The sequence below is a fragment of the Scleropages formosus genome, chromosome 1, assembly GCF_900964775.1.
Source record: "Scleropages formosus chromosome 1, fSclFor1.1, whole genome shotgun sequence".
In the NCBI taxonomy this organism is placed as follows: domain Eukaryota; kingdom Metazoa; phylum Chordata; class Actinopteri; order Osteoglossiformes; family Osteoglossidae; genus Scleropages; species Scleropages formosus.
Window position 1 is genome coordinate 1797009 of NC_041806.1, and position 69928 is coordinate 1866936.

The 69928-nt window shown below is 40.9% G+C and overlaps 6 protein-coding genes across 9 annotated transcripts; 3 read left to right on the forward strand and 3 right to left on the reverse strand.

Moving 5' to 3' along the window:
• Positions 1 to 4020: 4020 nt before the first annotated feature.
• On the reverse strand, positions 4021 to 17702 carry LOC108930211 (zinc finger protein 883-like). Of its 2 annotated transcripts, XM_029252226.1 has the most exons (6): positions 17656 to 17702; positions 15835 to 17223; positions 10650 to 11298; positions 10313 to 10565; positions 5695 to 6063; positions 4021 to 5610 (listed from the first exon to the last, which is right to left on the reverse strand). In XM_029252226.1, exons 2-6 carry the CDS (start codon positions 17125 to 17127, stop codon positions 4689 to 4691), a joined length of 3486 nt encoding a protein of 1161 aa, XP_029108059.1. In that variant the 5' UTR covers positions 17128 to 17223; positions 17656 to 17702; the 3' UTR covers positions 4021 to 4688. The 2 variants fall into 2 exon arrangements, with proteins under 2 accessions (XP_029108059.1, XP_018600861.1); XM_018745345.1 differs by lacking the exons at positions 4021 to 5610; positions 5695 to 6063; positions 15835 to 17223; positions 17656 to 17702 and adding an exon at positions 13182 to 13235 and having other exon boundaries at positions 10191 to 12295.
• A 1833-nt stretch (positions 17703 to 19535) lies between these two features.
• On the reverse strand, positions 19536 to 28278 carry LOC108930206 (NLR family CARD domain-containing protein 3-like). 2 transcript variants are annotated; one of them, XM_018745330.1, is made up of 12 exons: positions 28204 to 28278; positions 26991 to 27106; positions 25873 to 25947; positions 25708 to 25782; positions 25470 to 25616; positions 25252 to 25301; positions 24653 to 24698; positions 21742 to 23506; positions 20794 to 21141; positions 20532 to 20699; positions 20282 to 20322; positions 19536 to 19852 (listed from the first exon to the last, which is right to left on the reverse strand). In XM_018745330.1, the coding sequence occupies exons 2-12, from the start codon at positions 27091 to 27093 to the stop codon at positions 19653 to 19655; spliced, it is 3018 nt and encodes a 1005-aa protein (XP_018600846.1). In that variant the 5' UTR covers positions 27094 to 27106; positions 28204 to 28278; the 3' UTR covers positions 19536 to 19652. The 2 variants fall into 2 exon arrangements, with proteins under 2 accessions (XP_018600846.1, XP_018600845.1); XM_018745329.1 differs by having other exon boundaries at positions 25252 to 25304.
• Positions 28279 to 30923: 2645 nt separating this feature from the next.
• LOC108930217 (macrophage-expressed gene 1 protein-like) lies at positions 30924 to 34231 on the reverse strand. The gene is made up of 2 exons (XM_018745367.1): positions 33560 to 34231; positions 30924 to 32616 (listed from the first exon to the last, which is right to left on the reverse strand). The coding sequence occupies exons 1-2, from the start codon at positions 34004 to 34006 to the stop codon at positions 31183 to 31185; spliced, it is 1881 nt and encodes a 626-aa protein (XP_018600883.1). The 5' UTR covers positions 34007 to 34231; the 3' UTR covers positions 30924 to 31182.
• A 7495-nt stretch (positions 34232 to 41726) lies between these two features.
• On the forward strand, positions 41727 to 47676 carry LOC108930214 (NLR family CARD domain-containing protein 3-like). Its single transcript, XM_018745355.2, has 6 exons — positions 41727 to 41930; positions 42388 to 42456; positions 44197 to 44319; positions 44936 to 44976; positions 45380 to 47139; positions 47599 to 47676. Coding segments are annotated over exons 2-6 (1977 nt in total). The 5' UTR covers positions 41727 to 41930; positions 42388 to 42404; the 3' UTR covers positions 47600 to 47676.
• LOC108930222 (ribonuclease inhibitor-like) lies at positions 47244 to 49521 on the forward strand. The gene is made up of 4 exons (XM_018745379.2): positions 47244 to 48040; positions 48261 to 48425; positions 48588 to 48628; positions 48847 to 49521. The coding sequence occupies exons 1-4, from the start codon at positions 47652 to 47654 to the stop codon at positions 49383 to 49385; spliced, it is 1134 nt and encodes a 377-aa protein (XP_018600895.1). The 5' UTR covers positions 47244 to 47651; the 3' UTR covers positions 49386 to 49521.
• A 12197-nt stretch (positions 49522 to 61718) lies between these two features.
• On the forward strand, positions 61719 to 69420 carry LOC108930205 (NACHT, LRR and PYD domains-containing protein 3-like). 2 transcript variants are annotated; one of them, XM_018745328.2, is made up of 11 exons: positions 61719 to 61881; positions 62303 to 62387; positions 63495 to 63617; positions 63935 to 63965; positions 64266 to 64314; positions 64417 to 64465; positions 64585 to 66340; positions 66805 to 67152; positions 67247 to 67420; positions 67606 to 67646; positions 68609 to 69420. In XM_018745328.2, exons 2-11 carry the CDS (start codon positions 62339 to 62341, stop codon positions 69145 to 69147), a joined length of 3159 nt encoding a protein of 1052 aa, XP_018600844.2. In that variant the 5' UTR covers positions 61719 to 61881; positions 62303 to 62338; the 3' UTR covers positions 69148 to 69420. The 2 variants fall into 2 exon arrangements, with proteins under 2 accessions (XP_018600844.2, XP_018600843.2); XM_018745327.2 differs by having other exon boundaries at positions 62308 to 62387.
• Positions 69421 to 69928: the final 508 nt, after the last annotated feature.

A 69928-nucleotide genomic window follows, 5' to 3' on the forward strand; every position in this document is an offset into this window, starting at 1 on the left:
GTTGGTGTCGTTTTAAGTCACTTGGATTAGAGAAACTTTTTTCACATACACTACATTTATATGGTTTCTCACCAGAATGAACACGCTGGTGGAGTTTCAGGTCGCTTGGATTAGAAAAGCTTTTTCCACATTGACTACATATATATGGTTTCTCACCAGAATGAATACGTTGGTGTCGTTTTAAGTCACTTGGATTAGAGAAACTTTTTCCACATTCACTACATCTATATGGCTTCTCACCAGAATGAACACGCTGGTGTCGTTTCAAGCCACTTGGGTTAGAAAAACATTTTCTACACTCACTACATTCATATGGTTTCTCTCCTGAATGAACACGCTGGTGGAGTTTTAAGGTACCTGCTTGGGAAAAACTTTTCCCACATTCACTACATTTATATGGTTTCTCACCCGAATGAACACGCTGATGCTTTTTTAAAGTACTTGGATGAGAACAACTCTTTCCACACTGATTACATTTATATGGCTTATCAACAGAATGAATAAGCTGGTGCTGTTTTAAATGACCAATACGGGAAAAAGTTTTTCCACACTCACTACATACAAAGGGTTTCTCCCCAGAATGAACAAGTTGGTGCTCTTTTAAGTAACCTCTACAAGAGAATCCTTTTCCACATTGACTACATTTATACGGTTTCTCACCAGAATGAACACGAAGGTGCTGTTTCAAGACGCATGCATGAGAAAAACTCTTTCCACATTCACTACATTTATATGGTTTCTCATCAGAATGAATGAGCATGTGCAGTCTCAGATAATCTCCAACGGAAAACGTTTTTTCACATTCACTACATTTATATGGTTTTTCACCAGAATGAATTAGCTGGTGTTGCTTTAAGTGAGCTCCACGTGAAAAACTTTTGCCACATTCACTACATTTATATGGTTTCTCACCAGAATGAACTCTCAGGTGCTGTTTTAAGACACACAGATGAGAAAAACTCTTTCCACAACTAACACATTTATATGGTTTCTCACAGGAAAGAACAAGCTGCTGCTGATTTAAGAGACAAGGTTGAGAAAAACTTGTTTCAGGCTCCATAACAGAGTATCTGCCACCTGAGTGAACCTCCAAATGCTTTTTCAGGTATGATTGACTTTTAAAAACCTTTCTGCATTGAAGACATTGCCATTTCTGGGCTGTGTGGGTAACACTGCCGTGGCTTGGTGGTTTACTGGCCATCTGAATTATACCATCTGTGACATGTACCATAGATTCTCCAGAACTCTTTGTATCATCTACAACAATTAAACTGTTCTCCGGCTTCACAGAATTCTTCTGTAAAATGTCACCTACAACTTCATTTACTGCTACCTCTGTACTGAATGATTCTTCAGTCTGAGAATGCTGCTCTACCTTAACTTCCCCCTCTAATTTACGTTGTTTAGGTAAAAGATAAGGATCTGAATTTAATTCATCCACCTTTAAATCTGCACACTCTTCTTTAATGCCATAATAAAGGGCTGCTCTAATTTCTTTCTCTGTACAAGAAGGTTCCTGCTGCTCTCCCTTCACTTCACCTGTCTCTGATTTATACTGTTCCAATAAAAGATGAGTAGAATAATTGAACTGCTCTGAGGGAAGGCAGAGCACCTCAGAGGTGCTGCACAGCTGTAGAGCATCACTGTCTTCCTTTATTTTGACCATTACAATCTCTTCTTTAATTTGGTCAGTATCCAGATGCAGCGCTGAACCCATCTCTTCAGCACTGAAGCCTTGAACCTCGAAACAATGAGTGGGGTGGGAAATATCCCGATCACCAGGATCAGTTTTTACAACCATATCCATGACTGTTGATGTCTTTGAGTATTCGCTCAATGTGCTTCCAAAACATTCAGATTCACATAGCAGGCTGTGGTGTGACAGTGAAGTCTGTTCATGTCCTTGTTCCCCATGATGTTCCCCTCAATCTTCCTTCTTTCCTTGTCTTCTGTTGTGGTGCTCAGTGAGATCTTGTTAGTCTCCTGATAGAGATATCTTCCTCTTCTACCTATGCACTTTCTCCTCTGCTCCAGAATAATAAACACTGGAAGACATCTGACAAAAGTGAAGAGAAATGACTATTAATACCTTGTTTACTATATAAACAACCTACTTTAACAGAAGCTGTGACAGTCTGCCATAAATACTAAAGGGAATCAATAGCAAAATCACTTTATGGTTTTACATTAACTGAGAAATTGTGTATCTGTTGTGTATCAGCTTGAACAGTGAGAAACCTTATAGAAACCTGTGCAATCTCACATGGTGGCCACAGTTCTAAACTCTAAACTTTCCAAGGAAATTATTTTCAAATATTTAAATAGGAGTTATACTGTACATGTTTTATAATGCTATGAAAGCATTTCCTGATTTCTTCTAAATGTGTGATACTGCAAGACACTGAAATCAAAAAGCCATGAAAACACTGTCAAAAATAATCTGTAATTCCCCCACAGCACCATCTCTCTGTGATGACATCAATTTCTATTACTTTCTAAATTAATGTTCAAGTGACACTTTAAATGCAGTGTGTTGCCTTGAGAAAGTACAGTATTTCTGTGATAATCACATCCATTTCAGTGTAAGAGGGCGGAAACACAAAGACACACACTGCAGTCACTGGGGAAGATCCTCCGTTCAGATGTTTTATTCCGCCACACACTCGCGGATTCGTATCGTGCTCTTCAATACTTACCCTGAAATACTGCAGTAAAATTACCATGCTGTGAAACCGGTTATTTCGTCACTCAGTGTATTAGAGTAGTGGAACAAAGGAGCGAAACCACTTTCCTGTCAGTCTGCTCAGGTCCTCGAACAAACGAAAGGACACAAACACGGAACACATTTTTTTACATCACAAAACAGAAAGAATTAAATAATGTCACGTACTGGGAGAGAAAATACACACATCGGACCTAAAAGAAAAGGTGCGATTCCGCTTCGGCGCAGCGCGAGCCACCGAGCGTCAGAAGAGCTGCTCGCGGTGCGTCGCAGCGCCACCTGGCGGCCCACAGGCCCCGGTCCTCCGCCGCGCGGCCGCTGCTGAAACTTCGCGAAGGAAACGCGTCGCCTCCAATGGCGGCTCTTCCGGCATATTTCCAGACAGACGTTGCTGTTGCTCTTTTACTTTGTTTATTGATTTAATGCGAGTGCTGGGTGTTTTATCAGGGCACTTTTTTTGGATACTTGTTACTATGAAGTGTTCCTACGATTTTCTTTACTGTGAGCTGTACATTGCCTTGGGAGAAGCGTCAGCCAAAGTGTATATTTCTGCCTCTTATTGGTGATCAGCCTTCTACATAAAATGTATAACTGTGTGAAAATAGATATGTTAACAGTTAACATTTGACCTTATTTGTGGCAATGGTGTCTAGTTTTGGAGAGTCTCAACTCATGGAGTCCAGCAACTTCTTGGTTTCAGTTGTGATATTTACCCTTCCTACGCTGAGCTAGTATCTGGCATAAAAACACTAGAAATAAAATCTTGGTGTCATCCTGTGGAAACAGGGAACTTCTTATTTCTGGGCAGCATTTAATTAAGCAATGTCCTTGATATCCGAGACCCTTGTTTCAACCTCAGCTAACCTTTTTTCAAAGTCTTGTATGCATGCAGTTAAGATGTCTTCTTTCTATAATACAGATTTTGGTCAAAGGTTTGTTTCTCAGTATTGACATTCTGTAGCGCAGTCTTGGCATCATTCAGCTTTACGTGCTAATCATTCAATTTTTTTGTCCATGATAGGAATTCTTCATTTAAAATAGAGCCGGTACAGCTCATGGGACCTGCTGCCATCCCTCCCTTACCCTTAGCTCCTTCTTCACTTGATTGACTTTTCCAAGAGCAGGTTTAATAATCTTTGATGCCCTTCAAGTGAGATATAAAGTAGATATATGTCCCTTTACCCAAATCCTAAAATGTCATCCTAATTTCACTTTCAGTGAGTTCAGTTTAATAGGCCTGTTTGATCAAGATGTTTTTTGACAGTTCAACATCTCACATGAAAAACCCACACTGCATAGATCACAAATTAACACTTTATTTCAGTCTTTTGCAGCTGTTTTCAAGTACATAACCTTACAAGTCTATGTTCGCTTGAACCAACCCTGTCAAAAATAACCCTTCTTATACTGGGCAGGAGTAATAATATTTTATACACAAGATTTGGTTACCGATACTCTGTCCTATGAAACTACAACTAGCCGAAACACCAGGGATGTAAAAAATATGTTCAAATGTTACAATTATTCCATCAAGACAATGACTCATTAAAGGCTGATAGTGTAGTTCTGTTAAGTCTGTGGAAAAATATCTGGGAAAACAATCTGTAATGAGATTAGTCTTTACATTTTGTATGCAAAAATAAGCATGTCTCTGGGTTCAAATTACCATGTCTGAACATTGGCTACTGTGGTCATTTTGAAGTGAGAAAACAAGTGTTGACAGAAAGAAAAAAAAAAAAAACTCAACAATGATCAAAGCGCAATATCGGGGATCCAAGAAGTAATCTATTAGACTACTGTGTGAATTCAGACTGCAGAACAACCTTTCTCACAAGCACTACAAAGTCCTTTGAATTCAACTTTTTAGTTTCCTTTGTGAATCTGTTATTAAATTATGCTTTATTTCTTCAGTTTGAGTTTGTTGATGACTTGCTGCTTTTTATGCTTTAGAATTACATGAAATCCTTTAGTGTGTTCTTTCATGGTTTTTCAGATACTTCCTAAGAGCAAAACTCTTTCCACAGTGACTACAGTTATAGGGTTTCTCACCAGAATGAACACGCTGGTGCTGTTTCAAGGTACTTGCCTGGAAAAAACTTTTTCCACATTCGCTACATTTATACGGTTTCTCACCAGAATGAATGAGCTTGTGCTGTTTTAAATGACCTCCACGTGAAAAACATTCTCCACATTCATGACATATGTAAGGTTTCTCACCAGAATGAACTCGCTGATGTTGTTTTAAGTGACCTCCTCTGGAAAAACTTTTTCCACACTGGAAACAGCTAAATGGTTTCTCACCAGAATGAACAAGCTGGTGCTTTTTTAAGTGACTTCCACAAGAAAAACTTTTTTCACACTGGCTACATTTATATGGTTTCTCAACAGAATGAACAAACTGGTGCTGTCTTAAATTGCCTCCTCTGGAAAAGCTCCTTCCACATTCATTGCATTTATATGGTTTCTCACCAGAATGAACAAGCTGGTGCTGTTTCAAGTGACCTCCATACGAAAAACTTTTTCCACACACACCACATTTATATGGTTTCTCACCAGAATGAACACGCTGGTGGAGATTTAAAGTACCTGTTTGAGAAAAACTCTTTCCACACTGACTACATTTATATGGTTTCTCACCAGAATGAACACGCTGATGCTTTTTTAAGGTACTCGGATGAGAAAAACTCTTTCCACACTGACTACATTTATAAGGTTTCTTACCAGAATGAATAAGCTGATGGTCTTTTAAGTGACCTCCACGAGAAAAACTTTTTCCACATTGACTACATGTATACGGTTTCTCACCAGAATGAACAAGCTGGTGCTGTTTCAATTGCCCACCTCTAGAAAAACATTTTCCACACTCGCTACATTTATATGGTTTCTCAATAGCCTGCTCAAGCTGGTGGAGACTAATGGCACCTTCTTCAGAAAAACTTTGTTCAGACTGACTGAACAGATATGAATTCTCACCAGAATGCAGAAGCTGGTGCTGTTTCAGCTGACCTCCTCTGGAAAAACTTTTTCCACACAGACTGCACTTATATGGTTTCTCACCAGAATGCACAAGCTTGTGAAGATTTAAGGTGCCTGCTTGAGAAAAACATTTTCCACATTCAATACATTTATATGGTTTCTCACCAGAATGAACAAGCTGGTGCCGTTTTAAATGACTTCCTCTAGAAAAACATTTTCCACACTTGGTACATTTATATGGTTTCTCACCAGAATGAATAAGCTGGTGGTCTTTTAAGTGACCTGCTTGAGAAAAACATTTTCCACATTCACTACATTTATGTGGTTTTTCACCAGAATGAACAAGCTGGTGAAGTTTCAAGGTACTTTCATGTGAAAAACTTTTTCCACAGTGACTACACTTACATGGTTTATCCCAGGAATGAACACGCTGGTGGTCTTTTAAGATATCTCTTCTGGAAAAACTCTTTCCACATTCCACATTAATAAAATTGTGCTGTTTTAACTTACTAGACTGAAAAATAAATTTCCCTGTACTGGATGAGCCTTCTAATGGGGAATGCAGCTCCACAAATTCTTCTGTCTCCAATTTACACTGATCAGACAAAGGAGAAGTGCTTGTTTCTTGGACTTGCAAATCTGTACACTCTTCCTTTATGTTATAATAAGCAGCTTGATTAATTTGTATCTGTGTACAAGACGTTCCCTCTAATGGAGAATGACAAAATTCCTCAATTTCACCTGTGTCTGACTGGTGCCTGGATAACAGGCAAGAGTTTATATGCTCGGAGGGATGGCAGAGTACCTCAGAGGTACTGCACAGCTGTAGATCTGCATTGTCCTCCTTTATTTTGACCATTACCATCTCGGTTTTAATGTGGTCAGCATCCAGGTGCAGCTCTCTGTCCAGCTCTTCAGCATTGAAGTCCTGTAACTCAGCACAATATGCAGGGTGGGAAATCTCATGATCATCCGGTTCAGTTTTTATACAAATATCCATGAGTGCTGAGCCCTCTGAGTAAGGGCTCATTGTGCTCCCAAAACAGTCAGATTCAGATGAATCGCTGTGGAGTGACAGGGAAACATGTTTTGGTCTTGCTTCTGCCATAATGATCCTGCAGTGCTCTCTCCCTGTGCTTGGATACTCTGCTCAGGAAGATCTTGGTTTTCTCCTCTCAGTGTTCACTTCCTCTTCTGCTCATGCGCAAACTCGTCTGCTCCAGGATAATATAAACTGTAAAAATGGTCAAGGGAGAGGAACTGCAATTAATATCTTTCATATACTTTGTCAAATGTGACCCCAAACACGTGTGACACAGAAACTCAAATCATTAAAAGAAAAATGCTGAAATTTATTACTGTAGACAATTATGTCTGAAATGCAGAAAGTAATACATTCCTGGAAAACCATTTGTACATTTAATTCTCAAGAACTAAAGCTTTAATCAGCTTCATATTAAAGAAAAATGCTTTTAAATCCTCAGAAGAAAAACTGACATCCTTTAACACTAAAACATCACGTAATCTGATTAAACAGTCGACATTAGTTATCATAGCATAACAGTAAGTACTCTAATACTGTACAGCTATTTTCTACCTGCACCCATTTCAGCTCATTCATAGCCCTTCAAGTACATTTAAATGTTTGCAAATACACATGCATGTATATGCATTGATTGATTCAACCTTAGGGAAAAAACATAAGCATAAAGATACATGAAATGAATCAATATAAACAAATGACTGAACAGGATGATAACTTTCTTTGTCGCGCTCTCACTCACACAAATGCAATGGAAAAACGCTGGTTCCAATCAATCCCCACTCCCACGCAAGCCCTGTCCTGAATTACTCAGGTAAAAATTACCCAGCTCAGCCTGTAATTATGAAGTTATTATTTCACGTATTATCAGCAGCGCATAATTTATTTTATTTTCTCGGATTTCGTTTTAGTCTAAACACTTCAATCAACGTTTGGTGCAATAAGTTAGAGTTAAAGTGAAATCATTCATTTTCAAATCAGCATTCGGTAATAATAATAAGACTTGACAGAGTGGAATTTAAATAAATAAATAAATAAAAACACACCAAAAAAAAAAAAAAAAAAAAAAAAAAAAAAAAAAAAAAAAAACTGTCGAACCGTTCAGTTCTTCGTACAAAGGAAAGAACATGAATACGAATACAAAGATAAACACGCAACACAGCAGAAAAATAGAGAGCGAGATGTTTGGACGCACCGAGAGCGAAAACGAACCCGTCACACCTTCAGAAAACACGGCGCAGTTCTGCTCAAGCGCAGCGCAGCGCAGCGCAGCGCAACGACGGAAAGCGCGAAAATGGTGCCCGCAGCTGCTCACAGCGCCACCTGGCGACTCACTGCCGTCGGTCCTCCGCCCGCATGCACGTTATTTTATTGCCGCTCTTTTACTCTGTTCTTGAATTTACTGTGAATACCAGCAGTTTTATCACAGCACATCTGGTGACTGATGTGATATTGAAGTGTTGTTCTGTATATCGCTTGTTTGGAGAAAATCGTCTGCCAAATAGCAGTATCGAGTTATGTTCACTTTAATTTACAAGCACAGACTTGTGTGATTTTGGGGGGGGGGGTCCTTATTTTTGTTCCTTGACTACATTTAAAAGGAGTGATGTTACTTGAAGTGGAATGTGCTCTCTACCTTGGCGTGGGGGTTGGGTGGAAAATCATGCATTGTTGTGCTCCGCCAAATTGTATCATGTGTAACCCAGATGAGCAACGTGTTAATGCCATGAAGGCTGAACGTTTCTCTGAGCAGTAAGACAAATCAAAGTTTAGTGTTGATAAATCAGTTTGTTCAGAGTCAAGCAGGTGACATCTATGGCACTGGAACCAACGAGGCTCTGCGATTGTTACGCAGAAAGCAATGACGAATACACAGGGAACACATATATGCACGCACAACTTAAGAGAAATGGTCTGCTAGAAACTTCTCCTTGTGACACCTTGACTCTGGAAGAGAGGTGAGGAGGACTGACTTAACGATCACCACTTTCCTTCAGCAGGCTCGACAATATGGCAGTTCCCTGAAGACCTGTGCTTGTTTGATTTTCTCACAGTGATGCAACGAATTCTGGTCATATCTGAGACAGTTGTGCTCTTTTCAATATTCCAGTATACAATGGTAAAGGCAGGAATTTTACTGTCATAATGGCATCACAATCATTGTAGTACTATTTAAAAAAAAAAAAAAAAAAAAGATTTGCCTCCATTCCAACTTGTTTCTACATAATTTCCTTGGTGTGGGGGGCAATGAAATGTGTAATCATAGGTATTTTGAAAAAGTCATTGCGCTCTAACTATAATGAACCTAATTAACAGGGTAATTAGGGTCTGCTGTTAGAATAGAATTAGGCCTGGTTTAGGCCAGCACCATCTAATATAATTTTCAAGTATTTAAACCCTTACCAACAAAACTCAAGATGGCGGAGCAGAGATTTGAGGAAGCATGTCATATAACTTCCATTTAAAAAAAAAAAAAAAAAATTCTGAAGGCCTCTGAATAAAATTAACTAAAGCCAACAATCTGGACAGGACTATAAAGCCAGTTCCATGGCTCCGAAACTCAATTGAACTAGAGTGAGAGCCATAATCAAATGGAGAATGTTTAGACGTACCAAGAAATTGCTAGCTTGTCAAAATTCATCGTATGAACAAGGAAGAACATCAAAAATGAACTCAAAAAGAGCCCCAGAACAAATCCAAGGACATGCAGACCTCTGTTGCCTCAGGTCAAGTCAATGTTCATGACAATGTACAAAAATCAGAAATGTGAGAAAGTGGCAAAGCACTGCTCAATAGGAAGGACATGAAAGCTTGTCTGTAGTTCACCAAAAGGTCTCTCAAGACTTTAGGAAAAATGTTCTGTAGACTGATGAATCAAAAGTAAACCTTTTGGATGACATGGGCACCATTATGTCTGGTGAAAAGTAAGAACAGAATTTCAGCATAAAAACCTATCAACAGTTATGCATAGTGATGGCAGCATGATGTCCAGGCATGTCTCAGTGCAACAAGATCTGGGTGCCTTGCAATCATTAATGGAACCATGAATTCTTTGTGTCAGAAAAGCCTGAAGTAGAATGTCAGGCCATCAGTCTGCGAGTTGAAGCACAGCAAAAATAGGAACGATACAAATAAGTCAACATAACAATGGCTAAAAAAACCAAAAAGCTCTGGAATAGTGCTAAGCTAAATCAATCAAGATATTGTGGCAACCCCTGGAGAAGAGCTGTGCTTGCTCAAAACCTGCAAATACTGCTGAGCTAATATAGTTCTGCAGGGAGGTGTTGACCAGCTACAATTAGATAACCAGAATTATTGAAAAATTTTGCACTTTTTATGCAGGGAAGTGATATATGTATGCCTAACTTTGCATCCTTTTTTTTTTTTTTTTTTTTTTTATTTAAAAAAAAAAAAAAAAAGGGTCATATGAAAGAATCTGGGTATGCCAAAATTATACTTCCACATTTAATTGCAGATGCATTTAACCAACCTGGGTTTATTAGTTTGTTTCTCTTAATGATTTTCAAATACATTCAATCCTTCAGTGTGCTCGCTTGTGATTTTTCAAATACCTTGCCAGAGCAAAACTTTTCCCACATTGACTACATTTATGTGGTTTCTCACCAGAATGAACAACCTGATGTTGTTTCAAGGTACTTCGATGAGAAAAACTTTTCCCACATTGAATACATATATATGGTTTCTCACCAGAATGAACACGCTGGTGCTCTTTCAAGGTGCTTCCTTGGGAAAAACTTTTTCCACATTGGCTACATACATATGGTCTGTCACCAGAATGAACAACTTGATGCTGTTTTAAATGATCTCCTCTGGAAAAACATTTCCCACATTGGCTACATTTATACGGTTTTTCTCCAGAATGAACAACCTGATGCTTTTTTAAGTGACCTTCTCTGGAAAAACTTTTCCCACACTGACCACATTTATATGGTTTCTCACCAGAATGAATACGCTGGTGAAGTTTTAAGTCACTTGGATGTGAAAAAGTCTTCCCACATTCATTACAATAATATGGTTTCTCACCAGAATGAACAAGCTGGTGTTGTGTTAAAGCACCTCGATGAGGAAAGGTTTTTCCACACTGACCACATCTATATGTTTTCTCACCAGAATGAACAAGCTGGTGCTGTTTTAAGGTACTTCTATAGGAAAAACTTTTTTCACACTGGCTACATTTGAAAGGTTTCTCACCAGAGTGAAGATGCTGGTGCTGTTTAAAGTAATCTGCTCTGGAAAAGCTCTTACCACACTGACATTTAAATGGCTTTGCCTCAGAATGAACAAACTGGTGCTGTTTTAAGGTACTTCCATGGGAAAACATCTTTCCACATTCGATACATTTATATGGTTTTTCACCAGAATGAATAAGTTGGTGATCCTTAAGGTGACTTGCCTGAGAAAAACTCTTTCCACATTTTTCACATTTATGTGGTTTCTCACCAGAATGAACAAGATTATGGATTTTTAAGCGACTTGGATGGGAAAAAGCTTTTCCACAATCAGTACATTTATGTGGTTTCTCACCAGAATGAACAAGCTGGTGCTGTTTTAACTCATCAAAGCAGGAAAAAATACTTCCACAGTCACTACAATTATATTGTTTAAGAGAATTAAGATGCAATTGTTGTTTTAAGTTACTTGGAAGAGAAATACCAATTGTCTCTGTATTGCAAGAGCCTTCTATCTGAGAATGCAGCTTCACATTTAATTCACCTTCCTCTGATTCCGATTTTTTGGAGGAAGTACAAGAAAAAATGCTTAATCTATTCACCTGTAAATTTGTATTCTCCTCCTTTATACCATAATGAACCTCTTGACTAATTTCATTCTCTATATAAGAAGGTTCCTGGAAGTGAGAAGGCTGCTCCACCTTCACTTCACCCATCCCTAATTTATATAGTTTGTATAAAGAACAAGAAATATGGCTTAAATCATGCACTTCAAATTCTGCATATTCTTCCTTTATGCCATAATGAGCAGCTCTATTAACTTCCTTCCCCGTAAAAGAAGGTTTCTGTAACTGAGAATGCTGCTCTACTTTAATGTCACATGTCTCTGGCATATATTCTTTGGATAAAAGACAAGTAGATGGATGCTCTGTTGGATGGCAGAGCATCTCAGTTGTACTGCAGAGCTGCAGATCTACATTTTTCTCTTTTACATTGACCAATTCAGCCTTTATATTATTCTTGTTAGTATCCAGACATAGCCCTGAGCCCATGTCTTCAGCACTGAAGCCCTGTTTCTCAGTACAATATTCAGGGTGGGAAATGTCCTCATCGACAGGCTCAGTTTTTATGTATATGTCCATGACTGCTGACCCATCACAGTAAGAGGTCACTGTGTTCCCAAAACAATCTGATTCAGATGGGAGTCTGTGGAGTGACAGTGAAGGGTGTTCAGGATCAGGTTCTGCCATGGTTCTGTAACTTCCTTGTCTTTTGTTATGATGTTCAGGGTGATCCTGTTTGTCTCTTATTACTGTTTTCTTCCTCTTCTGCCCATGTGCATCCCTGCTGCAGGACTAATATACACTGAAGTACAAATGGAGAAAAAGATGAAGAATTACAACCAATATCTACCATACCGTTAGCCATGTGTGACCCCACATCTAATATTTCAGGGGAGTTTCCCTTAATCTAACATGAAAGATTTGGGTTGAATGACAAACTAAAAGGTAGATGAACAGCTGCTTCCTTGTTGACTAAAGCAAATTATCCATTTAATATTTTAATCGAAAGGAGGGGACTAGTATCCAATCCAGGGTTACATCTACCAGATCACCATCTTACAGCAACAGAAGCTGTGACAGTCTGGCATAGTTACTAAGAAGAATCAGAAGCAAAAGCAAATTCATATGATTTTAATGACTTGTGTATTTGGTGTTCATGAGCCTGAACAACGACAAACATGTAATCTCAGTGGTGAAATAGGTATGTTTACATAAAACACCTAATTACACATAATGACAATTATGAAATAATTTTGGAGGAGAGTAAATATATTTTTGCTTCACCTACAACAATTTTTCGCTTGTTTAGGAAACAATTTTTTTTATAAAATCGTTCATTTCAAAATACTGACTGAAACTGTAGGGGGGTAATATAGCTTTATGTTTTATGCAAATGTTCCCAGATAGTGGAGAAAAAAAAAAAAAAAAAAAAAAAAAAAAAAAAAAAGACCTGAGGACGAGTTTGGGCTCCAGGTGTCCAGAGTCAGTCACACAGTGTTGCAGTGCGAAAAAACACGGCTGCGAACCGCTACGGCACTCGACAATCATATTAACATAACTTACTATTGCGGCTTTATATATGTAGAAGTAGGGAAAAAAATTATAATTATATATATATATATATATATATATATATATATACATATAAACTCTGGGTTTTTATACCTGAGATAATGAACATATCTTACCTGCAACACAACGCGATTCAGCTCTTCATAGCGCAACAACCGGAAGTTAAAAAAAAGTATTTATTTTTCTTTTAAAAAACCCTGCGCTTCACACTTCTTAATAGCGCCACCTGGCGGGTCGCACTCATTGGTCCTCCAGTGCCAAAGTACAGGGCATGAATGAAATAGCTCATGTAACGCAGTTATTCGTTCTCTGAAATCAGCCAAAGTAAGAGTGAGTCGAATGACCGTGTTTTGTATGTTACCGGGCAAAAGTATGATTTAAATAAATGAAAACTAGTAAAGAATGAAAAAAAAGTTTGCTGCATAATAAAAATAATTTTAGAATTAAATGAAAGTACCAAAAACAAGTGGTATTTTTTACGCTGTGTAACCCAGTCGCGAGTACTTTACTTTGGGGTTTGCTGTTCAATTCTTTGTTACTTTTTTTTCGGTGGGTGGTAGGTCACCATTTGGGTACTGAACGTTTTGTGCCCTGTAGTGACCCAACTCCTCGTGCCGTAGTTTTGGCGGGCCGGAGGCAGCGCGAGCAGACCTGTTTTTGGCGGGCCGGAGGTAGCGCGAGCAGGCTGGTCTTAGTTTAGTAGCAGGAGTTAGACAACGTGTTTATACTGAAGATAAAATGAACGCAGAAAGTACAGGGAAATTATGGAGGAAAACTTGCCGGGAAAAGAACACAAAAATGGCAATGTGCTGGAGTGGCTAAGTGAAACGGTAGACCTCAGCCACCTGAGGACAGGAAAACTGCAGTGCAAATGGTTCTTCCAGCTTGTCAGATCGTGAGTAGTTTTGCAAAATGAAACAAGCAAAAATTTGTGTCAAGATGTGCAAAGTTGATACAGATTTAGACTCAAAGCTGTAAATGCTGTCTCTACTAAATATCGACTTTAAAGGGGTCAGTACTTTTGCACTCATTTACTTTGTGTTCCATAATTGTAATTAATTCAAATTGATAGAAATGTCTTCATTTTGATATTACAGTTTTTATGTTCATGTGTTTCAGTGAAAAACAACAAATGAAAATGCCCAAGGGGTCATGAATACCTTTTATAAGGTGCAGTTATCCCAAGATACAAACGCTCAGCTTACGAAAATGTGCTTATGAAGAATATTTAATACTACTTTTCTATTTACAAAAAAGTACAATTACGAAAAACACGAGGGTGTTGTAGCAGCGCCATATCGAAAAAATAGCCTATTTTATCCTTCAAAGGCACCTTTATGCTCATGGATGAAGTGCCACAACATCCCAGGTGGCCATCGTGGCAGTTAGTCTGGACACATGTTTGGTCAGCATCTCTCTGCTTACATTTCAGTTTGTGTATCCATGCTACATCATGTGGCGAAAAAGTTTAAAGTGGAAAGAATATGGAAACTGGTACAAACACACAAGCATGTGTGTACGCACACATGCACAATTTTGAACGACCAATTTACCCAAAACTTGTCTTTGGGAGGAAAGAGACTGGAGAGTCTCCTCCCAAAAATCATTCAATCTGAAAAGAATTGGTTTGTTCAAACCATGTTTGGTGCCAATAATATACAGTGCATAATATTTTAAATATTTAAATTTTACTTTTGAAAATTGGAGCTTGCTATGGTTATTTTTCTTGATGCAGTAAAAGCATCTAACATTGTACAATGGAGTTTACTTTTTTGAAAAAGTTCAAGAACTATTTTATTAGCCTAATTAAAGTTTTATACTCTTTGGCAAAATTTAGTACACATATGGCATACTGTCAAACATATTTTCTGCAGGATGAGGCTGCAAGCCTTTTTTGTTTTTATTTACACTGAATGATTGAATCTTTGGTATCCTCTTACAGTAAACTTTCAGGTCTATAAATTCAGTCTGTCCTAATCTTTGGTTATGCAACTGAATTCCCCTCAATTTAAGTGTGTCATCCGTTTCAACTGGCAACACTGGTAAAACTCCAGTTTTTGGTATTTTTAAGAATAACCCCTTCTATCCAGGTAAACAGTGTAACATTTTATAATTTGTGAACGCCATGTAATATTCAGTTACCAATATTCTCCTGGATGAAGATTCAACTTGAAACATTAGGGATGGAAAATATTTTCTTTGGACCATTTTTCACTAAATAAATCTCAGAACTATCAGTTATTGTCAAAGGAAACATCACATTAATGCCTGACAACAGTGTAGTTCTGTTAATCCCAGGAAAACAATTCCCTGAGTCAAAAAAACAGACCGACAAAATCCCCTGTAATGGTCTCAAAAACAGATTAGTCCGTAGATTCCATATGCAGGACATCAGCATGAGTCTCATGGTCCCAGATGATCATGACTGATCAGTTTCTGTTGTGGTCAATTAAGAGTTGGTTTAAACACATGAAGAACACCGAGTCAGAGTGGACAGTGACCCAAGCCCAATATCTGGATTCCAAAGGGTGGTCAAGGACAAAAATATGTAAGTATAAACAAGAAGCAATAATTCAACTTTAAATTCAAACCTGCATCATTTTGTCTCCTTCATAAACCATATTTAATTATATTATAAATTAACATTTTTCTTCTGTGGATACTTTAGAAATGTACATTAGCTCCCACAGTGTATTCTCTCACTGATTTTCAAATACTTGTTCAGAGCAAAACTCTTTCCACTTTCACTACATTAAAATGGTTCCTAACAAACTGGTGCCTTTTTAACTCATATCCTCTGATAAACCCTTCACCACAGTGACCACATTTATATGGTTTCTCACCAGAATGAAGAAGCTGATGCTGTTTTAATGTACTTCCATAGGAAAAACTCTTTCCACACACACTACAGTTATAGGGTTTCTCACCAGAATGAACACGCTGGTGGAGTTTTAAGGTGTCTCCTCTGGAAAAACTTTGGCCACATTCACTACATTCATAGGGTTTCTCACCAGAATGAACACGCTGGTGAAATTTTAAAGTACCCGCTTGAGAAAAACTTTTTCCACATTCGTTACATTTATATGGTTTCTCGCCAGAATGAACACGCTGGTGCTGTTTTAAGATACTCTGATAGGAAAAACTTTTACCACATTGGCTACATTCATATGGTTTCTCACCAGAATGAACACGCTGGTGGAGTTTTAACGTACCTGCCTGAGAGAAATTCTTTCCACATTCACTACATTTATATGGTTTCTCACCAGAATGGGTACGTTGGTGGAGTTTTACAGCACCCGCTTGGGAAAAACCCTTTCCGCATTCACTACATTTATATCGTTTTTCATCAACGTGAAAAAGCTCATGCTCTTTTAACTCGTCTAAATTGGAAAAACTGCTTCCACATTCACTACATTTATATTGTCTTAAAGAAATTATAAACTTATGGCAATTTAAGTTACTACATTGAGAAAAAATGCATGTCCCTGTGCTGGAGGACCCTTCTAACTGACAGTGCTGCTCTACCTTAATGTCTTCTGTCTCTGACTTACATTGTCTGGACAAAGGACAAACAACAGACACCGGCAAACCTGAATATTCTTCCTTAATGCCATAATGAGCAGCTTCTTTAACTGCCCTCACTGCACAAGAAGGTTCCAGTAACTGAGAATGCTGTTCTACTTTAATTTCACTTGTCTGTGATTGGTACTGATTGGGTAACAGATAAGTACAAGAGTTCAAGTGCTTTGAAGGAAAGCAGAGTACCTCAGTGGTACTGCTCGACTGTAGATCTGCAGCATCCTCCATTATTTTGACCGTGACAATCTCTGTTTTAATGTGATTAATGTCCAGATGCAGCCCTGAGCCCATCTCTTTAGAAGTGAATCCTTGAACCTCAGTACAATATTGAGGGTGGGAAATGTCCTCATCGACAGGCTCACTTTTTATGCACATGTCCTGAGAGTAAGAGGTCACTGTGTCCCCAAAACAGTCTGATTCACACGGGAGGCTGTGGAGTGACAGCGAAGGGTCTTCAGCTCTTGCTTGTGCCATCATGATCATCTCCAGTCTTCGATTCCTTGCTCTCGGTGCTCTATATTTTCTGTCAGAATTCCTCTTGTGCCCATGTGCCGTCTGCTCCCCTCTGGGACTGAGACACTGGAAGAATCACCAGGAAGATGACAGGAGTTACTGTCTCACATACCAACAACTGGGGTACAGCGCTGCAATTGCCTCCATTTTGCACATTTACACATGAAGTTAGATTTGAAATTTTTTTGCTTTCATTTACCGTGTTCACTTTAGACACGGCTGTGTGTGTGTTTTTTTTAATGAAATTGTTGGTTGTCATTTCAAAATGAGGACAGATAAGAGTCATTCAAACATTCAGCCCCACTCACTGTCACTGTGTTTGAACACCAGCATCATCATGGCGATGGTTTGATGTTTCACTGCATTTAAAAGTCATTTAAATACAGACGGGGTTGGAGTTGGAAGCGCATTACGACATATAAATTAAAGCAATGAATGCGACCTTAAAATAGAGCAATGAGATAAAATCCTGCGACGACTGAAGACGGACGAACCTACCTGCGCCAGGAAGAGCGCGTTCAGCTCCAGCTCAGGACTACCGTGGAAAGTAGCAAAGTGCTCCTCATAGCGAGTGAGAGCGCCGCCTGGCGGCCCACAGCGGCCGGTCCTCCGCCGCGCAAACTGGGTTCTCTCCGACAGCGGAGAAACAGAAACGGTGACAGTCGGGAATCGAGGAGAAAGCACACTCGCATGTGTCCTGGAGGCTTTGAGCGACTGTTTTGTGCTTTATTGAATCAATACTGTTTGAATGAGCTGGAGCGGAATGTGTCCAGTCAACGAGAAAAGACCTAATAGAGACGAATTTGGGTGTCCGGACCGGTGTGTCTGGTGTTGGAGTGAAAAACGGGGCACATAATGATACACACGGAACACGGAGACACTCGTCGGTCACACTAAAACATAACTAGTGCGGTAAAGAACATCAGATGAGGCAAATGAAATAAAATCGGACAATAAAGCTGCACGCCTCTGCACTCTGCTAAATACAGTACAAAAGTGCTCCTCACTCCAGCTAGTCGGAGCGCCACCTGGCGGCCGCGCCGTCACTGCTCCTTCAGCGCACACGGACAGCAGGGAATGTGCGCTACGTTCTCCAGAGTTCTTGGAAACGTCATCTTTTTAGAACTATTATAATCCATAAGGCCTTGATCCGGCGACGAAGCTCTTCCTCTGTCTGTATTCGTGTGTAACGAGTTAGTTTTGTACAGTCCCTACAGGAGGAGGAGCCGCACTCTGCTTTCATTGCGTCTTCACTGCTGTTTCCCGAAGCCTGGACTCTCCGTGCATTTCTTCTTCTGCTGGAACTTGGTAAATTAAATACCGACTTCTATCGAGTGAGTTTTTTTGTTACAGCTGCACCCATTTTCCTATCACTTGTAGAGTACAAGAATCAGAATGAGTCAGTGCTACTATAAACCTCTGCATCCAGGTTCATGGCTGGATTATGCAGGTCAGAATTCCACAGGATGATCGTTGTAACCACTGCGCCACCTGCTGGCCATATGAAGAGCCTTCCTACCACCCTAATTTAATACCACGTGCAATGCTACACTGCCTCGTACTGGTGGCCCATCCAGGGTGTACACAATGCTGAATAAGTGGTCATTGATAATGCATGAATTCATAAACTAATACAAAAATACACATGTTCAGACAAATTACAATTTATTATGCAGATTACCTTTTATTAATAAAATACAACACTGAGCAATAAAAAGAAAAATATAAAAAATATACACAGATTCAAGTTGTCATGATGCTGTTTTACATGCTACATCCATCTCTTCAAATATAATTGCAAAACAATGTCGGAAAACTATATCATCAAAACTTCTGAAGACAATTGATGAAGACAACAGTTCAAACTAAATTTATGCAATTTATGTTTTTCAAGTTTCATTTTGTCATAATACAGTATGTGTTGCTTGACGATATGTAAAAATACCATATTGTCATTAAGAAGGCTGTATACATACACACAGTCTGAAACCACTCTGCCCCAAGTAGGGTCGTGGCGAACTGTAGCCAAACCCGGCAACACAGGGCGCAAGGCTGGAGGGGGAGGGGACACACCCAGGATGGGACGCCAGTCTGTCACAAGGCACCACAATCAGGACTTGAACCCCAGACCCACCAGAGAGCGGGACCCAGTCAAATCTGCTGCACCACCATGCCCCCCTGTGCATACATACATCTTAACCCAAATTTATGTACATTAGACTGACAAAAACTGTAGATGTAAAATCAAGATATAAAGTTAACCACAGAATACAGTGAATTAAACTGGACAGAACTGTAGATCATTTTCATGTTAAATAAAAAGTCAGTGTTTACAAGATACAGTGATAGCAGTAAGTCGATGAGTATCAGATGCTCTAAAAAGTTTTATGGAATTCTTCCCAAAGAAATGCTGTAGAAGGATGGGGTGCCAGCCGTCCAATCCAGACACACTCGTACTTTACAGGACCTGAACTTAGGGAATTAGTGTTAAATCATCAATTAACACCCTCTTTGCACAGCACTTTGTTACGGTGATGGAAACTCTCTTTGTGTTCAGGAGATGAGTCCGTTTTTCTCTTTCTTTGATTCATTATGTTTTTATACTCTTCATTTCTTTTACTCAGTCTTCTGTGCTTCTTATTGATATACAGATTTTTGTTGGCTCTGTCCAGGTCCACTGTGAGCTCCCTGGTGTCTGCAGAGAAACAATTGAATAAAGTGAAGAAAGCAAACACCACCAGGTTTCTTTCTGAACAAAAAACATTAATCAGACCTGTCATTGTACTTAACTGGTAAATTTCAGTTAGATTTAATTAGATTGTTTACATTAAATTTGACTAAAATGGCAAAAGCACTAAAATACTTGCAGTATGAAATAAGACTAAGGTATGACCACTAAAGAATACATGTATCAGATGTATTAAATTTTGGAGAGGTTTTGACCCTTCTTGTTGAAATACAGCATGGTGCATACAGTGTAAAGCAACATTATGCTGATAAGCCTGCACTCTGAACAGTGTTCACAAACTCATGTTCCACAGTATTCAACAGGCCACCGGGTTACTTTTAGTCCACAAATCAAACCAGAAGTCCGTAGTAAAAAAAATAATACACTACAACTTACATTTATTCAGTTCTATTTTATGGTCTCCAACACAGCCAATTCTGCAAAATGAAAGAAAAAAAAACAAAAAAGAGAAGTGCAGCACAGATTATTTTTCAAAGATATGTTTGCAACGGTATTTTATGGGTTGTAGGATATGTGTAAGCAAAGTATCATAGCATGTTCTTAAGTCTGAGAGGCTCAAAAAGTTACCTGTTCAATTACTTCTACAATTATTTCAGTTGCAGTTGCACACACTCACTGCACTTACTTTAGGTACTCCAAATCACTGTTTCTTAGTACATCAATGAAGGTCCTGACTCCTGAGTCCCCTGGGTGGTTGTTGCATATATCCAGCTCGTTCAAGTATAATGGGTTCAACTGCAGAGCTGAAGCCAGAGAAGTACAACCTCCCTCTGTGACTCGACACTTGGACAGTCTGTGAACAGAAAGCAAATTAATATGTCTTCATTCTCTGTGGACCTGCTTACGCAGAACACGGATTATAGGAATGGCATTTCATCAGTAGGTACCTCAGGGTCTTCAGTTTGCACTGATGGTTTGACAGTGCCTGACAGAGGACATTTACTCCTGAGTCCTCCAGGTCATTGTTACTGAGATCCAGACTCTGTAGTTTACAATGTGGACCAATCAATACATCAGAGAGCAGCTTCATCCCTGATGCATTCAGTTTATTGAAGCTGAGGTCCAATGACTCCAGTTTACAGTTTGGACTCTTCAGTCCAACGCAGAGTTTCTCCAGACCCAAATCCCCCAGGTCATTGTGGCTCAGATTCAGCTCTGTCAAGTGTGAGTTGGCCGACTGGAGAGCGAAGGACACAGTTTCACAGCAGTCAGCAGAGAGACCACAGTGGTCCAACCTGCAAAAAAGGGGAAAACAGCAATGACCCAGTAATGTCATTAACTTAGTTGGTGATTTCATTGCAAAGATCTTGAACAGGAATACAACTAAAGCATTAAATTAAGGTAAATGGAGCAGGGGGTGTTGGACTGGTTAGAGTTACTGCCTTGCAATACTAAGACCAGAGTTCAAATCCCACCTCCTGCTGCAGTACTTCTGTGCAAGGGATTGACCCTGAACACACAGAATAAATTACCCAGCTGTATAAGTGGGTAAATCATTGTATGTACTTATTCCGTTAGCTGATTCGTCCTGGAAACCAACTGGATAATGAAATGAATTATTACATTATTTTTTGTCGGAAATATTCCAACTTGTTGGAAGATTGAATAATGCGGGTGAATTCAGTTTCGTATACAAACCTAACACTAGAAGTCACTTAGAAGAAAAGCATCAGATAAATGAATAAATAATAACTGCTAAAATTATTGAAATTTTTTGTGCTAAAGACTGAATTATTATTTTGACAATGGCTGTCAAAAGCACTGGAAACCAAAAAGCTGCTGCTTCAGGTCTTGGAATATGCCATGCTGTATTCATTTTTCATTTTGTCACTTACCGTGCTCTTCTGCTGTGCTTTATCACTGGGATTAGTCTCCTAAAACCCTCTTGTGATGTTTTGTATTTCTTTGGGTCGAATTCATCCAACACTGTATCTGACATTAGCATATAGGCCAATGCTGAGCACAGAGCAATACGAATTTGTTTTTTTGGACCTGTACTTTCACCCTTTTGGATTTCCGCCAGCAGGGAACAGTCATTCAGCTCAACCAAACAATGTATGAGGTTGATGCCTCTGTCTGGAGAAAGACCCTTCTTCTTCAACAAGTTGTTGATGTGCAGCTTTGTTTTCTTAATGCTCTCTGAAGTTCTTCCTGTCCATGGCAGAAGGTCTTTGAGGAGACTTTGATTGATGTCCAGTGACATGCCCAGAAGGAAGCGAAGAAAAAGATCAAACTGTCCGTTCTTGTGCTCAAGGGCTTTGTTAATGGCAGCTTTCTGCAGTCCATGTAAAGTTCTGGGGTTCTTCTTGAAAAATTCTTTCAACAAATTCATCTTTATAGATGTGAATAAATGAAGTGTATAAAGAGCAGCAAGAAATTCTTGAATGGACAGATGGACAAAGCAGCCGAACCTTTCCTGAATCAGTGCAATTTCTTCTTCAATGACTTCTGTGCACAAAACAGAGTACACTGAACTGCCTGCAACATTACCAGAGCCACAGGCCTTTAAGTCCTCCTTATGAAACATGACACTGCCCTTCTCCAGCTGCTTAAAAGCAAATTCAGCTAGTTTCATAAGGATTTCTTTGTCTCGTCTTTGCAGCTTTGTTACGTTCCTCTCGGTGTCACTCTGATGCTTGTTATTCATAAGGTTGATCTGAATGAGCAGGAATTGAGAGTATATTTGTGTTAGAGTGCTGGGAATCTCTTGGTCATCTTTAGTCAACATTTGCCCAAGAACAGCAGCTGAAATCCAAGAGAAGATTGGGATGTGACACATGATGTGGAGGCTTCTTGATGACTGAACATGAGAGATAATTCTGCTCGCCAGGTGCTGATCTGGAAATTTCTTCCTGAAGTACTCCTCTTTCTGAGGGTCATTAAACCCCCGTATCTCTGTCACCTGGTTAATAAATTTTGGAGGAATGTGACAGGCTGCTGCTGGTCGAGAGGTTATCCAAAGGAGAGCAGAAGGAAACAGATTTCCCTCTATAAGATTTGACAGCAACACATCCAAAGGTGCTATTTCAGTGATGGAAGCACACCTCTTGCTCAAGAATTTCAAAGGATACCGATACTCATCTAGGCCATCGAAGATAAACAGAACTTTGTAAGCCTTAACATTTAAGTGCTTAGTTTCTGGGTAGAATGAATAAATAAGTTTCTTTAGACTTAGTTCATTCTGGCACACTGCATTAAGCTCTTGAAAAGCAAACTGAAATATAAAAACTACATCTTGATTTGCTTTGCCTTCTACCCAGTTAAGGACAAACTTCTGCACAGAGACCGTTTTTCCAATTCCTGCAATACCCTTTGTTAGTACAGTCCTAATGGATTTTTCTTGACCTGGTAGTGGTTTGAATATATCATCGATACAAACACACATATGTTGTGACACCTCTCTTCTGGATGTTCCCTTGTTCTGCCACACCTCATGTTCATCATTGACACCTCCACTGTCACCCTCTGTGAAGCAGAGGTTTGTGTAAACACTTTTGAGTAACACTGATTTCCCTGGCCTTGCAATTCCCTCAAATATGCTTTCATTTTTTTTTTTCAGATTAGATTTATTCTTCTCTTGGGCTTCTTGAAGCTTTGTGTCTATAGTCCATAAAATGAGAAAAGAAGAGGGGTGGAAAAAAAAGATTAATTTCTTTTCCTCTAAAATGTATTTTTTCATGCTTGCATGTACTTGGCCACTTTATGATCATTTCCATTACACTTATCCCCAGGGTAGCAGACAAAATTCATTCTTGAAAATGTGTCCATTAAATAAAGAAGACATCACATGCTTTAGGTGAAGATTTGGTGACAAAGGCAAAGAAACAGGTGATGAGAGGAGATGTAGAGAAATATGGAGTCATTTGTCATGTGGAGATATTCCCACACATCACAAAAAATTAACTAAGCGGGAGCCCTTCACTGTGCATAGAGATTTTTTCATTTTTGTCTAACATAGAGGCGGAGCAGTCCCTTAAGTGAAGAAACTGGCATAAGTTTGCCAAGTCCAACATAATGCATTTTCAAAAAACAAATATCCACTACCTGGCAAAAAGTATTTTGAGATGCCCATTTTTGTTCAGATTAGTTCCTAAAAATGGCTGATTTTCTCCTGCAGTCAGTAGAGTTTAACTTGGCCAGGACGCATGGTCATAATGACATGATACATGTTCTTCCATTTCATTTACAAATGACAAATACCATTTTTAAAAAGTATTACTACAGTACACAAATTGTTAAAGTATGTTAATTAAAGTATGTTAAAGATAAAAATTTAGCCTGACTTCCATCAGCTTGGAATCCAAGCCATATAACTGAAGCCTAATTCCTTATTGCTGTTTTTTTACAAAAAACAGAGGTGAAGAGAACACTGTATAACCACAAATCACAGTTCAGCCCAAGTTGCTTCTATCAAAGGAAATTCAGAATAAACAGCACTGCCTAGCAGAATTCACAAAAAAGTAGGTACAGTACAGCCTAACCCAGGGGCTGAAACTGTTTTATATAACAAATACGAAGAAGCTGCCATGACCTACTAAATTTACATTTATTCACTTAGAAGACGCTTTTCACCAAAGCGACTTACAATGCATACTATGTAGTGTTACTAGCCCACACACCTTATTCACCAACGTGACTTACACTGCTAGATACATACATCAGTGGAACACATTCTCGCTGTGTCACTCACACACTATATTTAAAATAACCGTTTGTCATTTATGGATGTATTTTTATTTCTCATACCTTCTTCTTTGCAAGCATTCTGGTGTTGTGCTGGGGAATCTGGAGGCTATAAGATAGCGAAATGAGCTGTTCAGTCATAGAAGTGATAACATACTCTACAAAAGAAGTTAGACAGCTTGACACTTCACCAAAAAATTTCAAAAAGAATGAAAAAGGGGGTCTGTGGCACACCTAGGCTAGCGGAGAGGGGATGGTGAGGAGTAGTGATTTTACCCCACCTGTCGGTAATAATTGGCCCTATTTAACCCCGTCTTCCCAAACAATAGGGGAGACGGACTCGGGAGTTCCAGACGGACACCGGACCCGAGAGCCTGAGGAAACACAACCCCAGACCCCGAAGTCTTGATGCCCCGCACCAAGAGCACAGAACAGCATAAACACGAGAGAGCATTCCTACCCTGTGCACAGTTTCCCCTTCACTGATGTGCCACACATGTAAATAAAGATAAATCCCCATCTGACGAACATGTCCTACATGTTTGTGCCACAAGGTCATTTTGCCATTGTGAGCATATTCAAGTCAAGAGACTACAAATGAACAAAAAGTGTATCTGAATTAATAAAGAGATGGAACAAAGTGAAAATCGGATGTATCTTACCTGTCTCCCAAGCTCCCCTGTCTGAATTCCTGTTCCGCTGTTGTTACTGTCTACTGAAGCAAAAAAATTCTTAACAAAACCAACTACCTTGGGTAACTGAAGATTCTTCAGTCATCTTTTATACAGTTCTTCAGTTGAGAACATGTAGATGTTTGTAGAACTAGAAAAACCATAATACATTTCACACTGCTTAGTATGACGTGTTGATTATTCCTTACCAGAATAATTGAAGATTGTGTTCACAGAACCTCTGATTGTAGAACTGTTGAAGAGGGGTGCAAGTGCCTTAGCCCCAGACTTAGCAATGACATTGAGAGGTAGGGGTGACCTTTGTTCAGGTGTCTTACTGATATGATGGGGTCCAACTGGAAATAGAAAGGTATAAAAATAAGGTCCCAGCGTCTGCTTTGAGTTGTGCTGCATTTCATCGTTTCCAAAAATTCATAAAAGTCTCACCATAGTCCCTGGATCTCTTCCTGAACACAGGAGATCCTTGGTTTTCTCTATGTTTTTTAGTGGGGATTGGGGAGACTGGATATAGAAAAATATAAAAGTCATCTCCCAGTGTCTGCTTTGAGTTATGCTGCATTTCTTTTTTCGAAAAATGTATAAAAGTCTCACCGGAATCACTGGGTCTCTTCCTCTGTACAGGAGATTCATGATTTTTGCTACATGTTTTAGTGTGACTTGGGGAAACTGAAGAGAGAACAGGAGGTGCATTTAGAAATTAAGGAAAACAGTGACAAATGACAGATTTTGAAACAATCTTCCAAAAAGACCATTAAGGCAGAGAATCAAATGCTATAATGAAACGTAGCTAGTAAAACCTTGTTTGTCAACGGAAATTACACTAATCATGGAATTACTGTGGCTATAGACTGGAATACGACAATGAAGATTTGAAATTCCTCTCTTTCTGTCATGTCTTAAGCAGGGCTTTACAGATGCTCCTCGGCTAATGATGGGGTTAAGTTATGATAAACCTGTTGTAAGTGGAAAAATCATAAGTCGAAAAAGAATACAGTACCACATGTATCGAACATCATAGCCTAGCCTGGCCTGGCCTGGCCGATCTTAAACATGCTCAGAATACTTACCATAGCCTACAGCTGGGCAAATTTAAGCAGGAGACATATGAGCATTTAGTAGACATGATGGGATGCGAAAACACAACATAAAAAAATGCTTTCAGCACAGTATCAGTTTACACTCGGTGTGATCGCTGCAAGCGTGGTTGAGTGGATGCTGCGGCTCGCTGCCATCGCCCAGCACCGGGAGAGAGTATCGTACTACATATTGTAAGTGCGGGAACAGACTGAAATTCAAAATTCGAAGTAGGGATTCCACCAAATGCGTCTCAGTATCGTACCATCGTAACTTTGAAAAATCATAAGTCGAACCATCATAAGTAGAGGAGCATCTGTAATTTGATTTTTAGATCTTTCTGCAATTAATGCCTGTATTGAATGCATTACAGAGTGACCCCCTCTGGGACAAGCGGTTCTGAAAATGTGTGTGTGTGTGTGTGTGTGTGTGTGTGTGTGTGTAGTGAAGAAATAAACAGATTCCTAGCAATAAACTAAGTGAAAACCAGCATTGTGCAACAGTATTAAGAAAATATTCATATGGTATACTCAATTGATGAAAGGCAGTAATAAAAACATTATACAATTTACTTACATTCTTCTAAGAAGTAACATTTGCATATGTCTTGCAAGAACTGTGAAGGTTTTCCTTACCGTTTTCTTTATTTCTAGGCACCCGTTTTACTTTGCGTGGAATGTGCTTAGTGATAGCATCCATCCTGTTGCTAGTACTGGACCGCCGCCTCTTCACGGCCATGGCTTTTATCTTCCTATACCGTTAAAAGAAAATAAAGGAAACCATTTCCAAACAGTGTCTGGGATCCCCAAGTGTTTCACAGAAGTACCTGAAACGAGAAATTCTAGAAGTTTCGAATGACCTTCTTCAGTTTTCCTATATTTTGTATATTACAAAAATAAACTGCAAGTTTAGATTTAAAAATCTTGCAGTAAATGATGTGGAAGTTTGTGTTTTTAAAGATGTGAGTCATACAGACACAGAGACAAATGACTAAATGTATGTTTATTATTCTTTCAATAAGAAAGTTCCACTATTTTTCACCTTAAAAGATCTAGAATCTGCAAAGAAATTACAGGAAAGTTTTCTCCTGAGTTCCTTGGGAAATGTTGATATTTTTGCTAAATGATAGCAAAAAAGCAATGTACAGTGCTATATCATTCTATTTGTATTTATATTTACATTACATACATTATTTTTAAAAATCCTTTCAACAAACCAACTATGTACATTTTAAGAACTACTTTATATGATTCTCTGAGCACCAAATACCATTGATTGTTGTAATACGGATTTCATCCTTTGACCTTTTCGACATACGGGTATTATGAACCAGGACCAAAAAAAAAAAACACATTTTTAAAAAAAATGTCTGATTACTTATTTTCAGAAGCGACAAAATTTGTTTTTTCCCTTTTGTATTTCAACGTTATTCAATATTGTTAAAAATACCGCCACACTGATTCTCACTTAGACCGTGTCGCTCCCAATCAGATCTATTTTTATGTCAGTGTCATAAAGTTTATGATAAACCACATATCATCATGTGGTTTATGATAAACCACAAAACAGAGCCTTTCTTAATTCTTTTAGCTCGTACTATTTCTGCAGACTTTCACAACACAAGAGAGCCGCTATGAAATGAAGAAATTACTCAGTACTATCAGTACTCAGTACTATGCAACGATTACCGCATCGCAGCAAATCATTTACCGTGCAGTTTCTGCAACCACCAGCCACATGACAAAGTGACTCACCGTGAACCATCCATCGGACACATGTTTCAAAATATACTGAATATACTGTACATGTTTGAATAAACATACTGTATTTGTCTATAGTCTATTGTACCTGACTTCCGCCTGCAAGTGCAAGCTTCTTTGCAGCTGAGCTTTACTTCCACTTCTTTATCGCAAAAGCGAAATCCCGCGATGCATTGAATGTGCAAAATATTGCACAGTAACATGTTATGTAGTTTCCCACGAGTATTAGAAAATAAATACGATTCTAAAATGATTACTGTTGCGGACGAAGGAGCGAAGGTTAAAAATGAAGCAAACCGCTTCGCGCCAAAACTCTCTTGGCTGGGGCCCAATGAATGTGCACGTGACCAGCAGTTAACCCGCAGTAGTCAATGACTCGGCACATTATCGACTAGAATAGAGAAACAAAGCATAAATAATTGTAGGAAATGAACGAGTACATTGATAAATATGTTGACCTTGCAGTTAGTCTGGCAGGAAATCAGCGAAAGAGGAAAAGAGAGCGCGAGCGACGTCCCTTTTTTTTTTCTTTTCCCTTTCTTTCTTAAGATGGCGGCCCAGACAAACATCTCATCTTCAATGATAGGCAATTTCACTACAAAATGAGCTAAAACTCAATAAAATAACATTACTGATTAAACTGATCAAATAATATTTTGTCCAAAGATCAGTGTGTATTAGTCCTACTGGAATCTATATAAAATACTATTAGCAGTGGAATGTGCTTGGGAATTAAGTATGCCTGTCTTTGCTTAGTGTCATTTGCTTATTTTTTTTAAAGGAATGTTGTAAGTTAAGGAATGTTTATTTGCATTAATACCATGCATAAACAGTTATTAGTATGCATAAAGAACAAATAATTTCTGACACACATCCCTTACTATCTTTGTGTTGTTAACAGTCTCCTGATGTTTCTTCTAGAAGTCAATGATAAAACCTGAGAACTTGGGAGAGAATCTGTAAGAAGCAGGCTGAAGTTAATTGACCTTTTCTTAAATCCCACAGTTGCATAATTGAATGACTGTATCAGTATATATACTATATAATTAGTGCAGATGCATTACAGTTCCTGGGTTGTGTGATTAGTCAAAGGTTTGATCACCATTCAATCTGTATGTAATTAGCATGTGCTTTGTATGTTCATATGGGCTTCCTCCCACAGTCCACAGATTTCAGAAGAAATGGTGACTAAATTGTCTGTAGAGTCAGTGAATGGGTGTGTCTAGCATTGCTCTGGTGTTGAGATGGGTAACAACTGTAGAGAGTTTAGTGTAGTACAGTATATCTATCATTGTAAGTCCATCGCTGTAAGGGACAGCTGCTAATACGTATAATGGTTGGAGTTACTGCTTTTGGATCCAAAGGTTGACGGTTTGATCCCCTCTGGCTCTACCACATTGAGCAATGTATGTACCCTAAATTACTATAATAAAAATCACCCAGCTGGTATAAATAAGTAAATAATTGTAAGCTTCCTTGGAGAAAAGTGTCATTGTATTTCCTTTAGAGAAAAGGGTGTGCTAAATGAATAACTGTGCATGGTGACTCAGTAGACAGCAATGGTGCCTCACCTCTCTAGAATATGGCTGTAGCTCTGTTTATGTAAAGTGTTGACATTCTCCTCCTTAGCTTCTTTCCACCATATATATGTAAGGTGTTGAGGTGAGACACTGTAAAAGTGTGTGTACCTACAGGACCCAAAGGTGACTTGTCTCCAGTTTGCCTCTTCTTGCCCTGTACACTACTTCAGAAAACTTTTAGGTCACAATCCCCCTAACTGTATAAGTAGTTATTGAAAATGGATGGAAGCCTAGTGATATTAAACTGTATACAATATTAAATCTGTGGGGTCTAATCAGATGGCATAGCTGTCAACCTGAAGTCAAGAGACACCTTGTTGCTGTAGGACCCAGCTGTATAAATTGGTAAATAATTGTATGTAAAGTAGTATACTAAGTCTGTTGTAAAAAGGTTGCTTTAGTATGAGCTAAATGAATTAATATACAGGTTGATTGCTTAAATGGGACAAAGATCGTGTTTATTATTTTTAAGATGTTATGACTTGTCTATATTATTGATTTTTAAAGGTAGTGATTCATATACACTGTATATATGCAGGCAAATTCAAGAATAGGTAAAGTTTTTCAAAGAAAATCAGAAACCTCATCATTAGTCATTCATTTTCAGTTCCTGTTTTATAGCTTCATATTTATTTTGATTTGAAAGGAAAAGTAAATGGATTAACTGTAAACATAATAGCACCGACAATTCAAGCATTCACAAAGGAGTTAAAGGTGCCTCTAAGAATTTTAAAAAGTCGTTTAATTTTCACTTAAATTTAAAACTTACAGAAATGACAATATTTGTAGCCTTCATTATTCTGAAATAACATGTTTGTGCTAGACACTGAGGCAGCATATAAAATTTTCACATGAACTTAAAACTGCATTTAAGTTGCTATTGCTTTTAAAAGCTGTTCTACTCTGTAAAACTGTATGTCTTTCTGACAACTTGACTGCACCCAAGTGGACATTTTGATTTGTCTTTTGTAATCTACTTTGTAACAATTATCCAAAGATATATTAGATAAATATTAAATATATTAGATTTATTCAATATACACACACACACACATTTTCAGAACCGCTTGTCCCTTACGGGGTCACGGGGAACCGGAGCCTAACCCGGCAACACAGGGCGTAAGGCCGGAGGGGGAGGGGACACACCCAGGACGGGACGCCAGTCCGTCGCAAGGCACCCCAAGCGGGATTCGAACCCCAGACCCACTGGAGAGTAGGACTGCAGTCCAACCCACTGCGCCACCGCACCCCCTCTTTATTCAATATATTTTGTTCACATTGTTTTAACTGTACAATTCATCATCCCCCTCAGCTGATTGGTTCTTTAAATGATGGATAAATATGGGGTGACAAAGGCGACCCCTGGACAAAACTGCTGAAAATGAACTTGACAGCTTTGTGATCACAAAGCTGAAAGAAAAAGAAAGCTGGAATAGTCAAACAACAGATGTGGGAAGATGACTGGTGAGTCCCAAAGGCAACCCCATCTATGAGATCTTCATGAGCAGTGACAGAGTGATTGCCAATGCCATTCCCAGAACTTTTCTCAAAGACCCCCTGCACCATACACTCTTAGAAGTTGTAATAACCTGTAACACCACCTTCTGGGTGTAGGGGGGCAGTTGGATTGGCACCTCATCCTTAGTTTCGATCCCCGACAGGCAGTAAAGAATCTCACATCCGTCGCTGACTCCAGCTGACTCTTGAATATAACCTTGAGGACAGTGATAAATACCACCTGCCATGGTGTTTCCTGCTTCACAGCTGAACAGACCCCCAAATTGTACAGAGTGTTGCAAAGCCCCCGTGGAGGTCTTGGCCAGACAGATCTTTAGCCCATCGGACAACAGTGTAGCGGGAAGAGAGCCACTGAGACAGCTTCTGGTGTTGGTCAAGGGGTTCACCATAGTTGGCCCATAGAGACCCCCAAAGATAGCCCCAGAGGGTTCTGCTTCACTGACATTGCTGGCAGAACACCAGTAAGTTTCAACCCTCACACTCTCTACTGCATACGTGTTGCTGCATAAATCTTCACAGCATGTGAAAATCAGCCAGCAGGAATAACAACTTTTCTGGCAGTCAAACTGAATGGAATTCTGCTCCTTTACTTCCGTTCTCAGCAAGGTCTGATTGTACAGTGCACCACAACTCATATTCCCTGTTATTGGGTTCTTCTGTGTCAGACTTTTGCACCACATGACAGTCCTTGGGTCTCCGGTCAGAGGTGTACATTGCTGAAACACCCCACCAAAGCTGAAGTTCTTTGTAGAATCAGTGCAGGAGTGGTCATCAACATTAGCTTGGTAGTTGAAGTGCTGGGAACCAGGGTCAGTGCAGCCAGGAATGGTGTTGACTGTATAGTAGAGCTGGATAGCTTGTGATACTACGTCCCTCAGTGTGAAGATGATGGGCTCTGGCAAGTCAGGAAGGGTGTCCTGACTGAGAACAAGGTGCAGCGGCACGCCGAAGCGATCGATGGCCACCAGGTTATCGGTGATGCTCGTTTCCCAATCCTTCAGGGTCATGTCTGGATAGAAGGGCGTGCCACCATAGCTTATCATCATGGAGTAGGTAATGTTGCCTATGTAATAGTCTAAGGGACTGGTTTTATTTGAGTTATCTAATTTATAATTCAGGCTAATGCCCATCTTTTTATAGAACAAGATGCTGGCATGTGCAGTCACAGAGCTGTCCTGCATGGCGGACCTTCTGAGATAGTCTTCCTGTGCGAGAATGGCACCGGCATCGACAGATGTGAGCACGTGCGTGCCGTAATCCAACACCAGGGTCTCAGACAGGAAGTTGGCCATTTGGGTGTCATTGTTCTGCAGCGCCGTGGCAATTTCAGTCACACGACTCTTGAAGACAGGGTCCAGGGTGAAGCTGGGATTGCTTTGTACAGTGTACATGTTGTTACGCATCTATTGGAAAGAGAGGATATCAAAACATACGCTACATCCAAACATTTATTTCTAGGATCTTACATGTTAAACATTAAACTTTCAGTGTTAAACTACTTTTCCCATTTTTACAACTGGATATATACAGTACATATGGAATGAAAACATTTCCTGTTGGCTTTAGCAATGTAGCCGCTCTTGCTTGAAACTGTGACTATAAAGCACCACAGTAATTCTGGATACACACCAGTATGGAGGAAGTTTTGTTCCACTGCTTGGACAAGGGGTTAACTACAGTGTGTGAGTGCAAGGGCTTTTCTTTCTGACTAGGGGGCGCAACAAACTTGTCTAAATTAGATGAAAATCAAAAAGAAAACATCAAGGTAAATACACACCTGAATGGGGTTTTGAACCCTGATTTAATAACAGTTTATCAAGAGCAACCATGAAGATGTTCCAAAATGTATTTTAGCACCTATACTACTTTTCTATTTGTTCTTTATTCTTTTTTGTTCCTCTATACTTGTCTAAATGTGATTATAGTCACATTCAGTGTGATTTAAGTATCTCCGTCACTACCGTTGTTCTTCCCTTTTTTTGTATGTATGCTGCTGTCACCTTGCGCAGCTTCTCTTGAGATTAATAAAGTCCTCGTCCATCCACCTGTCCATCATGCATGTCATGTTGTTGATGTTGCTATGTGCTATATTTATATTACTTTGCATATGTTACAAAAATACTGCTACAATACATTACTCTTGATTACCTTTATGAAATCACCTGTACTGCATATTCACAGGGGAAAACACCTTGGAAGAATCTATTGCGCTCCCAAAAGTTGATGGACTACTCATTAAACTTCATTGTAGTAAAGACCCTGAACAATAAATGACACTTCCAAGCGCCTGTACTTGTTTTGTCACATGCTTGCAGTATGTGTATGGTCTTGTCTCATCCATCTTACCTCTATCCTACTGATGACAGTATTTTCTTTTGTCTGATGCTGCTTCATCTTCTGGATCTCCAGGGAAAATTTGCCATTGAGGAGGAAATACCATGAAGAATCCTGATTAATGGAATATGCCGTCTCACTCTTGTAGTCTAGCCAGCTGTCCACAATTTCAGAGTTTATCTCAATGGTGTTGGACTTCTGTGGCGCAGTGACCACTTGGTCTGGCAGCAGGTATCTCCCATCTTCTGTTGTTTGGCACAAGGTATAATCTACTTTCATCACACGACCAGCGTCCACGTTGCGTAGGTTGTCCCATCCTCTGCCTGGCAGAACCTCCAGAGCGGGCAAATTTAAGGCTTTTATGCATTCATTCAAGCTGCTGGAGTTGATGCTAAGACCTGAGGTCAAGAGGGGCAACAGGGCGCACAGAATGGCAGCACATATAGCCATCTTCTTCATCGTAGAAGCTTCAGATGACTAACAGTCACTGATACTGGGAGATATCTGAGTTTCAGAACATTGATGGGCATGTCGTGCTGAATGGGTGTGCCTTAACTGAGGGGTGTGAACAAACTGTGTTCAAAAGCTACGTCTTACAATTATATGTGCAGCTGAAGTTACGTGTCCAACATTACATTCCATTCGTGGATGCAGAAGCTTTTGAAAGAAATAATAATAATGATATTTTACAATTCACTATTTAAAAAGAGATGGAAGATTATGCAAAGAAATGATCAATATACTACTGATTCTTATTTAGTTAAACTACATTTTAAATCAGTAGGAGGGTACAAAAATTTGATTTCTTTGTATTTAAAAGAAAAATTTTTCGAATGAATGAGGATGCTGTTGAGGAAATGCACTTGGTTAATCGGAATGGAATTACCCCTCAGTGCAGTTCACATTTCTTCCATTAGTTGCTAGAGTAAGAAGAATAAAGATTAAAACACCCTGAAAACAGAAATGTGGATGTGGTGTAAAAGCCAATGAGATGTAATGATCATTTTAACAATCCAGTATTTTTCCTCTAATAAAATATGTAGCATCTAGAAGAAGTTGTAATGTTGCTTAGTTCTTGTGATTCAACATATAGTAAACAGCTTTGGGACCGTCCACCCTTCCATTGTCAACAACAACTTGTCCTGAGTGGGGTTGTGGCGAGCCAGAGCCTTACCCGGCCACAGAGGGCACAAGGCCGAAGGGAGCTTTGAGACCGCAAAGCCTAATAAAAATACCTGATGTTCAAAGAGGGGTTCTACAATAACACGAAAATGTTGAACTCTCTCAGTTCATTTCCACAACTGGACACTACTGAGATGGACATACATAATTATAAGTGCTTTTCTTCCGTTGACAAAGAATCTGAACACTGACGTGATGTTATGACAGGGACAAAAAAGTATGAATTACTCAATTATGACATAACAGCAGTACGTCTGTTGGGAATGTTAAGGTGTTTTTAGATGGAGTATAAAAACCATGCCAGGCAGCACAAATGTTCCAAACTTATTTCTCAGAATTACAAAATCTTACAGACACATCATGTTAGCTGCTTGGAAATCTGTGTCGCTAATAAGCACCGCAGCATTGAATTTGATCTGTAAATGAGAGCAAATTCTTTTTCTTCTATAGGTGTGCCTAACTGTGATTTTGGTGTTGAAAAGTTCTCTGAAAGCCCTCAGTTTTTGCCTCAATTCAGCAGGCTGTCAGTGTAATGAAAGAGGACATGTAGAACCGTTGAGAAAGGTGACTGAAGGGTGAGGTCATCTCGTGCTCTTTGAGGAGCAACGTGCCATGTCTTGTTGAGCTGAATATAGAAATTTCCTTAGTAAAAATATGAAAACATTACATGCATTTTATTGTATACAGCCATATAACAAAAATATGTTAATAAAGAGGGGGGGTGCAGTGGTGTAGTGGGTTGGACCACAGTCCTGCTCTCCGGTGGGTCTGGGGTTTGAGTCCCGCTTGGGGTGCCTTGCGACGGACTGGCGTCCCGTCCTGGGTGTGTCCTCTCCCCCTTCGGCCTTACGCCCTGTGTTACCGGGTAGGCTCCGGTTCCCCGTGACCCCATATGGGGCGAGCGGTTCTGAAAATGTGTGTGTGTGTGTGTGTGTTAATAAAGACATATCTGAAATGCAAAATGACCTTAGTTTTTCTGGTCAACACTTCATACGAAGCCCTGTGAGGATTCGGAAAAGCAATGGAATTGCTCTCTGGGGCAGATTGCACCCTGTGCGACTCTTCCGCTGCTCAAAGAATCTGAAGTAAAGCTGAAATGAAGCTTTCTCTACTCAGATGATATCTTCTTTGATTGTTAGTATTCAAAAAAGTATCTAAAAGCAAAGAGAAAACTGAAACTGAAGAATCTCATTGCTCACATCACATTCTAAGTGAGCACAAGTCAGTGGGGTACTTAGGTTTGATTGACAGATAACAGTGTAGGGAGTGTCAGGGTGTGATGGGAAATGGGTGACACTTCCCTGTTCTTTTGAAATTCTCCTGCTGCGTGACGATGCAACACAATATAAAACTTGTTTCCCAGCACTAAGGGCAAAAGTTACATAACATTTTTTGCTACGTCAATACCTTAATATTAGGTGGATCACTTTTAATTATTTGTCATTTAGTTTTCACTTGTGTATTGCTGGCTACATGATCTGTGTGTGTCTATACTCTGTGTGCATATATATACAGAATATATATATATATAATATATGCATGTGAAAGAAAAAATAAGAACCCCTTAAGTACACACACTGTTGTCTTGCCATACCTGTTTATCCAGCTGGATAATTCGGACTATGTTAAATCTGAGCAACGTGCCATGTCTTGTTAAGCTGAATATAGAAATTTCCTTAGTAAAAATCTGAAAACACACACACACACACACACACACACACACACACACTTTCAGAACCACTTGTCCCATATAGGGTCGCAGGGAACCGGAGCCCACCCGGTAACACAGGGTGTAAGGCCGGAGGGGGAGGGGAAACACCCAGGACAGGACACCAGTCCATCGCAAGGCACCCCAAGCAGGACTCAAACCCCAGACCCACCAGAGAGCAGGACTGTGGTCCAACCCACTGCGCCACCACACCCCCTTTCTGAAACTATTACATGCATTTTATTGTATACAGCCGTATAACAAAATATGTTAATAAAGACATATATGAAATGCAAAATGACCTTAGTTTTTCTGGTCAACACTTCATACGAAGCCCTGTGAGGACTCAGAAGAGCAATGGAATTGCCCTCTGGGGCAGATTGCACCCTTTGCAACTCTTCTGCTACTCAAGGAATCTGAAATAAAGCTGAAATAAAGCTTTCTCTGCTCAGATGATATGTTCTTTGGCTGTCAAAAAAGTATCTAAAAGCGAAGAGATAAAACTGAAACTGAAGAAGCTCATTGCTCACATCACATTCTAAGTGAGCACAAGTCAGTGGGCTACTGAGGTTTAATTGACAGGTAACAGAGTATGGTGTGCTGGGAAACAAGTGACACTTCCCTTTTCTTTTGAATTGTCCTGCTGCATGACGATATGACACAAACATAAACTGGTTTCTCAGCAAACCTTTCGAACCTGTTATTGTCAATCAAGTTAACACACACACACACACACTTCCTAAACCGCTTGTCCCATATGGGGTCGCGGGAAACCGGAGCCTACCGGGCAACACAGGGCGTAAGGCTGGAGGGGGAAGGGACACACCCAGGATGGGACGCCAGTCCGTCGCAAGGGAGCCCAATCGGGACTCGAACCCCAGACCCAGTGGAGAGCAGGACCCGGTCCAACCCACTGCGTCACTGCGCCACCGCGCCCCCTTTTCAATCAAGTTAACTTTAGTTTAAATTTGATTACAACAAATTATGATGGATACACCCTTCAGTGGCATCAGAGCCAACACCACTAAGGACAAAAGTTACATAACATATTAAAATATTTAGGTGTTGATGTAGCAAAACATGTCATGTAACTCAAATATTTAGGTGCTGATGCCAAAAGTTACATAACATGTTTTGCTGCATAAACACACAGATCATGTAGTCAACAATATGCTAGTGTCATTTAGTTTTCATTTGCATATTGTTGGCTATATGATCTCTGTGTGTGTCTGTACTGTGTGTGTTTGTGTATATACATATGTATGTGTGAAAGAAAAATAAGAATCCCTTGAGTACACACACTGCTGTCCTGCTATACCTGTTTATCCAGCTGGATAATTTGGACTGTGTTAAATCCGAGTAAGATCCGTCCTCAAGGATCCAAGCCCCCACCCCAGCCTTACACCTTGTGTTGCCGGGTTAGGCTCCAGTTTGCTGTGACCCCACTTGGGACAAGAAGTTTCAGTCATTGTGTGTGTGTGTAATTTCTGTGCCCATAAAACTATGTCAAAGAGTCCTGTGAATCCAGTCTTCATGAAATCATCAAAAGAGCAGCACGGCATTAAAAGAAATCACATTTTTCCCACCACTTGAATTTCTCTTGACTTTCATGGTTACCATGAAATTTTGACAAGTGACAACATGACATTGACATAATTAAGATGGAACTACAAAGTGGCATGTTGTCATAGCTATGCATACAACTGTTGTAGAGACAGCAGGTCACGTAGTGGTTCAAGCTATTGCCTTTGGATCCAGAGGTTGTAGGTTTGATCCCCACCTAGTACTCTTGAGCAAGGTACTTACTCTAAATTGCTCCAGTAAGATTACCCAGCTGTATAAATGGATAAATAATTGTAATCTTAACAATGTAAGCTGCTTTGGAGAAAAGTGTCAGCTAAATGAATAAATGTAAGTGTTTTAGGAAACATCTCTAACAGTTTGCACTGGTGGCCATTTTATATGTTATTTCTTTAAATTTAAACTTGTTAAACATTATACAGCTCACTATACATCCGTCTTGATTCACAGTTGTTTACTATAGTCTCAACAGCCTCTCAGTTCAAGAACTATCAGAGAAAAGCTACTCATGATCACATGACAACAAATAATATGTGACTATAATACTTAACCTTTAAAATATACTGCTTACTCTTGTACTGAAGGGCCACACTCAATTCTGCATAAAGAAAATAATATAATATAAACCAGCAGATACCAATATTATCTCCTAGTATCAAAGGGTGCTAAAGCTACAGTCAATGTCTGGCAGTATTATATTTTAAATTATTATAAACAACTGTATTATGGTTTCATCACTATTATGCACTGGCTCTAAAATCATTAGGATGTCCGTGGTACTGTTTCCGGTTCTGCTGCCTTTAATAAAGCAATGCTTGCACTGCCAATGAGAAAGACTGCTAAAAAAGATTAATTTTTTAAAAATTGACCTTAGGAGTCCTTCTGAGTCCCTTGGCAGTAATATGAGTGCTGAGCATGACTGACAGCTGCAGTTTTCATAAGTGGAAGGTTTTCAGTGTACAGTAAATCTTACTGGTGACGTCACATGTCAGGTAAACAACCTTTACTATCTTAAAAACCAAAAAGGGATGGAACAGAAAAATACATTTATTTTCTGGCAAAATAAATAACGTATGGTACAATTGCATTTAGCATTTACTAATTTGTCTGATGTTTTTCTCAGATGCAACTTACAATGTTAAACTACTTACAGTTGTTTATGTTTATTAACTGGTAGTCCAGCTATAATACAGCCATTCATCCTATAAATTAAAATTAAATTTAAAAATGACAAAAAACATCCTCCAAAGAAGCATTTCTGCTCGATGTTGAAGCCCAGCTGGTTTTTTGTTCAACAATTGTTCAGATTAATCGCAATTCCTGAAGACAATATATTAACATATAAATTTTAGCGAATTTAAAAACGCATCAAAAAGGAAACAACAACCACACAATTCTTCTGGTGTTTACTGGAAACTAGAAAAGACAAAAGACAGAATTCTATGTGTGGGCCTCAGCGCTATATTAGCTACTCCCTCTGCTGGCTGTCTAAAGATATTGGAAGATGTGCGAGTTATAGATATACACACATGGCCCATGGCTACAAGTTGGACGGCTCCACCAGTTGCGTTGTCAAGAGGCACGCAGTGCTATGTGTTTAACTGTACCAGTTACAGAAATAAATACAGCAAGGAGAAAGATTTGTCATTTCACAAGTGAGTACTTCAGTTTTTTCTGGTGTAAAAAAGTCTTAAGGGGGAATTTATGTTCCTAGCAAGTGAGTAAAGACAAGAACAAGCCAAGTCCAGACATTATTTATGTCACAAATTTATGCAGTGTCTACTGTGCATTAAATCTGGATCAGCAAACAAATGTTAAAATATTTAAGTAAGATGATCTTCAGGAAGGAAAATTTAGTGGTACAGCTTCGTAGCTTAGTTTGACTGTCTTGAAAAAAATACCCAAATTTCAACAGAACTTTTATCTGGCCACTGGCCTCGATGCCCAATAAAACATACTAAATACTAATTCTGTGACTGATGATGGGATGCATGTGTTCGCTGTCTTGGATGTAAAACCTGGAGATTCCAAGTGCTTCATTATTTTGTTGATTTATTCCAAATAATTTCATATAACATTGTAACTTTCAGTTATACACTCATGACTAGTCTGACAGAGGTACAAAACACAACTGATTAGTCCAGGTCCAGTGCTCCAGTCCGGTATTTCGTCACACCTCCACGTTCAAGTCCTAAATTCACTTTAGTGAAAATACACTATATACTTTAGTCCGTGTCGGACTCTCATGCGGACGCGACAGTATCATAATAAAGTACACATTTTAATACTAGATATTGCCCATTTCTTTATTGGCCTGGAATTATCCTAAATTCAGTTCAATTAAAATCAAAATTTATTTAACAAAAAATTTAGATACGACAACAAGGACAGAATTATGCATTCATTGAGCTGCAAACTTTTTAAGTCTCTGGCAGCCAGATACCATCTGGTATACATGGCTACAATAACAAAATACTGAGATTATTGTATTTTCTGTAAATTCTACAAACAAGTTCTGGAAGAATCTTTGTATATTGACACACACAATGAATGTGGGATGATGAAATCACTGTGTTAAATTATACATAGGAAGCTTTTGATATGGGAAACCAGGTTATTAGATATGGCACCATGTGGAATCTTTCCACAGACTGTAGTGTAGCACATGCAAAATATAGTTTAAACTTTACCATGTTCAAAGAGACATAGAGAACTCAACATTCCAAAATGTTTATTTCAGTACTGACAGTAGCCTACACCATAGACCGAGTACCGATTCTGTACACGTACTACACATCAGTAAACTTCCTCAACTTCCTGGTATCGTTCACGACGTTTTTATCTAATTGAAATTAGACATCTCCTTTTATCAACTGATATAAAATATATTTGGCTTTAAAATAAACCACATTAAAACTGGTTGAGAATTGCCGAAGACAGCAGACTTTTTAGGAGAGAGGTTAAGTGCATTCAAAGTCTATTGTTTACAAGCGTGAATAATTTGTCCAACATGTCGGGCAAAGTTTCCGCTGCGGCGCGGACATTGTCGCTGTGTAAGGCCTCTATGTATTTCTATGATGTGACTTCTATGTATGTGTAATACCACAAAAAATAGTGGTTTACGACTTTGTAATGTATAATAAACCTTGAATAGTTAAACTAAAAAAAAAAAACAAATACTTAGAAACTTACAAAGAAAAGTTAAAACAAGAAAACAGACGGTTATTTCTCTACTTATGATAATACTGTGGCGCGCAGCGATGGGGTGAAGAAGGACAGAGACGCAGCGTTCATCCCGAACGTTTTATTAGAACACCGGCACACAGGGAAGTAACGCTCTCGATCCGAGGACCCCGTTTCCTCTACGACCTACGCGTCAAGCCAGCCTTTCCAAGCTCTCTCCTTTTTCTCCCCCTGGCTGGCAGACGCAATCACCCCCTTATACGTCACCAAACGCTAACCAATTACAACAGACACATTTCCCGCTCAAATACAATACACAATATAATGCACATTATAAACATTAATTGAGGAAATGGAATGTTTTTGACATACCTTAGGCTCTCCATTTCTCCCCGGATAAACCATTTTTAGGTTTTGAGCGCCTAAATTTGAAATTGGCGCCAAGTCACTTCACTTACGTACAGGTGCTGTACTGTACATCTATTTCCTGCTGAGCAAAATACCGCTTGTCGCACTTCCGCCACTGGTTTCGAACCAGCAGCAAAGTCTTCGACAGGCAGCAGCGCACCTCCTCCATGTTTTGCTGCTTTAATCCCGAATAATTTCAGAATATGCCAGCACTGCAAGTCGCGCCTTCTTTTCTTCCAAAAAATGCCTTTCGCAAGGTGATGAAATACTGAAAATATTATTAATTACCTGAAGACAAGCGGCGCGGAACACTCCGTACTGGTACCGGTTTTTCTTTCGTTACTGTTTTCATATTTCTTAACTCTTTGTTACTATAAGTGGAAAATAAATGGTATTTTTTGGAACTTCTTGACCAGAATCAGTGAAATTACAATGCTGGCGTTTGTATTTTGGTGATTTTCGTGGTTTTTGTTAATTTTTGGATAGTTACTAAGTTAAAAGAGCCTTCACCTTGATCGTTACGATAACTGTCCGTCTTCAGTTAAAATTACACATGATCAGATGTGTATCTAATGTCGCTTTACCCCATAATTATGAAAGATTGTAGATTTCAGTAAGATTTGTCAGACTGTTTCTGTTCAACTTTGTCTCTACATCTATGGAGGTGAACAAGTAGGTAGCTATATTTTTTCTTGAATTTTCTTGACTTCCTTTGCAGATGGTAAATGTTACAGCAGCTGGCACTAAGTGTAAGTGTTTTTTTTTATACCATTTTCAGTACACATCTCCGCAGAAATGAAAAAGAGCCAACATATGGCAGAGATGTTGGAAAAAGAACACACAAAAGGTAGGAAGCATTTGGGCACAAAAAGACTAGTATAATATAGTGATCACATTTTATATGATGAAATCTGGGAAAGGATTTCAGAAATTATGAGCAAAATTAAACTCAAAGGGTAAATGCAAAGTAATTCACAAAGTGAACTCAAGTACAAGAGGATTCTAGAGATAGGAGCTGGCTCTTTGGTCATCAGTTTTTTTTTACACTGGTGCTTTTATGTCCTCATTTTGACAGAAAAAAGTTTTAGCATATGTTTTAAATTTTGAGTGCAATGAAGTTGTCTGGAGAGTATTATTAACTTATTTAGCTGTCACCTATATCTAAGCCAAGTTATAATGCTAGATCAATTTTACAGTGATTTAGCCCTTTATACAGGAGGTTGTTCTTACTGTTAATTTGGTGTAAGTTTCTTACTCTACAGTATTACAGCAGAAATGGGATTCTAAGGATTAACCTTAAGATTGTAAAGAAACAGCTATACCCAGTACTGAGTATGGTACCCGTTTCCGCTGCTGTCTCAATTAGAAAAAATCCCACATAAAACAGAAACATGTAGTGTCTCCCCACTTCAAATAGGACATGTGTGCGTTGAAGTGGATGACCTGTTAGCTCATTCTGTAGAGTTGCGAGATTTAATTTCAGGATCATCATTCAGACCTGATTTGGGCAACAGTGGTCTTTAGGAGAATAGGGGGCGCGGTGGCGCAGTGGCGCAGTGGGTTGGACCACGGTCCTGCTCTCCAGTGGGTCTGGGGTTCGGGTCCCGCTTGGGGTGCCTTGCAACGGACTGGCGTCCCGTCCTGGGTGTGTCCTATCCCCCTCCGGCCTTACGCCCTGTGTTGCCGGGTAGGCTCCGGTTCCCCCGTGACCCCGTATGGGACAAGCGGTTCTGAAAATGTGTGTGTGTGTGTGTGTGTGTGTGTGTGTGTGTGTGGTCTTTAGGAGAGTACAATGATTTGTAGACCTGGGGCATCACATCTAGGCTGCGGATTTATATGAGAGTTTGAATATACCTCAGTTTTTGCAGAGTTTGCACGCTCTCCATGTTTTGTTGTGGATTTCTTCTCACTGTTCAAAGACATGCATTTCAGGTGAATTTGTGACTAAATTGCTCATGTAGTCTGAGCACCCTGCAATTATTATTATTACTTTGCTGATACAATATGACATCTTCCTGTTACTGTGAAAGGAGTTAACTGGTCATGTATCAGATAAGAACATTTTGAACAAATACGACTGCAAGCATAAAAATAAGTTCTCTGACAGACAAAGACTTATATAATAGATGTGGTTTCTGTATCTCTTTAATAATTTTGGACAATTGTTCTATGTATTTGGTATAAGGGATAACAGGTGGTGCAGTACTTAGAGCTGCTGCCATTGGAGTCAAGGGATCTAGGTTTGAATCCCTTGTGCAAGGAATTTCTCCTAAATTGCCCCAGTAAAAATTATTAATCTGTATAAATGATTAAGGACATCAGCCTCCAGTACAGTTTTTAGTTATTTTGTGGCTTGTTGTGAAATTTAACCTTGCTTTTGAGGAAAACCTACTGTCCTGTACCTTAATCCTGGCCTTCACCTGGGTCTAGCAACCAGCCACAATTTGTTGTTGACATATTTGACAACATTTAAAAAACAAAATGCTATGGGATGAGACAGTTATCTCTATGTTCTGTAGATGTTTCAGCACGATAATTCATTGTGGTGTCTTGTACACAATCTCTGCTTTTCTCTTTTATGTTTCAGCATCCCCTTTCCAGTCCACTATCAAAGCTGAGACTGGAAACAATGTTGTTGCTCCCCACGCTAATAATTGTAGCATTGGAAGGGATTTCAACACAACTGTTAACATTTACCCAGGTACACAAGGTCTGAAATTTACAGCTCACTAGTTCTTATGTTGTGTTGTCAAATCATGGGATCTCAAAGAGCACAGCAAAGGTTTTTATTTTTGTATGAAGGTATTTTGACTGTGACATACTGAAGATCAGTGATATTGGAATAGTTATGTACTGTTATGAAATGACATCTAATATTAATCTGACTGTCCATAAAGAGATCTGTCAGGAAACTGTAATGCACATTGATTCTGTACTACATTTTCATTTGTCTTGGATACACTTCTGTTGAATATGCTGTTGAATACAAAAAACAGACCTGCTTACATTTGTTTATGTTGCCATTTCTTTTTTGATATGTGGTGGTGTGACTGACATGCATTATACAAATGTTGTTATTGCTTGTAAGATGGCTAGAAGGTTTTCTGCTGCAGAAGCTAACTTGCATCTGGAGTGAAAATTTCCAGGGTCAGAATTTCACCCAGGTTGACTAGTATGTGATTTCTCAGGGGATTAGCCTCAAAGGGCATATTGTATTTAATAGTCACACTAGAGAAACTTACTGACTTGAAATAGCTAGATATATTGGAAACCATGCATGTGAAATGGATTTAATAAAATTTGGTACTTTCCTCTTCTGTCTCCAGTGAACCCACGACCATTCGGCAGACGGGAGATTTGTGCAGATGTGAGCAAGTTCTAAAAATTATATTTACATTAAAATACATCCTTTTACATGAAATACAATTCAGTTTTGTAGTGTTGAGTGTGACGTCTCCATCAACCAGCACATCGGCGACACCTGCTCTTCACTCATGGAACAGGGATAAAAAGGGACACCGAGGAGATGGCACTGGCGGAACCTTATTCAGCGACTTCTCTTGCATTCCTGATTGTGTGTCTGTAACTCCTTCCGACCTCCACCTTTTATCCCTGTTCCCATCAGTGAACAACAGGTGTCGCCGATGTGCTGGTTGATGGAGACGTGACATTGAGTTTGAATGAAAATATGCATAAAGGTGGATATTCCATTACTGCATTGAAGTCCTTTTGAGACATCAGGCGTAAGATGTTTTTGAACTTTTTCTTAGGATCTCCAAGAAACCCAAAGGCAGCACAAATTCAAACTGAAGATGAAATATCAAAACATATCTGAAGGATGTGCAAGGCGGGGCAAATCAGTCCTTCTCAGCAGTGTTTACACAAAACTGTGCATCACAGAAAGTGACAGTGGCAAAATCAATGATGAACATGAGGTGTGGCAAAATCAAGCAACATCCAGAGCAGAGGCCTCACAAGAGACATGGATTTCTATCAATAAAATATTTAAACAATTACCCCATCAACAGAAATTCATCAGAACTGTACTGACAAAGGGGATTGCAGGGATTGGAAAAACTGTTTCTGTGCAGAAGTTCATCCTTAACTGGGTGGAAGGCAAAGCAAATCAAGACGTGTCATTTATTTTTCTGTTTAGTTTTCGTGAACTCAGTGCAATAACAATGAAAGAATTGAGCCTAATGGACCTTGTTTGTTCATTCTACCCGGAAATTCAGTATGTAAAACTTGAGGCTTACAAAGTTCTTTTCATCTTTGATGGTCTGGATGAGTATCAGTGTCCTTTGAAATTCTTCAGCAAGAGATGTGCTTCCATTACTGATTGCGAACCTTTGGGTGTGTTGCTTTCAAATCTTATTGAGCGAAATCTGCTTCCTTCTGCTCTCCTCTGGATAACCTCTCGACCAGCAGCCGCCAATGACATACCTCCTGAGTTTGTTGACCAAGTGACAGAGATACGGGGATTTAATGACCATCAGAAAGAGGAGTACTTCAAGAAGAAATTCAGAAAGAAGGAGAACTTGGCCAACAGAATTATCGCTCACGTTAAGTCATCAAGAAGCCTCCACATCATGTGTCACATTCCAGTCTTTTGTTGGATTTCAGCCGCTGTTTTTGAACAAATGTTAACTGAAGACGACGAAGAGATTCCCAGCACTCTAACACAAATGTACTCTCGATTCCTCCTCATTCAGATTAACATAAAGAACAAGAAGTATCATGGTGACATTGAAAGAAACATAACAAAGGTTTTAAAACGTGACAAAGATGTTGTTATGAAATTGGCAGAATTTGCTTTTCAGCAGCTGGAAAAAGGCCGTATCATGTTTTGTAAGGATGACTTCAGTGAATGTGGTGTAGATGTCTTCAACACTGCATTATACTCTGTGTTTTGCACGGAAATATTTAAAGAAGACGTAGCTTTTATTGAAGAAAAATTTTACTGCTTCGTCCACCTGACAATTCAGGAGTATCTTGCTGCTCTTCATGTATTTCATTTGTTTGTAGGCAAAAAGATGGATTCACTATTTTTTTTTTTCAAAGTAAAGCCTAGAGCTTTACATGGGTTACACAAATGTGCAGTGGATAAAGCCCTTGAGTACGAAGATGGAAGATTTGACCTTTTTCTTCGCTTTCTTCTGGGCATGTCACTGGACACAAATCAACAGCTTCTGAAAGACCTTCTGCCATCAGTAATCAGCAGTTCTGAGAGCATCAAGAAAACAACCCAGTACATCATCAAAGTACTGAAAAAGAGAGCTCTTTCTCCAGAGAGGTGCATCAACCTCCTACATTGCTTGGTTGAGTTGAATGACCATTCTCTGCTGGAAGAAATCCAAAAGAGTAAAGATACAGGCTCAACTAAACTTACTGAAACACAGTGCACAGCACTGAGCTATGTGCTTACCATGCCAGGTGAGGTAATTGATATCTTTGACTTACAAAGATGGAAGGTGTCAGAAGAGGGTCTTCGGAGACTAGCCCCAGTGATAAAATACAGTAGGAAGGCTTGGTAAGTAGTTAAGCCATCTCTTATGCTTTTCAAAACCAAACAATATTATCTTCAGTCTTATTGCAGTTCATTAGTAGTCTTTTTTCCAGCATGTACACTGGAACTTGAGGTTTTAAAGACAGCAGTTTGTAATTAAAGTTTTTGTATAGGATATTTACTGAACAATTGGGGTTGAGTTCTTTGCTCAAATGGGTCTCCCTTGGAGGTCTAGCAAGTTGCTAGGAGCTGAGCTGAATAGTCACGAAAGACTCATCGTAAAGGCTGGATTTTTTCAACATCAAGAATAAAGTATGTGTAAAGAGGCTATATGACAAAACTCTGTGCTCTTTTGTTGTTAAATGTCATTAGTTCATAATTTCTGATGATGTACTCTCAATAAACTCTTTCTCAGGTGTTAGTCTGATTATAGTTGGAAGTTGCATTATATTTACTTATTTTCTTTCATTCTTGTCATTACAGATCAGATGTGAAGGATTAACCCACAATTCATTATCATTTTTGTTTATTTAAATATGCCTGAAACTGAAACCATCTGCCTTGCTCCACCTTGCAGGTTAGAAAATTGTCATCTCACTGTCAAGTCCTGTGAAACTGTGGCCTCCATTCTCCAATCGGCTAACTCACACTTGACAGAGCTGAATCTGAGCCACAATGACCTGGGGGATTTGGGTCTAGAGAAACTCTGCGTTGGACTGAAGAGTCCAAACTGTAAACTGGAGTCATTGGACCTCAGCTTCAATAAACTGAATGCATCAGGGATGAAGCTGCTCTCTGATGTATTGATTGGTCCACATTGTAAACTACAGAGTCTGGATCTCAGTAACAATGACCTGGAGGACTCAGGAGTAAATGTCCTCTGTCAGGCACTGTCAAACCATCAGTGCAAACTGAAGACCCTGAGGTAACGAGAGACAAAATCATTTTCATTCATAACAGCTAATCACTTGTCCAAGTCCACAAGTCCAAGATCATGGTGGCCTAACCCAGAAGCACAGGGTACTATGCTGCAAGATATAGATAGGATGCCAGTTCATGGCAGTATTGACAAATGGCCTTTAAAAAATTTTGTGGTATAATCTGATGGTAAACAAATGAAAAATTACTCCTCTGTTTCTCTACAGACTATCGGATTGTAGAATCTGTGAAGAAGGCTTTTCTTCTCTGGCTTCAGCTCTACGTTCAAACCCCACATACCTGGAACAGCTGGATTTGCACAACAATCGCCCAGGAGGCCCAGGAGTCATTAATGCACTAAAGGACAACAGTTTGAATTTGAAAGACTTTATGTAAGTACAGAGAGTAGCTGATTTGTAAATTTAAGTTTTTCCTGTGGTTCAGACAGTTTAGTACATGGTAACTCAAACATGGTAACCAGGCACTTGCCTGGTGCTGAAAAATGAAAAGCATTGCTTTTCTTTAGGTTTCCATTTTTGTCTTTCATTTTACAGTATTGACTCTGTTGAAGAACTCAGATCAAACCTGCAGGAATGTAAGTTGTATCATTTTTCAATAGGTAATGTCCTGAAAAATCTGTGGTGGTATTTGTGGTGTAGAAGTAACCTTGTAACCTGCTAAAGTCTGTAGAGCATGATCTTGGGAACAGTCGTCAGAATTCTCTTGGTCATATAAAGGTTTTTAGCTAGATGTTTCTTTGGTGAAATGTGATTGTCGTTATTTTCATAACGTTCCTTGATTATTTCTCTGCAGTTGTCTTTGAACCCATGCTGGACCCAAATACAGCTAACAAATATCTGTCCATCACTCAAAAGAACAGAAAGGTCACAAGAAAGAGAAAAAGGGAGGAATATCCCAATCACTCAGAGAGATTTTACCGCTGTAACCAAGTGCTGTGCGGAGAGGGTCTTACTGCAATCTGTTACTGGGAAGCTGAGTGGAGTGGAACTGCTGTTTATATAGGAATGGCCTATAGAGGCATCTGTAGGAATGGAGCGCTTGATGCCATGCGCCTTGGAGACAATGACAAGTCGTGGTCTTTATTCTGCTCTGCTGAGAGGTTCTCTGCTCATCACAATAAAACCTCTTCTGACATACCGATACCCCAATCCAGGTCTTGTAGGGTAGGAGTGTATCTGGACTGGGCGGCCGGCACTCTGTCCTTCTACAGCGTCTCCTCGGACACACTGACTCACCTGTACACTTTCCACTCCACATTCTCAGAGCCCCTCTATCCAGCATTCAGGCTTTTATCTCCTAACACATCATGCTTTCTGTGTCACCTGAAGTAAAGAGATCTTTATGTAAGTGGAATATTATTGTAATCCTGCACAAGATAACATATAGAGCTTAATGGTCAGCATGGAGTGGAGGGGTGCGGTGGCGCAGTGGGTTGGACCACAGTCCTGCTCTCCAGTGGGTCTGGGGTTCGAGTCCCACTTGGGGTGCCTTGCGGCGACTGGTGTCCCGTCCTGGGTGTGTCCCCTCCCCCTCTGGCCTTACGCCCTGTGTTACCGGGTAGGCTCCGGTTCCCCGTGACCCCGTATGGGACAAGCGGTTCTGAAAGTGTGTGTGTGTGTGTGTGGTCAGCATGGGGTTGTAGCAGGTATTGCTGGAACCTTGCAGCTCCTGAGCTGTGGGTTTATTCTGTTCAGATCCAGCTCTCTGTGGAGTTTGCATGGGTTATCTCCCAGTGGCATCTATTTCAAGTGAATTGATTAATCTAATAATGTTCTTCTGTGTGTTATTTGCTCTCTTGATAAACTGGTATTTGAAGCTTTGTGTATTATATTTGTCTTAAGGAAATATTTACATTTTAATTCAGTAACTGAAGTGTACTACTATCATTTACTCTTCATCTGGTCCTATTTACATGTTATGTAGTGTTCATTATATTCATTGATGTCTTTTGTATTCTGCACATCACTAAGTGAGAATGAAAAGAAGTCTGGACAGCCCGAGTCAAATTACGCTTGCTGATTTTCTAAGTGAAAATAAGTTAAAATATCCTGCGTGGGGATGTAACAAACTTGGATATTTCTGTAAATATTACTATTTATTTTATTTACAACTATTTATTAGCTGAATTTAACAGATTGTAAAACATAGCATGCACAAAAACTTGGGCACCCTGACAGTATGTACTGTGTAGCCCTGATGGCAGAAACAAAACAATTTTTTCCTCACTCTTGCAGAATGCTTCTACTTCAGGAATGTTTTTATTATGTCTTGTATGCGCTGCATAATTGAGATGTACCCACAGACTTGGGGTAGTCTGGAGAATGTGAATATTATAATCATCATTATATACAAAGCCTAAACTTTGGTATACAATTCTATTGCTTTGAAATGTACAGTAGAATACATTGCAGCTCTGTAATCCCTGAAAAATTTCATCCTGTGATTTGATGTCAGAAGACCAAGACCAGCTTTTAAAAACTCGCTCATAAGTATCTAGCTGTACTCTAAGACAGTACAAAGATGTGCAAGACAATCACACTGTGGCAACAGGAGAAAGGCACGAGATACACAGCACACAGGCACATTAACATCAGCGCAGACCTGTGCTCTCTGAAAGTGTTCATGAACGCTTTTTGAGGAGTGTGGGCATACATCCGTCATGAATAATATGGTAAAATTCTGCAGGCAGCAATAAAATCATTTTTAAGCTTTATTTTGCCTCATCACTGAGAGTCTAATTTCCTGGAGTTTTGGATTTCTTTTTCAATTTCTTTTATTTTGCTTTTAAAGAACCTCAAATTGTGTAGATCAAAAAAGTAAAACAAAAAAAAATCAACAGTAATTTATAATAAAAAGTGGTTGACAGTTTTCTGTTCTGATGCTTTGATGGTTTTACGGAGTGTTACGTCACCCCCCACTTTACCAACTCTGAGACTGTAGTTTAACAGCTCTTTGCTTTCGATATCCAACTTTCGATTAACAAAAAAAACAGTGTAGCCAGATTTAGCTGAAGCGTGTCCAAAAAAACACTGAACATTGCAGGGGAGAAGCGCAGTAATGTACAGTATGGCTGCATTCAGATCTCACCATCTGTTGGTGTGTTAACGTGAGAGTGTTGCTATAAGACAGTGGGACATTATGGGAAGTGTATGAATTTTTTTTTACGGATCAGATTGGATCACCAGCCTACCAAAGGTGTCTGGTTCGACACATTGTCTAACTCAACAGGAATAAATTTCTCACGCACGCACACATGCACTGTCAGAACTGCTTGTCCCATACAGGGTTGCGGGGAGCCACAGCCTAACCTGGCAACACAGGGCGCAAGGCTGGATGGGGAGGGGACACACCTAGGACAGGATGCCAGTCCATCACAAGGCACCCCAAGCAGGCCTTGAACCCCAGACCCACCGGAGAGCAGGACCTGGTCCAACCCACTGCGCCACCGCGCCCCCCAATAAATTTATCCATTCATCATTTCTGATAATTAAAATGTTTATTCAATAAATACATTTACATTTTATATTTACATTTATTCATTTAGCAGATGCTTTGTCCTAAGCAATGTACATCTCAGCAAAAGTACAATTTATGCATTACATTAAGAGAAAGAGACATAGCTGCAGATATGAAAGTCTCAAGTAAACCTAGTTTACCTACCACTTGCTGCACCGAAGTTCATCGTTCGAGTAGGTGCATAAAACACGGAATAGACAAATCCTGATACCCATCCATCCATCTTCATCTTCCTCCGCTTTTATCCGGGGCCGGGTCGCGGGGGCAGCAGTCCGAGCAGAGTCCTCCAGACTTCCCTCTCCCCGCACACCTCCTCCAGTTCCTCTGGGGGAACCCCAAGGCGTTCCCAGGCCAGCCGGGAGACATAGTCTCTCCAACGTGTCCTGGGTCTGCCCCGAGGCCTCCTCCCAGTGGGACAAGCCCGGAACACCTCCCCAGGGAGGCGTCCAGGAGGCATCCGGAACAGATGCCTGAGCCACCTCAACTGGCTCCTCTCGATGCGGAGGAGCAGCGGCTCTACTCCGAGCTCCTCCCGGGTGACTGAGCTCCTCACCCTATCCCTAAGGGTGCGCCCAGCCACTCTGCGGAGGAAACTCATTTCTGCCGCTTGTATCCGCGATCTCATTCTTTCGGTCATGATCCAGAGTTCATGACCATAGGTGAAGGTAGGAACGTAGATCGACCGGTAAATTGAGAGCTTCGCCTTACGACTCAGCTCCCTCTTCACCACAACAGACCGGTACAATGACCGCATTACTGCGGACGCCGCACCGATCCGTCCGTCAACCTGCCGCTCCATTTTTCCCTCACTCGTGAACAAGACCCCGAGATACTTAAACTCCTCCACTTGAGGGAGCAACTCCCCCCTAACCCGGAGGGGGCAATCCACCTTTTTCCGACTGAGAACCATGGCCTCGGATTTGGAGGTGCTGATTCCCATCCCCGCCGCTTCGCACTCGGCTGCAAACCTCCCCAGTGCACGCTGCAAGTCTTGACCTGATGAAGCCAACAGGACCACATCGTCCGCAAAAAGCAGAGACGAGATCTCGCGGCCACCAAAACAGACACCCTCCGTTCCCTGACTGCACCTAGAAATTCTGTCCATAAAGATAATGAACAGAATCGGTGACAAAGGGCAGCCCTGGCGGAGTCCAACATGCACTGGGAACAGGTCTGACTTACTGCCGGCAATGCGAACCAAGCTCCTGCTCCGGTCATACAGGGAACGAACAGTCCGTAGCAACGAGCCCTGAACCCCATAATCCCGAAGTACCCCCCACAGGATGCCACGAGGGACACGGTCGAATGCCTTCTCCAGGTCCACAAAACACATGTGGACTGGTTGGGCAAACTCCCACGAACCCTCCAGCACCCTAGTGAGGGTATAGAGCTGGTCCAGTGTTCCACGGCCAGGGCGAAAACCGCATTGCTCCTCCTGAATCCGAGGTTCGACTATCGGTCGGATTCTCCTTTCCAGTACCCTGGCATAGACTTTCCCAGGGAGGCTAAGGAGTATGATCCCCCTGTAGTTGGAACACAATCTCCGGTCCCCCTTCTTAAAAAGAGGGACCACCACCCCGGTCTGCCAGTCCAGAGGCACCGTTCCCGAACTCCACGCGATGCTGCAGAGGCGTGTCAGCCAAGACAGCCCCACAACATCCAGAGACTTGAGAAACTCGGGGCGGATCTCATCCACCCCCGGAGCCTTGCCACCGAGGAGTTTTTTTGACTACCTCAGCAACTTCAGCCAGGGTAATGGACGAGTCCCCCTCCAGGTCCCTAGCCTCAGCTTCCTCTACGGAAGGCGTGTCGGAGGGATTGAGGAGATCCTCAAAGTACTCCTTCCACCGCCCGAGAACATCCTCAGCTGAGGTCAGCAGCGCACCACTTCCACTGTAAACAGTGTTCGTGGAACACCGCTTCCCCCCTCTGAGTCGCCGGACGGTTTGCCAGAATCTCTTTGAGGCCGACCGAAAGTCTTCCTCCATGGCCTCACCGAACTCCTCCCAAGCCCGAGTTTTTGCCGCGGCGACTGCCAGAGCCGCGCTCCGTTTGGCCCGTCGGTACCTGTCAGCTGCTTCAGGAGTCCCATGAGCCAGCCAGGCCCGATAGAACTTCTTCTTCAGCTTGACGGCATCCCTTACTTCCGGTGTCCACCACCGTGTTCGGGGATTGCCGCCGCGACAGGCGCCGGAGACCTTATGGCCGCAGCTCCGAACCGCCGCCCCGACAATGGAGGCACGGAACATAGTCCATTCAGACTCAATGTCCCCCGCCTCCCTCGGGACCTGGTTGAAGCTCTGTCGGAGGTGGGAGTTGAAGACCTCTCTGACAGGGGCCTCCGCCAAACGTTCCCAACAGACTCTCACTATGTGTTTGGGCCTGCCAGGTCTGTCCAGCTTTTTCCCCCGCCATCGAATCCAACTCACCACCAGGTGGTGATCAGTTGACAGCTCAGCCCCTCTCTTCACCCGAGTGTCCAAGACATATGGCCGAAGGCCAGAATAAACGACTACAAAGTCGATCATCGACCTCCGACCTAGGGTGTCCTGGTGCCAAGTGCACTGATGGACACCCTTATGCATGAACATGGTGTTTGTTATGGACAAACCGTGACTAGCACAGAAATCCAATAACAACTCACCGCTCGGGTTCAGATCAGGGAGGCCGTTCCTCCCAATCACGCCCCTCCGGGTATCACTGTCGCTGCCCACGTGGGCGTTAAAGTCCCCCAGTAGAATGACAGAGTCCCCAGTGGGAGCGCTTTCCAGCACGCCCCCCAGGGACTCTAAAAAGGCCGGGTACTCTACACTGCCGCTAGGCGCATAAGCACAAACGACAGTGAGAGACCGTTCCCTGACCCGAAGGCGTAGGGAGACGACCCTCTCATTCACCGGGGTAGACTCCAACACATGGCGGCTGAACTGGGGGGCTATTAATAAGCCCACACCAGCCCGCCGCCTCTCACCTTGGGCAACGCCAGAATAGTGGAGAGTCCACCCTCGATCGAGAAGAGTGGTTCCAGAACCCAAGCTGTGAGTGGAAGTGAGCCCGACTATATCTAGACGGTATCTCTCAACTTCCCGCACCAGCTCAGGCTCCTTCCCCGCCAGTGAGGTGACATTCCAAGTCCCAAAAACCAGAGTTGGCGCCCGAGGTTTGGGTCGGCCGGGCACTCGGCCCCGACCACCGCCCAAATCACAATGCACCGGCCCCTTACGGTTTCTCCGGCAGGTGGTGAGCCCACCGAAGAGCGGCTCCACGTCGTGGCTTCGGGCTGAGCCCGGCCAGGCCCCGTGGGCACAGACCTGGCCACCAGGCGCTCGCATGCGAGCCCCCCCCCCCAGGCCTGGCTCCAGGGTGGGGCCCCAGTGACCCCATACCGGGTGGGGTAAACGAAAGCCTTGATTTTTTCTTCATAAGGGGTTTTTGAACCGCGCTTTGTCTTGTCTGTCATCCAGGACCTGTCTGCCATGGGAGACCCTACCAGGGGCATATAGCCCCAGACAACATAGCTCCTGGACTCATTCAGGCACTCAAACCCCTCCACCACGGTAAGGTGGCGGTTCACGGAGGAGATCCTGATACCCTCCCACCAATTTTTTATTTTTTTTTAAATATTCTAAGATACACAAATAAGCAAGTACAATGCTGGCGTAGTGGCTGAATAAAAAGTTGTGTCAGGGGATGCTCATGAAGTTACGATGCGTGAACAATTACACCGTAAATGAGCTGAAGAGATCTTGGGCGAAGTGGATCTGGAAAAGGTGAGTTTTCAGACCCTTCTTGAATATAGAAAGAGTTTGCACATTTGTGAGGGACAGGGGAAGGTCATTCCGCCACAATAGAGCCAGAACCAAGAGCCTCCAAACTTTACCTTTCGTGCGTGAGACCACCAAGCGACCTGAAGTAGACGAACGAAGGGGTCTGGCTGGGGTGTAGTGGTTGATTTAAGTCTTGTAAATAGCTGTGAGCAGTTCTATTGATGCATTTATAGACAGCAACCAGGGTCTTGAATTTGATTCTGGCAGATATAGGAAGCCAGTGAAGAGAAATGAGTAGAGGAGCTACATGGGAACGCTTTGGCAAATCAAACAACTCATGCAGCAGCATTCTGTAGATGCTACAGAGGTCTGATGGCAGTAGCAGGAAGGCCACACAGGAGAAAGTTGCAGTAGTCCAGATGGGAAGTCACCATGGTTTAAGTAGTTGGGCAGAGTCAGTAATGAGATAGGGACGGATCCTACAAATATTATGCGGGATGTATTTGCGGGACCGGGTTGTAGCTTCAATGTGCTGAGAGAATGACAGACTGGCATCAATCGTTACTCCCAAACTCTTAGCCAAGGAGGTAGGTGAAATGAGTGAGTTGTCCAGTTTGATCGACAGATCGTGACAAGAGGACAGGGCAGCTGGGAGGTAAAGAATCTCTGTTTTGGAGAGGTTGGGTTGGAGGTGGTGATCATACATCCATGAAGAGATGTCCGACAGGCAGGCAGCAATGCGTGTGGAGATGTCAGATGCACTAGGTGGAAAACAGAGGAAGAGCTGGGTATCAGCAGCATAGCAGTAGTATTTGAATCTATGGGAGGCTATGACCGGACTGAGGGAGGACGTGTAGATCGAGAAAAGAAGAGGACCCAATACCGAGCCCTGTGCAACACCGGTTAAGAGAGGCAGCGGAGAAGAACGAGCGCTCCACCAGACCACCTGATAGAATCTCTCAGATAGGTAGGACTCAAACCATCTTAGTGCTGCACCTTTGATCCCAAGCTGGTTAAGAGAGGAGAGTAGAAACCGGTGACTGACAGTGTCAAATGCTGCAGACAGATCGAGGAGGATGAGGACGAGGAGAGGGAGGCAGCTCTAGCAGCTTGGAGAGCATCTGGCGGTCTCAGTGGAGTGACCAACTTTGAAACCAGACTGATAACCATAGAGGAGACAGTTCCGGGTGAGAAAATCAGACAGTTGATCACAGGCCACCCGCTCTAGGGTTTTAGACAGGAAGGAGAGGAGAGAGACCGCTCTGTAATTTTCAACCACGTTGGGGTCCAGGGAGGGTTTTATTAACAGAGGTGAAAAGACAGCTGGGAAACAGCCAGAGAAGAGCGAGGAGTTGATGATCGTAGAGATGAAGGAGGAGAGTTGCGGGAAAATGTTATGGAGGAGTGATGATGGGATAGGATCAAGCGAGCAGGTGGTGGCTCTGCGCAATATCAGAAGGTCAGACTTCAGATTCAGAGAGCGGCTTGAATTTGGACAGGATAGCTTCACAGGGAGGTCCAGCGTGAACCGGGCAGGTTGCTCGTGAGAATTTATCAGTGACTGCTTTGACTTTGTCTCTGAAAAAACAAAGCAAAGTCATCAGCAGTGAGAGATGAGGGAGGAGGAGGCAGTGGGGGAAAAAGAAGGGATGAGAAGGTGGGAAAGATTTAATGAAAATAAATTAATCCTAAAAACTGCCATGCCAATAATAAAATTTAAAATAAAACAATATAATCAATAAGACCAGCTAGTATAAAAACTGCATGGCAGAACCTTTAAAACACTAAAAACATACCCCAAGACTTAAAACCAAACATAATAAATAATTAAAAGGAAACTTACACGCTAACATTCACTGCTCAAGATGGGTGGTCCCCTGACCTGTTCCCACGGTGTTACCATAAACCTTACCTACCGTTTTTGGGCGATTCCCTTTTCGCAACATGTCTCCACTATTGTTGTTTTAGTGGGATAGGTGAATGATAAAATACATATAGAGTTAGATGAAATACTACAGGAATGTCTGTTGGCTATATTGGGTGTGTTACTTAATCGAGTCATTATGTTGACAGCAGAGCAATTATCATTAAAAGTTCAAGTGATGGTTTTTTGGGATATATATGGGTATTTTAGAAAGTTGTTCACAATAAATGTGACGTGCTCAGTGGATCCCCGCTTGGTTTAGTGTATATCCTGTATCAGGAGAAAATACAGTTTTACATTTTTTTGTGTATTTATTAAAAATGGAATCCCTCATTTACGTAAGCCATACCCTTTAATTCAGTACTTTGAGGGAACAGCGTGTGGAGAACTGGAGGAGTTTAAATGTTTTCTGAACGCTCTGTAAATAATTTTTTGAAAATCATGAATAATGAATGCTTTGCACCCGCCCAGTGTTTCTGGGATAGGCTCCGGTTCACCGCAGCCCTGCTCAGGACAAGCAGTTATTGAAACTAGATGGATGGGTACACACACACACACACACACATTTTCAGAACCGCTTGTCCCATACGGGGTCGCGGGGAACCGGAGCCTACCCGGCAACACAGGGCGTAAGGCCGGAGGGGGAGGGGACACACCCAGGACGGGACGCCAGTCCGTCGCAAGGCACCCCAAGCGGGACTCGAACCCAAAGGTGTAGCCCACCCACTCAATTCTGATTTTTTTTGGGGATTGTCTTACCATACCTCTGAAAACCCCGTCGCATGGGAGGTGAATTGCTGGTGTCTAAAAAACATAAATTTGGGATGCGTCTACTGTTGCTTTCCCATTTGAGGTATATGACTCTTCAAAGGCCCAGGTAGCATAGTGCACAGCTATACTGTTATATTGTGAGATTCGACCTCCCATCGTCACACTTAGCAATCATGCATGCATAGTAAGCCCTTTTTTCTTCCCCAGAGAGCAACATTACAAACAAAGGAATATCACAACATCCGAGTTAAATACAAAACCAAAGAACATTTTTATAAAAACTAGCAGTTCACACCTTTAAACATTATAGTACAATCAGAAAGTGAATACAGTGGACCCTCGGAACTCGAACTTCATTTGTTCCAGAAGGGCATTCGAGTTCTGAATCAATTTTTCCCATAAGAAATAATGTAAATTGGATTAATTTGTTCCAGCCCCCAAACGATTGCCTATTTAAACCTATATACATACATACCTGATGCACTGGAAGCCTCGCCACTCCTCACCACACTATGAATGCCACTTCTTTTCTTGAATTTCTCAAACCACCCCCTACTAGCCTTGAAAAGCTATCATCACTCATTCCAGGGGCATCTTTAACGAGGTCAGCATGCAGCATCCTTGCTTTTTCACATATTGTTGCCTCTGATATACTATCACCAGCTAACCGTTTTTCATTTATCCAAATTAACAGGAGTTTTTTAACCTTACCTGTGGTCTTTGCTTTGTAATAGATTTCACTCCTTTAGCAACATCAGCTGCTTTGATGGTCTCTTTATTTTTCTCACACACACACACACACACACACACACACACACAGTCTGAACCACTTGTTCCATACAGGGTTATAGGGAGTCAGAGCCTAACCCAGCAACACAGGGCAAAAGGCTGAAGGGGAAGGGGACACACCCAGGACAGGATGCCAGTCTGTTGCAAGGCACCCCAAGCAGGACTCGAACCCCAGACCTACCAGAGAGCAGGACCCGGTCCAACCCACTGCTCGCCTGCCCGCCTGAAGGCCTGCCCGCCTGCCTGCCTGAAGGCCTCCCCCCCTCCCCCTTTTTTCAGCATAGTGCAAATCGTAGATTTAGGCATTCCATACTGTGCAGCCAGATCAACCACGCAAACACCTCTATTGACAATATTGTGTTTTTCAATTATTTCCTTTTCAACCTCTATCGTGGCTCTCACTCTTTTCCGTTTTGGCTGATTGCTTTCACTAGTAACCTCCTTAGGACCCATGATGGCTTATATAAGGTATAAAGAAGCACAGAAGCACGTGGAAATTCACAGCACAATTCAGTGAGATGTTCACTCCGCGAGTTTTCGGGCAACGCTGACTCATACCAATCATATGCGTCATATACGCACCCTTTGTTTTACGGGAAGAAAAGACGCGGCACGTGTCCCACGGGTTTTAGCGTCAAAGGTTCATCGGTTTGAGTTCTGAGACACTTTTTTCTCGAACAACTCGTTCGAGTTCCGAATTCGAGTTCAGAAGCGTTCGAGTTCCGAGGTTCCGACCACTCTGCACTTAATACCGGGGTTTTCACAATTCAGTCCATCTCTTTTCTTGGTGCGCTTCTTGTAGCTCATTGTTGTCCACCGTGAGGAAATATACTGTCGTTACTCACTGTTCCGTGTGATTCGGGAAACAGAAAGAGACCTCCTCGCATCCAGTCCCTCACCCCAGACAGCGAGTACGATTTGGGGGCAAATCCTGTCGGCGCTCCGTCTGCGGTGAGGGGACGTGGGGCTCCTCGCAGGCCGCGGCAAATCCCCGACACCGCTGCCATCACTAGGGGTCGCAGCTCGGAAAACTCAGCGCAACGGTGTCTTCCCCACACTCAGCGCTCAGTTCCCTCATTCTTTCGGTATGCGTAGAGAGGCTATCTGAGAAAACTCTGTGCTCTTTTGTTGTTTAATGTCATTAGTTCATCATTTCTGATGATGCACTCTCAATAAACACTTTCTCAGAAGATGTGAGTCTTATTTTAGTTGGAAGTTGCATCATATTTACTTGTTTTCAAAAAGAATTTCATGGTACTTGTACACGGTACTCGTACCTGTGACAATAAACTTGAAACTTTTCTTTCATTCTTGTCATTACAGATCAAATGTAATTAAATCAATTCATTTGGGTTCATAAGGGACAGTATGAGGGACACTCGGAATTTCTTTGTAGCTAATATGTATATATATAAAAAAGAAGTCTCTGCTTCACTGAATTAAATGCTAAAATATATACTTCAGTCAATTTTAAGAGAAATTGTAATTTCAGATTAATTTTTGAAATTTGTACTTTTCATTTTAATTGAGTAAATATGTAAAGAAAGAAATACTACTACCCCATAACAGTTCTGTCACCCTCTTTTCATTGCCTTGTACTTTTCATAAATACTTACCTTAAGAATTAAACATCCGTCTAATCACATGAGGAGCAACCTTTGAAAATGGCCACCAGGAAGAGCACACACGTTTTCCATGCCAGCTGTGAGTTGTAAACAACACATCTGATTGGTGTACAATGAAAAGTGTCATAACTAAAAAACTAACTTGTAAAAAATGAAACGCATAGTTTTATTTTGTAGGGGTATATTTTTACATTTAGCGATTTACAGTGTTAACCTATTGATGAAGATTTATCAATTTATGCTGTTTCTTACCCTCCTTTTTTAACTAGTACTGTTCTGGGTTAGTACCTTGCTGAAGGGTACTACAAAGAAGGTGGGATTTGAACATGGGTCCTTCGGGTGGAATGCAGTAGTTCTATTACAAATGATCTGTTACATTATGTGCTACCCCTCATATACACACATCCATTCCTCATTTAATAGGGCTCATTTGTTCTATGAAAGTGGGGGTGCGGTTGCGCAGCAGGTTTGGCCAGGGCCTGCGGCTCGAGTCCTGCTTGGGGTGCCTTGCAACGGTCTGGCGTCCCGTCCTGGGTGCGTCCCCTCCCCCTCCAGCCTTGCGCCCTGTGTTGCCGGGTTAGGCTCTGGCTCCCCGTGACCTCGCTTGGGACAAATGCTTTAGACAATATGTGTGTGTGTTCTATGAAATTATTCTGTTGAATTCCAGTGAGGGGATTGAATTATTATGGTGCACTCTGTAAAATGAATTATTATTAGTACTGTTTAATTGCACAGTATTTTGCAAAATAATAACATTTTAGTGCATTATTAACAGAATTTTGAATGAGTGCATTCACTCAGTTTCAAAACCATTTTTATCTAAATCTGGGCATCATTCTCCTGTTATAAGTATTTTGTGAGTAATGTTCACACGTAAAAATACAGAACTTTGATTTCCTCAAGATAGTCCCTTGTGCCCATGTAAAAACACCATTTGAAGTTCCTGACACATCTGTTCAGTATGAAAGGCTGTTTAAAAGGGGAACGTTATGAAAAGTGGTGCCTAAGGAGGAAAACTATTTTAGACTGAAAGCCACACTGACGCGTTTTCAATAGTTTTAAAATTTCTGAAGCAGAATAATACAAGCAAACGTCAGAAACGCACAGACTAGGACTAAAAGCAAAAAAAGATGCTCGTGTGACTGTGCGCCACTGCAGCTACTTTAAAAAGCTTGTTGTCGAAGTGGAACCATTTGTTCCCGCCAGTTTGTGTCACCTGGACTCCGGACGGCGCAACATGTCCGCACATGAAGTGCAGTATGAAACTGAGCGCGCGCCCTTTTTCCCAGCCGTGACGCAGCGCGTGCGGCCGCGAGGTGCAGTGAGCAGAAATGAAAGCGGAATTGTGGGAAAAGGGAGGGAAAGGAAAACGATGATAATGACACGATGCCGTATTATTCTCTGCTGAGGCGCCGTGCACTTCACTGCTAACGTGACGGTAAGCCTTGATTTAATTCACGTTATTGTGCACTTTTCGCAGTGTCAGGACTTCCGGACCTTTGCTTTGTTGTGTTATTTTGAGGTGAGCGCCGAGAAGAAGCACAGACACACAGCAGAGCAGCAGGTCATCATCATTCCGCAGAAACACAGGGAACTGTCCTGTTGATAAAACTGACTCTGAATCGGTTTTTTCACCACTCATGTGCTCCTTACCACAATCTAAAACTTGATTTATGAGCACAAGTCTGCTAGAGGCAACCTGTCATGTTGAAGTCCAAAGATACCTATTAACCCAAAGGACAAATGATGAGTGTATTTCGGGGCGGATGGCTTTACTTTCTTCTGTTTGTGGGAATCGTCTTGGGGCAACAGAAGGGGACATTTCAGTGTTCTCTTTTCATCGCCTTTCTTCTTCATAGGGCAGGTTGAACAAACCGTAGACACCTGAGGAGAAGATGAACCGGGTCTACGTGGCAGAAACGCCGCAGAAGGAATGTGGGAAAAGTAAGAAACCTTTGCATCTTGAAGTGGAGACCATGGAACCAGTAGTGCTCGGATAGACTGGATTTTCTGTGCACAAGTCTGGTAAAAGTGGTGGAAGGGAATACAATTCAAAGGAGAAATGTAAAGTAATTCATGAGAAGTCCAACTGAAGGGCAAAAAAGGGATTTGAGAGTTTAGAGTAATTTCTGATGTGTGTTTAGACTAGTGTTTATTGGGATGTACTGTATCCTGAAAAACATTTTTTTTGAACGTGGTCAACTTAGAGTGGTTATGCTCACTCCCATTAATTTTACGATTATTAACATTTGATAGGCCTATGTAGCAGACACAGGTTGTTTCCCCCACTTTAAAAAGGACACTGCATTTGATTTTAACAAAGATCACTGAGAGTGATTCCTACTGATATCTAGTTATACAAGAAGAATGCACAGATTTAACAGCTTTTTTTGGTATATTTCAAAAGTATTTTAGTGAAGAGACCAAATATACAACATGACCTTTCTTTTTTACACAAAGCTGTGATTGTTACTGTTTTTTTTAATTAATATCATTTAATTTTTGCCCGTATCTTTCTCCAAAATGACTTTTAACTCCTACGCTACAGTATTTCGTTAAAACAGGTCATGCATATCTTCAGAGTGTTATAAATAAATACAAACATTTGCATGAAACTATCATTTTTTTCTGATAGAATAGGTTTATTCTGATATAACGAACTAGCGCTCCTTGGAATTTTGGAATGTGTTATTTGTTTATTATTTATTTGTATTTGTTTTTTTTTTTTGTCAAGAATACTTTGTCAGCTACATACTGAATAAGGACTCGAGTCTAAGTGAAAACCATAAAGTACAGAACAAGATTGTTAATGAGATAAAATCCAACACAACTTACAGTAGTGTTGTACATTGAATGTTTCCATTGGTAATACCTTTACAGAATATAACTTATAAGTGTGAATTTCCATAGGTTTGTTTTACAGATAAGTAGCAGCTGAGCAGAAGATAAACTGTGAGAGAAATGTTGCAGTAACTTTACAGCAAAAAAAAGTTTCAGTGTTTCTCCAGCAAAAGTCAACAGAAACACCTGCTCTTCTCTGCCCTGGTCCAGCTCACACAATTCCTGTGCAGTCCAGTGTCACAGCTGAGAATGGAGGCAATGCCGTTGTCCCACAGGTTATTCAGTCCAGCATTGGACGAGATGTCAACACAAATGTTTACAACTTGTGCACAGGTACTGAAGATCTAACAATTCACATCCCTCTGGGTCTGATGCTGGTTGGTCAGGATCTGGGATAACATTAAGGAACAGTGTTAGGAAATGTTTTATCCTCTCTGTGAATTAAAGCATTTATGACCCTGATGTACTAAAGATAAGTGATTCTGAAATAGTTGTGGACTTTTTGACATTACAGCTAACAGCCATGTAATGGCTCTCCAGACAGAGATGTGTCATTCAGGTGTTGTGCTGAAGTAAAGTACACTACATTCTTGCACTTGTTGAGGATGCTTCTCTTGAATGCACTGTTGTCAGACAATCTATTTTTGCAGGCCATAACAGAAAACATTGTCCAAATGCAAGGTAGGCCAATTTTTCATCCCTTAGGCTGAACTGAGCTTCAGTCATGCAGAGTGGTGCTAAAAAAGATTTGACTTTTTCTTTGTAGAGAGTCCAGGTTCTGCCTCTTCTTAAATAAGCTTTTGGAATTTTTATTTTGCATCAAATTTTATTACATGAACAAGCTTCTTTAATACTGCAGGTTATTTTTTTTAGATTGATAAGTCCTACTGACTGAAAACATGAAGATAAAGGAGTTTGATAAGGACATACTTATTGTATGTATTTTTATTTTTATGTTGTATTTTCCCTTTTTGTCTGCAGTGAACAGTTTACCAGTCAGCTGAAAGAAGATCTGTCCCTATATGAGCAGGTACTGAAAGTTAAAGGTAGAAATATAATTAATTAAATTGCGGCCTGTGATTGTATGGTTCTGTGATATGTGAATCTTTTTTTTTCTCCATTTTTTACAAAGTTTGGTGCGCTGTCCCTATGTTCAAGTCCTTTTAAGATACCAGAAACAGGTCAGATTTTTCTTCCTGTGTAGAATATTATGTTTTATTGCTTTTAAACAATGTTCAGTGACTCCAAATGTGAGATTCTAATTCCCATTTCTCACATTTACTTATTTTTCGGACATCAGACCTTCATGAAGCCCAAAAGAAGAATAAATGCAATTTGAAGAAGAAATGTCAAACTATATTTGAAGGAATTACAAGGCCAGGGAAATCAGTGTCTCTTCACTGTGTTTACACAAACCTCTGCATCACAGAAGGGGACAGTGTAGGGGTCAATGACGAACATGAGGTGTTGCAAAATAAGGCAACATCTGAGAGAGAGACCTCACAAGAGACATCTATCCATCTCAATGACATCTTCAGACCATTACCGGGTCAGGAAAAATCCATTAGAACTGTACTGACGAAGGGGATTGCAGGGATTGGAAAAACCATTTCTGTGCAGAAGTTCATCCTTAACTGGTTGGAAGATCAAGTAAATGAAGATGTTTTATTTATTTTTCTGTTTAGTTTTCGTGAGCTCAATACAATTACTCAGAATGAACTGAGTCTAAGAGAACTTCTTCATTCATTCTACCCAGAAACTGATGACTTAACTGTTGAGAATTACAAAATTTTGTTTATCTTCGATGGCCTGGATGAGTACCAGTATCCTTTGAAATTTTTGAGCAGGAGATGTGTTTCCCTCACTGAAATCGCACCTTTGGATGTGTTGTTGTCAAATCTTATTGAAGGAAATCTGCTTCCTTCTGCTCTCCTCTGGATAACCTCTCGACCAGCAGCAGCCAGTGACATACCTCCTGAGTTTATTGATCAGGTGACAGAAATACGGGGGTTTAATGACCATCAGAAAGAGGAGTACTTCAGGAAGAAATTTCCAGATCAGGATCTGGCAAGCAGAATTCTCTCTCATGTTAAGTCATCAAGAAGCCTCCACATCATGTGTCACATCCCAATCTTCTGTTGGATTTCAGCTGCTGTTCTTGGGCAAATGTTGACTAAAGATGACCGAGAGATTCCCAGCACTCTAACACAAATGTACTCTCGATTCCTGCTCATTCAGATCAACCTTATGAATAAGAAGTATCATGGTGACACTGAGAGGAACGTAACAAAACTGTCACACCGAGACAAAGAAATCATTATGAAACTGGCTGAGCTTGCATTTCAGCATTTGGAAAAGCGAAATGTCATGTTTCGTAAAGAGGACCTGGAAGCATGTGGTATTGAGGATCTTAATGCTTCAGTGTACTCTGTATTGTGCACAGAAATGTTTAAAGAAGAGATAGCTTTGATTCCAGAAAAGTTTTACTGCTTTGTCCACTTGACCATTCAAGAATATCTTGCAGCTCTCCATGCATGCCATTTATTTGCAACCAAACAAATGGATTCCCTAAATAAAATTTTTAAAACAAAGCCTAGAGCTATACATGGATTTCACAAAGCTGCTGTAGATAAGGCTCTTGAGTATAAAAATGGACAGTTTGACCTTTTTCTTCGCTTCCTTCTGGGTATGTCACTAGACATTAATCAATATCTTCTCAAAGACCTTCTGCCATCAATAAGAAGCAACTCTGAGGGCATCAAAAAAACAACCAAGTACATCATCAAAGTATTGAAAAAGAAAGACCTTTCTCCAGAGAGGTGTATCAATCTCATACATTGCTTGGTTGAGCTCAATGACCGTTCCCTGCTGGAGGAAATTCAAATGAGTGGAAGCTCATCTTCAGCCAAACTTACTGTGACTCAGTGCACAGCTCTTGCCTATATGCTTATAATGCCAGGCGAAGTATGTGATATGTTTGACCTAAAGAAGTGCAAGGTGTCAGAAGAAGGTCTGAAGAGGCTTCTTCCTGTGATAAAGTGCAGTAAAAAAGCATGGTAAGTTATGAAAATCCCTCCCATGTGCCATTTGTAAACACACTTTGCCACTTCTGACAACATTTTTGCTGTTTTATTATTAGTAGTGGCACTTCAGTTCATTGGAAGCCCTTTTCCAGCTCATCCTTCGTTGGCTTTCTTTTCACCTAAAGGCTGGATTTGTACTACTGCTGAAGAACGAAGCTTGAATATTTCATAATAAGCTTACTTGTGTTTTTTTAATCAAGGATTCTGGACAGCTTTCCTTTTGGAAGTTTAAGAGCTGTCTCAATTTCTAACCACAAATATTTACTTACAAAGGATTGGTGAAACAGATATACAAAGACTTGTTGAAGTTTGGTCAGATTTTTTTGCTTATTTTCTTTTCATAAGTGGGTCATTCACATCTTATTAAATTACTCTTCTGATGTTAACTAAGGAGGAATAATTTCACTGGTCTAACATTCATTTCCATTGCTTTGCAGTTTGGACCACTGTGGTCTCTCTGCCGACTGCTGTGAAACTGTGTCCTTCGCTCTCCAGTCGGCCAACTCACACTTGACAGAGCTGAATCTGAGCCACAATGACCTGGGGGATTTGGGTCTGGAGAAACTCTGCGTTGGACTGAAGAGTCCAAACTGTAAACTGGAGTCATTGGACCTCAGCTTCAATAAACTGAATGCATCAGGGATGAAGCAGCTCTCTGATGTATTGATTGGTCCACATTGTAAACTACGGAGTCTGGATCTCAGTAACAATGACCTGGAGGACTCAGGAGTAAATGTCCTCTGTCAGGCATTGTCTAACCATCAGTGCAAACTAAAGACCCTGAGGTACCTAGTGATGAAATGCCATTGCTATAGTCCGTGTTCTGCATAAGTAGGTCCACAGAGAATGAAGAAGTATTAATTTGCTTTCTGTCCATAGACTGTACAACTGTCGAGTCACAGAGGGAGGCTGTACTTCTCTGGCTTCAGCTCTGAGGTTGAACCCATCATACCTGAACGAGCTGGATATGTACAACAACCACCCAGGTGACCGTGGAGTTAAGCTGCTCACCGCTATACAGAAGAATAACAATTTTAAGCTGGAAAAGCTGAAGTAAGTACACAGCTGCATTTGGGACTATTTTGTACATGGATTCAACTATTTTTGGTTTTGGTCAATCATGTGGTGCCTTGCCATTATAAAAATTTACAGCGCTCTCAATTCCGTGGCATGTTTATCGTTGAAAAATGGTATGCACTTTTTCCTTTAGCCTTCTCTTTTTCTGGTCTATTCCACAGTATTGACCATGTTGGACAACAGAGAGTAGAACTGCAGAAATGTAAGTTGTGTACTGTCTTTTACTAAGCATTTCTGGTTAAATTTGTGGATTGATAGGAATGACTGATTTCGGGCCCCTTACAAGTGACCCACTGAACAGCCAGAAGTGGAGGAGTTATTCGTGCTAGGTTTTAGAGATTGTGTCTTTGTGTCTTTGATCTCCGGTTTCTTAAGTCATACTGGAGTGTTGAACTGTTAAGGACAGCTACATGAAGCTAATGGAGGAAGACAAGATGGAGAGGCATGTGAGAACTCTTTGGCGGCTCGAAAACAGTTTGTGCTGTGGCATTCAAGATCAGGTAGATGCTAGATGGCAAAGGCTGGAAGACCAGACTGAAAGGAGTTGCAGTAGTATAGGCAAAATATCACCGCGACCTAGTTTAGGAGTATAGAGTCTTATAAGGGACACTGACAGAATTGAGAGATGTGGAAGAGAATATATCTGCAAGAAAGGGTTGTGGCGATGATTTGTTGGAAGAAGCAAAGACTAGTGTCAGTTGTTCCAGGCTTTTGACTACCAGTGAAAATAAGTTGAGCAAGTTGTAGAGTGAGATCAACAGGTCTCAACTGGCAGATGGACCTGCAGAGGTATGAAGGATTTCAGGTTGACTTGCAGGTAGTGATGAGTCATCCACGCAGTAATGTCAGAAAGACATTGTGCAATGCACAGGAATATTATCTGTGTGGGTTGGAGAAAATTACACAGCAATGATGCAGTAACTTGTACTTTATTAATTCAGGGCAATTACTTTGACTGAGGGTTTGAATCTGGAACCTTTGAGTTTAGTACTAATGGCTTCAACTGCTACTCTACCTGCTGCCAATACTGCTGACAGTAATGAATATGATATTGAATGAATTAATGAATGAATTAATTAATTAATTAATGGATTTTTTTACATGTTTCTTTCTGAAACTTGATCACCTTTGTGTCTATATCTTTCTTCAATGGTTTCTTTGTAGATGCCTGTCAGCTCACATTGGATGAAAAAACAGCTAACAAATATCTATCCATCACTAAGATAAAGAGAAAGGTGACAAGAAAGCAACGATCACAAGCATATACTGATCTCCCGGAGAGATTTAATCGCTGCTACCAGGTGCTGTGCAGAGAGGGTCTTTCTGGCCGCTGTTACTGGGAGGCTGAGTGGAGTGGATGTACTGCTTACATAGGAGTAGCTTACAGAGGCATCTGTAGGAATGGAGCATTTGATGCCATGCGCCTTGGGGACAATGACAAGTCGTGGTCATTGTTCTGTTCTAATAAAAAGTTCTCTGCGCATCACAATAAAACCTCTTCTGACATACCGATACCCCAATACAGGTCCTGTAGGATAGGAGTGTATCTGGACTGGGCGGCCGGCACTCTGTCCTTCTACAGCGTCTCCTCGGACACACTGACTCACCTGTACACTTTCCACTCCACATTCTCAGAGCCCCTCTATCCAGCATTCAGGCTTCTTACCTCTGAAACATCCTGGTTCCTGTGTCCCTTGGAGTAAAGAGACAATTTGAATTACCCTCTTAATCACTTGTCTCTTCAAAATGTAAATGAGGTTAGGTTTTAGTTTATTGATTTTGTAGTAAAATACATGCAGTCTGGGAGACATGTGCTCTGATTTATATGGCTTCCTAATTTTAGACAGACCAGGCTCTTCAGGGTGGAGACAGATTCAAACATAGGTGGTGGTTGAACAAATCACATCATCTGAATCGCTTCTCCTATACGGGGTCGCAGGGAGCCAGAGCCTGACCTAGCAACAAAGGACATAAGGCTAGAGGGGGAGGGGACACACCCAGGACAGGACGCCAGTCCACCGCAAGGCACCTCAAGCAGGACTTGAACCCCAGACTCACCAGAGAGCAGGACCTGGTTCAACCCACTGCACCACCACGCCTCCTTGGATGAACCAATAAGCAGTTTATTCTACAGCTTCAAACGAGGCCTCTGGGTGATGTTGATACTCATCATGAGGATAGAGACTGAGAAAGTGATATAATTGAACCAAACAAACTCAGGACTGAGCTCAAGTCGGGTCAGGAATGGCATCTGTCTTAACTGGCTCAGCTTTCAGTTTTTATTTCATTTTATTTATTACTTTACTGTTTGGCCAGTGCCCACTATGTGGCAGGTGTGGGGTTCGAACCCTGTTTGGGGTGCCTTGCATCCCATCCTGGGTGTGTCCCCACCCCCTTCAGCATCCACCCTGTGTTGCTGGGCTAGGCTCCAGCTTGCTGCAACCCCGCCTGGTTGTAGACATTGTGTGTGTGTGTGTGTGTGTG

Excerpts from the sequence above, each read along its gene's own strand:
- LOC108930211 (XM_029252226.1), bottom strand. The coding sequence starts at position 17,127 with ATGATCATGATGGCACAAGCAAGAGCTGAAGACCCTTCGCTGTCACTC. Across the intron at positions 6,064-10,312 it reads AAAAGTTTTGCTCTGGCAAG|TACCTTGAAACTTCACCAGC; the intron begins GTATTTGAAAAA and ends TTCACATGAAAG. Across the intron at positions 5,611-5,694 it reads CACCAGCTTCTGCATTCTGG|TGAGAAACCATATAAATGTA; the intron begins TGAGAATTCATA and ends TGAGCAGGCTAT.
- LOC108930206 (XM_018745329.1), bottom strand. The coding sequence starts at position 27,093 with ATGGCCGTGAAGAGGCGGCGGTCCAGTACTAGCAACAGGATGGATGCT. Across the intron at positions 25,948-26,990 it reads GCCTAGAAATAAAGAAAACG|TTTCCCCAAGTCACACTAAA; the intron begins GTAAGGAAAACC and ends TTCTCTCTTCAG. Across the intron at positions 21,142-21,741 it reads AAGCACAGCAGAAGAGCACG|GTTGGACCACTGTGGTCTCT; the intron begins GTAAGTGACAAA and ends CCTTTTTTGCAG.
- LOC108930217 (XM_018745367.1), bottom strand. The coding sequence starts at position 34,006 with ATGAAGAAGATGGCTATATGTGCTGCCATTCTGTGCGCCCTGTTGCCC. Across the intron at positions 32,617-33,559 it reads CTGTCATCAGTAGGATAGAG|ATGCGTAACAACATGTACAC; the intron begins GTAAGATGGATG and ends TCTTTCCAATAG.
- LOC108930214 (XM_018745355.2), top strand. The coding sequence starts at position 42,405 with ATGAAAAAGAGCCAACATATGGCAGAGATGTTGGAAAAAGAACACACA. Across the intron at positions 44,320-44,935 it reads CATTTACCCAGGTACACAAG|TGAACCCACGACCATTCGGC; the intron begins GTCTGAAATTTA and ends TTCTGTCTCCAG. Across the intron at positions 44,977-45,379 it reads GACGGGAGATTTGTGCAGAT|GATCTCCAAGAAACCCAAAG; the intron begins GTGAGCAAGTTC and ends ACTTTTTCTTAG.
- LOC108930222 (XM_018745379.2), top strand. The coding sequence starts at position 47,652 with ATGCCTGAAACTGAAACCATCTGCCTTGCTCCACCTTGCAGGTTAGAA. Across the intron at positions 48,041-48,260 it reads TGCAAACTGAAGACCCTGAG|ACTATCGGATTGTAGAATCT; the intron begins GTAACGAGAGAC and ends GTTTCTCTACAG. Across the intron at positions 48,629-48,846 it reads CAGATCAAACCTGCAGGAAT|TTGTCTTTGAACCCATGCTG; the intron begins GTAAGTTGTATC and ends ATTTCTCTGCAG.
- LOC108930205 (XM_018745328.2), top strand. The coding sequence starts at position 62,339 with ATGAACCGGGTCTACGTGGCAGAAACGCCGCAGAAGGAATGTGGGAAA. Across the intron at positions 62,388-63,494 it reads GCAGAAGGAATGTGGGAAAA|CTCACACAATTCCTGTGCAG; the intron begins GTAAGAAACCTT and ends GCCCTGGTCCAG. Across the intron at positions 64,466-64,584 it reads TTTTAAGATACCAGAAACAG|ACCTTCATGAAGCCCAAAAG; the intron begins GTCAGATTTTTC and ends TTCGGACATCAG.